Raw genomic sequence first — 72,089 nt, 5'->3', positions numbered from 1 at the left:
AATAAGATGGAGATTTTATGGATTTGGGTCAGTAGAGATGATATTAAATACGTTCAGTGTTTCGTTCTAATGAATTTAAAGGAAAATTACTCTATTTTTTCTTCATTTTCTCTTTGCCCTTTTAGTATTTTAGCCCAATATTTTACTGTGAAATAAAGCAAAGTCATTGTCACAGATACTCGAATATAGGAGTTACACCTGAGGATTTTATGCACTGAAGTTGTTTTCAAGAGTTAACATCTGAGAATTCAGAAGATTTTTCTGAATGCAGACCTGGTATTTTAGCAAATAGGGAAGGTGTGGCCAAGTGTTTTGCCAGCAGAAATGCTGGATTTGCTTATATGTAGACAGAACTACTGTCTAGGGGGTTTGAGTCTGAGTCTTGTCAGACATACGAGAGTTTTGCCTGATCCTTCTGCACTGTGAGTTTTTGAAAAAAAGATGGGAAGAAAAGACACCAAGATACTCTAAAAAGACCAAGCCCTGCTCTGTGCATGCTTATGTCTGTAAAATTAATAGATAGGGCCAAATCTTCTAGAATTCTACCCTAACTTTTTGTTCATGGGCATCAGAGAATTACACCTGCATCCTGACCCATCCATTTCAGCTCCGATGTCTGTATGTTGGTGGGATTGAGGGAGCAGAGATGCTGGTGAAACCTGAGCAGCATAGCTCACCCACCAGTGGGGACAAGGACAGGACAGCAGAGTGCTTACTTGGTTGCCAGGTCATTTTCCATCCTGAGAAGGACAAAAGGATGCTCTGAAAGTTGCCCTCATAGCCAGGCTTGGATAATGTCAAAAAAAGACAAGACTCTTTCCCTTCGCGCCTCAAAGACAGTCCCTTAGCATTCAGAATTGCAGTTTAGATTGTGGTCTGTACTGCGTTGGAGATCAGAATAAATGTGATGGTTTGGATGCCCATTCTTCCATCCAGTTTACTAAAGGAGCAGGTTGGTGTAACCAAGCTCTGTCTTTGTACCTTTTCCCAGCAATTCTCTATAGCAACATTGAAACCTGCATGTTAATTCTTTTTCACGCTGAGCAGAGTAGCAGTGCTAAAGCCTTATTTATTATAAGTTTCATAAATATATTCAGAAAACAACATGACAGACATCTCATTAATGTCTCTAGAAAAGCTGTAGCATCAGTCCTGATTATATCAGGCACCAGGAAAATGACACAGGAGAGAATTTACAAATACTTTAGCACTATTGGAGTTTCCAAACTATTAGGCATCAGAGAATCTATGCATGTGAAGGTATGCACTGCCCCATAGAAAATGAGATTTTGATAGATCTTCTCAAAAATACTTCTCAGATATCAGGTGCCCAAAAGTCTCCACTGGCTGGCTGTGGAGTCATGCCATCCCAGTTTTATTTTTCCTTTGATAAGTGTAGGCAACTACAATGTGAGTGCCAAAATCATTTATAGGTTCAACCCCTTAACTTTTTATCTTTAGAGCTGGTGGAAGCATGCACTATATTTTGGTTGCAGTGCAAGTGTTGTCTTCCTTAACAGTTATGATTCCCCAAACTTTTCACCTCAGTCTCCTCTTTTGGCATTGGTATTGAGCAGTTATGTGTATTTGACTGTGCATTAAAAAAAAAAGAAGGAAAAAGAAAAGAAAAGAAAAATCCTCTCTCTATAAATATAAAATAAAATAACCCTGATCACATTATCACGTTTCAGCACTATTATTAATTGGAAAGATTTATTCTTACATGGAACAGAGCAGACATATTTAAGAAAATGTGCTATTTCTTGTCAGGATTCACCCCATCCTTCATAGAATTTCGGACTTCTCTTAGTCCTTTTCACTTGAAGAACTTCTGTAAGTGTATTTACAGTTATACTTAGTATGGACAGTGCCTGCACTTTGAAAATGCAGTACGGGCAAAAGGACTCAAAATATAACAATTTTATTTCACATTTTAGTTACTGCAAATGCCAGCTTGCTGCTCCCCGAAAATGCCCTTTCAAGAATGGTGTCTACAAAATTAAAACATGCCCTGTGTGCAAACCTCAGCCAGCTGCCAACAGCTCTGCACTGGATTAGTCTGTGGGCTTGTTGCATCTCTCCAAAGGTGTGCCTGGAATAGACCAGACTTGGAAAGGAAAAACTAACTGCGTTTTTTTGTGAAAAGTAGGGCTGTTTCTGTACTCAGGCCAAATTTGAACTGGAGGGATTACATTCTGGCTCCTTCACTTTTTGTTTTCATTTCACTGTTGGTAGGTTTATTTATTCTTTATAAAGGACGTGTGTGTCTGTTGGTGCAAAGAAGACCTTTCCGGAGAGGGTAGAGAGGTGGCATGTGCTCATTTGCGTATACTGTTCATCTATCTTGGAGCATCATTCAACAAAGGGAAGTGCAGGGTCCTGCTGTTGGGGGGGGAATAACCCCCTGCACCAGCACAGGCTGGAGGCCAACCAGCTGGAGAGCAGCTCTGCAGAAAAGGCCCTGAGGATCCCAAGCTGCCCATGAGCAGCAATGGGTCCTCATGGCAGAGACGGTCCTGGGCTGCATCAGGCAGAGCACTGCCAGCAGACAGAGGGAGGTGATCCTTCCCCCCTGCTCAGCCCTGGTGAGACACACCTGGAGTGCTGGGTCCAGTTCTGGGCTCCCCAGTACAAGGGAGGCTTGGACCTACTGGGGTGAGCAAAGGGCCACAAACCTGAATAAGGAACTGGAAAATCTGTCAGATGAGGATAGGCTGAGAGGGCTGGGACTCTTCAGCCTGGAGGAGAGGAGGCTTGGGAATCATATACATGTATATACATATCTGAGAGGGGGGTTGTGGCGGACAGATGAGTGAACTTTTGCCTTAAACATTTCTTGGTACATAAGGTGCAAGCAAACCAAAACCCCGAACAAGCCATCTGTTCCCAGCGGAAACAGGACTGAGCTGCTGCGACCCCTGAAATGGTCTCCCTGCGACCATTCGGGACACACCGAGCCTGCGCTGAACCGGACCACGATCGGACAGAGACTTTGGGACCTGGACTGCAAATTACTGCCGCTTAACACAACTTTTATAAAACTTGCTTAGCCGCACTCCCTAGTTCAGTGAGAAAGGGCCCCAGAGCTGGTGCAGACTGGAAAGATAAGGGAGTTACCAGCAGTTTGCATTCCTATGCGTCACACTCCGGGAGGGAGGATGTCAAGGCATTGAAGTGAGGCCTGCTTGGGTGCCAGGACCCTGGGAAACAAAGCCTCCCCTCACTGCTGAAACAGTGTTAATTAGGGGGGGTCTGGATTATATCCTCCTCGTCAGGACCTTGGAAGATAACACCTACTGTCACTGCTGGGGCAGTGCTAATTGCTGGAACAACACCTGTTTGTCAGGGCCCTGAGAAAGAAGGGCAGAACCCGAGGAATCAACACATTTGTCAGCAGAAACCGCAACAGTAAAGATAAGGGAGAAAAGCAGCCTGCCTGGGAACAACGATGAGACCCAATAGGGAGCAGGAGACCCCAGACCCAAAAATTACTATTGGTCTGAACTACCACGTGAGGGGTGGGAAACTTAATTTGAAAAAGCTATAATTGCCCAGGGATTTCTTTGTTCAGGGTCCCCCTTCGGAGGCACCCAGCTCGAGCTGTAACCACTGCATGCGTGTCATTACAATTTATTTATTTAATTTGCCTTGATTTGGCTCCAAACTTTTCAGCGGGAATCTAGGGTCGGACCCTGCTCGAGTTGTAATTGCTGCACGCGCATCGCTAAAATTTACACCCAGGGTGAAGAGGACCAACGGGACGCCGCTGGATCCACGGGTGGTGATAACTCTTTCTCTCTCCCCCGTTTCTCTCTCTTTCTTTCTCTCTTTCCTCCCCTTCGCCTTCTCCCCCCACCTTTTCTCCCCACTCTGTGGAAAATAAATTTAAAAGGTTGTACGATATTTGACCGGTTTTAGCGTCTTAATCTCGTCCTTGGGATCGTAACGAACCCCCCCCCCCCGATACTGGATCGGGACAGGGGTGTAAAGCAGACAGAGTGAGTCTCTTCTCAGTGGTGCCCTGTGAGGCAATGGGCACAAACTGAAACACGGGAAATTCCACCTGAACACAAGAAAATACTTCTTTACTGTGAGGTTGCTTGAAAAGAGGGACAAGTTTCCCAGCGAGGCTGTGGATTCTCCGTCCTCGGAGATATTCAGACCCCAACTGGGCACAGTCCTGGGCAACCTGCTGTAGCTGACCCTGGTTGAGCAGGGAGTTCAACCAGATGATCTCCAGAGGTGCCTGCCAGCCTCATTTATTCTGTGATTCTGTGATCTTAGCAGTCTTTGGGATGCTAATCACAATACAAATATAAAAAATATTGTTTACTTTGCATATAAATAACAATAAGAAAAAGTGAGGCACTCAGAAGAACAACTTTATCAAAAAAGAGTTTCTTAAAAAAAATCCTTCTTTGATCTGGCAAAACAAGGTTGGGTAATGGAGGTAATATCTTGTGTTAGATAAGGCAGTGTAGCTAGAGAAAGTAGACAAGGTGAGCTTGTGAGACTGAAAGCTTCAGGTCTCTCTGTTGATTGCTATAGTCACTGCTTATATTTTCCATCCTTTTTAATGCAAGAGGTGTTATTTTTCTAATCTGGAGCCAGAAAGTTTTGGAAATTATTACCACAGAGTGTGTGGCTGTGACATTTTCTCTGTGGAGACTCTTTAAATAAAAGGTAGCAATCTGCTTATATTTCCAGAGGTGATTCAAGCACACGGACATTCTCCAGCAATTTATACCAGGACTAAGTACAAAATTTTGGAAATATATGCATATAGCATGAGAAAGCATATCTGAACTGACTTCAATCTTTTAGCAGTGAAGACTCCATTCAGACTGCACAAACCTGTGAGGAAAGCAGTGTGCACATAGAGCATGTGTAACCACATCAGTGCACATGGACACCAGTGTCGTTATATCCCAACCACTGTCTTTAATCTGTTATTATTTATAGCTCGATTCATATTTATTAATTTAGGCTTGAACTAGTCTGAGGGTAGCTAAGTACTCTATAGATAAATAAATAAACTTGATGTTCTCTAAAGTGTGATTCTTACAGTTCTCAGTATACGAAACCTTAAGTCATGTTTCTGCTCCCTACAAGCAACACAGTCAGAATTTTTTCCCAGTGCTGAAAACAAGAATGAATTTCCTCCAAACCAGTCTTGGATCTAGGGCCTTTTCTTCACAGGTCTGGTTTTGGTTGTGGAAGCTTTGAGGGGGAACTGAGGAGTGTGTAGTGCAGCTTGGTGAGCAAAGCATGACAGGGATGGGAACTTACATGTTCCCACTTTGACATCCCAAGTTAATTCTTGATGTCTTAAGATCTTCAAAAGAGTTTGATTAATATTTTAGGGTCTAACTGAAATAGCCAACTGTGCTGAGCAATTGGAGGTACCTATTGTTCCTAACAAGAGCTTCAGGGTGGTGAGTATTTCTTTTTTAAATATAACTATGTAATAACCACTTGGGAGGTGAGCTGGCGAACTACAAAATGCTTCCCAGAAGTGACACCCTTTCTTAATCCCCTCTGCAGTCCAGAGCAGCTGAGGATGCTCAGCACATCACAGGATCAGGGCCGTCCACATCTGACTTTCCCAAAAATTGAAATAATAATACCACATTATCTATCTTGAAAGGGTGTTGTGAAGACTGATTAGTTAATGTTTGTACAGAACTCTAAATATATAAAGTGCCATGAGAAAACTGTTGTTGCAATAGTGTCTTTTATGTAAGCTCCTGCATCTTGAATTTCAGAAATGTAATAAGATTGTGTGCACGTATGTGTGTACATGTGTAGGTATACATTGTGAATGAAAGTGTGGTACAAAAAGCAGACCAAGTGTTTTTAAAATGGCCATGTCAATCCTATCACTGTCATGCTCAGCAGGTAAGGACTAGCCAAATGATACTAAGTGGAACTTCAAAGAATAATGGTAGCCCTCGAGATTTTGCAGCTAATCACAGATGATTAATGAGAGTTGGGGAAGTTACTTTGAAAAAACAGCTACCTTCCCGTTTTGATTGCTAATTATTCATGAAAGACTAAGAACAAGAGTACACTGCAGCAGGACAACACATTTTTAAGCATTAAAATAAAAGAAAATTGATCACCTAGTTAGTATGCAAGCAGCTAAGTACAGCAGGGTCAGCTGTGCTAATTCAAGAGTCAGTCTGGGAGCTTAGCAAAGCCTCTTAGTGCCAAGTGGCTTATTTCAGAGTTTCAATTAAAGATGAACTGAACAGGTTTGCACATATCCACATACATCTGGGGTAGGGGTGTTTAACCACTGCCATTGTTAGGGAATTGAAAACCGTACAGGGAGAGCTGGTTTATTCCAGCAAGTGTAACAGTAAAGATTCACTTGCTTTTATAGGACATAGTCAGGCGTTTTCCAGCCCAATTAAAATGTGAGGTTTCCTGAGCAGTTTGCAGTTTAAACACAGAAATGTGAGGAAGCTTTTTTATTATCCATCCTTTCCCCCTTTTTTGTTCTTTTAAGAACTCATTATGCTATAAGGCAAAGAACTTAAAGATTAGGCAGGTGCTTAAACAATGACTAAATCACAGCAAATGAAAGCTCCCGGATACACGTCTCTTCAGAGAGCAATCTCCTCAGGCCGAATACTTAGTCTTTGCCATGCTGACTGGTATGTCTAGGTTCACTCTCCCCCTTACCTTATGACATGACTTCCTCAACTTGTTGGAAAAGCCCGGCCACTGTCTACAGCCCCGTTCTGCTCCCATAGGAATCCTTGGACGCAAAATCCTGATTCTGTTTTGTATGGATGACTTATTTCATGAATACTCCCTGGGCTGCCAGGTTCTTCACAGAAGCAAAGAGATGGCACTCTCTGCCTGAAAAGGCTTATAATCCTATATTCATCACAATATAAGCAAGGGTTAGATATATATAAAGGCTGAGAAAATAAATAACGAAAGTATGGAGCTACACTAAAGGATTTACTCTCAATTCTTCTACTTGAGTGGGAAACATGAATTTGCTTTTATCGATACATAGAAATAGAAATTGTGTTTCTGCATCCTCTTCATTCAGGTGAAATCATTTTGTTCAGCTGTGTGGAGAGCACCTACCTGTTTTTATGGCCTATGAAAGAAAAGGGGAATTTACTAATGCTGCTAATACAGCTTGCGGAAGAACTGAAATCTGAGGAGGGATCAGAAACAGGTTCACAGGGCTGGTTCAGCAGGATGAGGGCAGGGCAAGGAGGAAGACCCTGGAGCAATACCGGCTCAGTCACTGCACAAGCAGAACCTCGGCAGCCTCCCCTGGCTCAGAAATCGAGCACCGTGCTCAGCCCGTTTGCAACACGGCAGCGGGTGCACGACAGCTCGCACACAGCTGGCCTCCTCCCACCGTGCACGGGGGTGGTAGATCCCGTCTGTCGCAGCATCGCAGAGCTTCTGGGAGCCCAGGTGATACAAGCAGGGTCACAGTCTGAAAATACAGCAGATACTGTTGTCTGCTTTCCCCTCCTTTCACATAGTGAAGTGGAAACGTCAAGCCCGTAAGCCACCGGGGGACTAATGAGAAGAAAAGGGATTTCCAGCAGGCCTTTGCTTTCAGTCCCAGATCAATCGCTCTTCTCTCAGCTGAGCAAAAGGGCATCAAAATCAGATTTGACTGTGATGAAGATTTAGGGGGAAAAGAGACGGTAGCTTAAGCAATTGAGCCTATCAGAAATGTAACCAAAGCCAATGCACTTAGATAAATATTTCTGCCTCCTTATTCATCAATGAGCCTCATTCTCAAACCATAGCAAAGAGGGGTCCTGTAAGGCCCTCTGGCAACTGCAAGAAGATACCTGCAGTGGAAAGTGTCCATTCCAATTTAATCACAGAACATAGCATTGCAGTTATTTTATATTAAAGAGACATTAGATCTGCTTCTGCTGTTAGAAAATATGAAGAAGACACTTCTTCTGACTGAAAAGGGGTAATCCTGTTCTCTTTAAATCAGAGGTAGCTGACATTAAGATGCTTCAACAATTTTCTTTGTGGTGACTTCATGGAGACAGAAACTCCATGTTACAGGTTCTTCCCTCCTGCTCCCCTTTTGCCTTTCAGCTGTGTACATAGCGCAGCAGGCTGAAGGAAGGACCCTGTCCTGCTCTATAAGCACAACACTCTCCTTCACTTGCCAGCATCCCAAGGGCCTCAGTTACACCCTTGTAAACCTGGTTTGCCACTATTTATAAGGAAGCATCCACAAGACGTATATGTATAAGAGGTTCCCACTCCTGCTTTGAATCTGTCACATCACTCACAGTACAGGAGATCATTTTAACTTAAAAGTAGATAAAAAAAATAAAACCACTCACTTATCTCTCTAGGTGATTGTATTACACTGAAATGAAGTCAGAATATTCTTTATCACTCTGGAATGGCAGGCTTCTACCAAAAATTAGATAGAACCAAGCAAAGCTAGTTATCTGAAAAGTGGTTTCATGTTCTCATAGCACACCAGACTTTGCCATCTCTGGCTATCTGATTGTAGAAGTTTTCCTGAAATATTGTAAAGCTTAGAGCAAACATCACAGACGGGCATACCCATGCGCTTAAGAGGGTACTAGCTGGGCACCTGTTGGGTATGTTAGTAGACAGTTACCCCAGCTGTGCTCCATTTAGCTAAATATTATTACTACACAGATATAAAACTGAAATAAATATACAATATATGAATATAAAACTGAGAAATGTGTGGAATTTGATTCATCTACATCAAATCCCAACTTGAGGAATGGTACTACAATGCATTGGAAAAATATATTAGCAAATAAGGATATTCAGTCATTATGCATGTTAATGTTGCATTATCTTGGATAAATTCAAATGAATTATGTTATTTATTATATTATTATTTTATTTCCTGTATCTACAGATTTTAATACTTCCCAAACAGATAAATCTGTTGTAATCTATTTAATATGTTGCTTCCTCTGTAAATGTGTGAATGAGTTGTTCTGTGGTAAAGCACTGATCAGAAGTGACAAATATCATTATGCTGGCAAATTACGAGGGATCATGCAATTAGTGGTGATAAGAATACAAGTATTTTATGCAGATTAAAATAAATATGGTTTTGTGTTGGCAAAAAGCACATCTACCTTCTTGTTTGCTAAATAAACTTTTAGAGTCTAATTCCATTTTAAGGTTACAAAGTTCTCAGGAAGATACAAAATCAAAACAAAGAGCCAAAAGATTCAGCCTACCAAGACAGTCATTTCCATTATACTACTGCTCTTCTTGTGCTTCTTGATCCTTTTTTTTAGTATTATAACTGAAATAAAGATGTGGAAAGTGAGAAAATTAGATTTCCAGGCAGTTTAAAAAACATTTCTCACTGAAAACTTTTAAGTAGTAGGTTCTGAGATGGCTATGTATTGCATGAAAAGGGAAGATAATGTAAACATGTTTTTGCAGTTTGCTGCTTGGATATAACACAACTCAACCCAGGGCCAGGTGTTGGCACCCACAGTTGCCGCTTGTAGATGTTCCTGTAGTAACCCAGCCTCAACATTCGAGATACCTCAGTAATCTTAGCAGCATGTATAGTCAAAGTTATGGTTTTCTTATCAAGAATTCATGGACAAAAATTGCCCTATTGGCCAGCACTTCCACCCAACACAGTGCAAGATCTGTGGTGCGTGCTCCTCTCTCTTCCAACTAGTGCATGGTCCATGTCTCCTCTCCTCTCTGCTGAGACAAAAGGAGTTACTGACACATCCAGGGAAGGCACATCCCCATCAGAAGCAGCAAACATACTCTTTCAGCAGCTTAGGTCTCCTTATATTCCAGGTAACCTCCACTCCATTGAAGACAGATGGTCCACCAAGGTTACGGTCACAGTAACTTGTTCCTCCCTGCAGTCCTAGCATTGAAAATATATTCATTGCACCACAGCTAAAACATTTCCTTCTCCATTCCTTCTCCATTCTCCATTTAACAAAAATGTCTCTCAGCCCTCCTTAAAATAAACTCTTTTGACAGCTGAAATGGAAGTTTGGAGCCAGGAGGGCAGTTGCAGGCTGAAGGAGTGACCTCCATTCTTGCACAGGTTCCCTCGTACCGTGTGTAGAGAACCGGTACTAAATGCAGTTTTGTCTCAACATTGCTGCTGCTGCTGCAGAGCTGCTACTGCCAAGGTGTGTCGGGCAACGCTGCGCCGGCGCCCCGGGAGCCGTCTGCGAGGGGAACAGCCCCGTGCACCTGCACGGGGGAAAAAGGGCGCGAAAAGGGCAGAAGGTCACCTCTAGGGGAACAGCACGTCTGGCACAAACTGCACGTACACATTTGCCACCTGCGCATGAGCAGGAGACCCCCAGCTGCCCCCAGCCCGTTTCTGGAAGGTCCCGAGAGGGCGGACTGCGCACGACAGCTCATCTGCATGGGGAGTGAGGCAGCACCGCCCGGGGGGGCAAGAACCTATAAAAACTGCAGACTGGGTGACTGGGGGGGTTGTTTGCCACGACTGGAGATCTCGAGCGGAGTCAGCGGAACATCATTGGGCTCGGAGTGGCGGTAGCTAGTTTCCTCTCTCCTTTTCCAACTTTCTCTGTCTTTTCCCCTTCCCCTTGTTCCCCTCTCCCCTTCGCCTTTCCCCACCTTTTCTCCCCACTCCGTTGAAAATAAAGGTAAAAGGTTGTACAACATTTGACTGGTTTTAGGGTCTTAATCTCGTCCTTGGGATCGTAACGAAACCTTCACAATATTGGATCAGGATACCATGGTACCAAAATACTCACAAACAATTTAACAGCAGTCCATTTGTAAATGATAATGGCAGTAATTAACTAAATACCACTTCCCAACCATGGCCTTGCTTCAATATCTGTTATACAAAAGGTACAGGGACATTGGAAGTTTTTTGTTTTTTTTTTTTTTTAAGTTGAAGAGAATTATTTTTATCACAAGCTTTGGTCAAATTCAGGTTCCTAAATTAGCCATCCAAAACCATGTGAAGGCATGCAATTCATTGGCCTGATTTTCATGAGTGCTAAACAGGCAGTTTTAAAAAAACAATAAATAGGAATGACAACTATTCAGGAGTTCTGAAAAACAGGACATTTATATATTTAGACACCTCATTGCAGGCACCAAAATAAATCTTTCCACTGACTTTGAATCAGACTCCAAAAGCAGTGCTTAGATGTAGAGTTATGTGGATTAAAAAGAAGCTTGAGAATTTACATACAAGCAAATAACAGCAAGATTTGTGAGTAGTACTCCATTTCCTCCCACTATGCATTTGAAAATGCAGTTTACATTTATATTCATGCTTGCAAAATTCCAATTTGATCTTGGCCAACTGGCTACATTTTTCATTTCCTATTTCCCTATGTCTGACTGCCGGAAGGATGTGTTTGCTGAAGAAAAATAAGCCCTGTGTGTTCCAGCAGCACTGAAGGATATGATTTCAAACAGAAGATATCTAGTCATTCACATGTTATTTTCCAGCAGAATAGCATTATGATTGTTGCATGGTTCTTACATTTTTATGATCAGAAATGTGTGCTGCTTTTGAGTGCCGTTAACAAAACATGTAAATTAAGTGCTCCTTAGTCTCAGGGTTTGATTAAAAAAAAAGAAACGGTAGATGGTAAGGGCTGGCAACATTTTTCTCTAATGCATTCTGCTAAGCTTCCCCTTTCAGCCTGCTCCTTTGTTACAGCTCTGGACGGAGAATTTTCAGTGAGACACAAGAGAGGCTACAGAAACAGGGTAGCTGTTTCTCTTTTTATTCTGTGGAGGTTAGACCTCCTGAGAGCTTTCTTGCTGAAAAGTTTGTTAGTGCAGGAAGATATTTCACTGACAGCCTCAAAGAAAAACCTGATAGCATGTGTTCTATATAAATAATCTGTGTTATGTTTGAACGTGATGACTACTTACCAGTTGAAGCATCAATGAAACAATCCCCATTAGAAAGGCATCCATAACTTGGCCTTGAGTCTGTCTTTTATATGGGTGCTGCACACTGCAGAGCATATCATCATATTTAATTTTGTGTCACACTGTAGAGTCAAATAACCCTTAAAGTCATGCACTGATCTTTCAATCCTGGGCTGCAAAGATGTAAGGTTAACAGACATGCTGAAAAATGATATAATTCAAATCAACCAGAATTACATTAGCTAGCATTAGATAGAAATTTAATAAATACATGATTGATAACAAAGTTCTATTAATGCTCTGTTAATCCTTTGGTCTAACTTGCACTTAACCATTCTTATAGCCCAATATCTCTGCATATATGTGAACAGCAGATGTTGGTTACAAATATAATTTTGCAGAAAGGGTAGAATTTTACAGTTAAGTTCTAGGACTAAGTTGTTCAGAGACATTTATGTCCTAGGGTGTCAAAGAGAAGAAGTATCAGAAGAAGTTGCTGCCCAGCTATGCAGGGTCCCCAAGTGTGGTTTCTCCTAATAGCGGTCTGCTTGTCTGATCACATGAGTTGATAAAGACTAAACACCAAGTCACAAACTGCAGAAAGTACAGAAAGAACTTCATTTGGTTTCTCCTGCACAGCGGAAGGGCACCAGCCCTGCAACAGGATAAATGTCTAAGGGAAGGAGATAGGAGAAAAAGTAGAAATGGAGGGTTTTCTACTTACGGGAAACTGCTGCTGGTTTCCAGCCTAAAGTCCTTCTTGTTCCCTCATGCCTACTTATCCTTTTCCTTAACTAGAGCCTCTCCTTCCACAGGCTTTTTCTTCTCCTTCATATACTTCTACACTTTCTATTCTCCCTCGATTTTCATTTTGCTACTTAAAACAGACAATCTCCTTCAGTCTCTGTCAATAATACAGAAACTTCATTCTCTTGATCTTCCTAATTTCTGTTCTTGGTAGCTTCTGAAATCTAAATATCTCTTTCTCAGATGGGGGTGACCAAACTTACATCCCACGTGAGGTCTTGGTAGTGGCAAGTGTGATTTCATTAATACATTCCTATCTGCAGTGGAAATGCCTCATCTACTGTATTTTCCATTCAACCTGTCCAGCTCTTGTAGAATAACCTGTGTCATCCAGATGTCTTCTTTCTCTTCTGGTTACAGCTACTGGATATCTTTTTCCCCCCTAAAAAGGCCTTTTTCCGATGCCTAAATACGTGCTTTTACACATTGCATCCTTGCATTTTGTTCCATTTCTGTTATTTCAGTTCTCAGAAGCATCCAATTTTTCCACAAGATATTTTACTCTTCCTGCTTATTTAAATGCCTACTAACTTTGTGCTATCAGCAAACTGTTAACACACTCCTACTCTTGAATTTATCCCACTGAAATATAAATGGCATTATTTATGAAGTGGAAGAAGAAGCAGGGAATTGCACTAAGCTTAGTGAGAGGTGTCTGGAATGTGACAAGCTTGTTTGGAAACCTAGATTGCAGAGCCAAAGCTTCATTGCAGGGGACACTTCTCTTTTTCATTTACAGTGTGCCTGCCTGAGATTACATCCAAATACAAAGAGAGTATTTATTTTTTCTTTCTGGTATTTACATTTTTAATAGCAATTATTGCTAGTTTTGGTAAAACAGTTACCCCCAAAATTGCAGCTGTTTTACCTTACAATGCAAATGCTAAGTGCACAAAATAGTAAGTAGATAGGGACAGTGGAGGCTTGTAGGCTTACTTTATTTCTGTTTGTTTTCAGATTTGTTGTTTGAAATTTGGGATTGTTTTTTATTAGTTCTCTTCCTAGCTTCTTGGTTGATTTCACTGAAATTTATGCCAGCTGGATATGTAAATTCATTCATGCTTTTTTAGGATTTGATTTTTCAGGTCTTATCCAAGCTAACCTTTATTCATGTGGTTCAACGATGTTACAACCTTGACTCACTTTGGTGAGTTCTCACACATATGAGTAATCCCAAGGTGAAACGACTGCATAGCAAGCTCCTGACATGGTAAATATTGTGTAAAAGAAAGACAGTCTCATAAATCCTGAATCTGTGCCAGGCTGGGCGTTTGAATATAATGGTTTAAGCAGCTTTTCTGTGGAATATAGGGCCTTCTGCCTTGGTAAGAATTTCTTTTTTTAAAGCACGTATTATTTTTCCTTTAATATTCTGTGGACAGATGAAAATATTTTAATAGAGTTGATAAGGCAGTTGTTAAACCATCTTAATCTGAATGATATTTAGATACTGAGCACTGTTTTGGGCTCAGTGGAAAGCCAAAGCAGTCTACCTGTTACCCCTTTCAGTAAAGTTTCAGGTAAGGCCTTAATGAATGTGTGGTCCTAATAAATTTTCAGTCACATTTACACCTTGTAAAGAACCATTTATTTCATAGTTTTTCATGGTGTTAGCAGTGATTAAGGCACAAAGATTGTACCGACAGTAATGTTTCTTTTCTCCCTTTGGCTTGCCCTTCAGAATCGTGTAGGGTTTTCTATCATTACTGTTTATTAGACTGAGAGTGATTAAATGAGCCAAAAGGAGGGACCTGCCATTTCTTTGAATGCTCTAGCCTTGGCATGAGGAACAGAACCTGAGGAAGAAGAGTGCTTTTAAGCAGCACCTGAAAGCAAAAGGTGAAACAGAAAGACTGCAAGAAGAGCCTGAAAAAGAAAATTCCCGAAGTCCAGTTCAGTCACATGTAATACCTGTGTGAGCTTCTGTGCTTTGTAGAGATAGGAGGATTGCAACAGAACTTGAAGGAAAATTCTGCAGTTAAAATCAAAGGTGGAGTACGTCCATTAATCAACCCAGTGTGGTAACTTAAGAAGGAGCTGCATGCTTCTCCTTTTTCCAAAAACACTAGTCTTTCTAGTCAAAGCTTTCACTCTGTCAGTGGATTTCAGATTCAAATGACTGAACTGCACATTGCTTAGAGAGGTTCCTCAGAAACGTCCACTCACAGCCGATATAAAAAAAGGAACAAGGCAGTGAATGTTTTTCCACTGAGGAAAAATGGACTGAGTATAGATTAAAACAAAGCACCTTGAACTTTCAGAGTGCTTTATGGGCATTAGCTTGCTAATCTGGCTGCTCCTAAAATCAAATGTGTAACTCTATGTATTCCTTCCCAGTTTGCACTCATTAAAGTAATGGGTTGTGCTGCTGGGAGTCAAAGCTTAAAACGACTACTATAACTCTCTAAAATGTATCTACACATTTCGGTTTCCTTGCTATTTTAGTGCTGAACTTTTTACACTTACATAAAGCTATGCAGTTGCAAAAGAAGCTGCTTCAAATGGTAAGTGATTGCATGGTTCGGCCCCAAGCATCCCAGCTACGTCTGTGGTGGAGTCAGCTTCAGAAGATGTCAGGATCAAAATTCCTGACTAGTCAGGAAATGCTCCTGCTGTGATCAGGTCACAGGAGTGAGACGTGTTCCTACAGGAAAGCGCAGAGGATTTCGGAGGTAGATAACATTTCCTCTCCCTGCTGAGGCACATTTGCTAGCAGGAAGAAATACTGTGACAGAAACTCCCCAACTTTTGCTTCTGCCTCAGGTTCCTTTCCCAGCAAAGACTTGTTTCTCCCAGCCCGAAGAAGCAGAGGTGTGTGGGGATTTATTGATTTGGAAGTAAATGAGGAAGAAGAACTTTTCTCTGATATTTAGACAATGCATGGAGACTGCTACAATCTCAGAAGTACCCTGTGAACCACAGCATTGAGAATCAGGTACTGTTACCATGTTAGCCGTCTCTGTTCCCAAAATATGACCTCTCCACCTGTTCTGGAGCAGTAGCATTTGAGCTTTATGTATAGCTGTCCCTGGCCAGAAGCCCATCTCTTTTGCCCCTTAATCCTTCTCAGCCATATTGAGGAAACTAAGATGTATAGTAACTTAGAGATGTTACTGGTTTGCAGTAGTGTTGCTCATGTCAGTCTATCTTTCCAAGCCTGCACGAGAGCTCCATTAGGAAACCATAGTAATCCTCGTGTATAGGAGCTTGGGGGAATTTTTGAGTAGAAATTGCTTATATGTCTGTTCTATGCTAACTTTTGGGTATGCTGAGAAAATTTTTTTGTCTTTGTTACAATGTATTTCTAACTGTCCCTTATTTAAGTGTTTCTATTCTTATATGTGTGTGTGTGTATACATATATATGCACACAAACATATATACATATATACATACACATATATTTATGCATATATTACTACCGATTTCAATTACTGCAGTTCACATTATCTGATAATGACTGCTTCTTAGGTTTTCACAGTATCTAAATTAAACCAAAGTTCAGTAATGCACACACATACATACACATTTTGCTTGGGATTAGAATGTGGTTAAATGATCATTGAAGTGTTTTGTAAGACATTGAATGATAACATGGATGTATGTCATGGATGTATAAATAGTGAGTCTGAGGACCAACAGTTTAACCTAGTGTAGAAGAAGGATTGTCAGAAAGTAAAACAGAATGAGGGTAATGTTCTGTGCTTCAGGCTTTAAAGTTTCAGAGAGAGCAAAGAAGCTTTTAACCTATCAATCTGTAAGTTCAAGGACCCACTTCCTATTGCAACAATTGCTACTGATGAGTGTCCATTGCAGAACTGGTGCTGCTGGTTATGCAGTATTGAATTACTCTCCCTGCTTCAACCCAAGGACTGAATTTCATGCATATTTTAAGTTTTGTCTTTTTTTCCAGATTCAGCATTAGTATGCTAGGTAGGCTGTTAGAGATAAGCTAGAGACCATTTTTCATTTCCTCCCCTTAGGTCAAGCATGCTGGAGAGAAAGCCTTTTTAGTCTCAGTGTATGGGATCATAAAACATTGATTCACTGCTGGTTTGAATGCACATTTAAAGGAGTGGGAAAGGTCTTATTTTGTGTACTCTTGTGGCATAAAATATGACAGTGCCATGATTTACCCTTTTGCTCGGATGATGAAATGAGGATCTCATGAGGATCATTGCCAGCACACGTATAAACCACAAGAAATGAAGGAGCTGCTGGGTGACCAAACCCTTACTCATATTATTTACTGTCAGCAAAGAATGGAAACTTTCTGTCCCATACTTTCTTTGACTTTTTCACTTTTGACCTGTATCAGAGATTTGGTACAGAGCTACAGGAAATTTTACTTGGGATTACATGTGTTCCTACGAGAGCATGAGAAATCTCTTGTTCCTATGTTATGTTCTGTTGCAACCACTTGTGCTAATGTCTGTCATTAAATATTTTTTAAAGCTGCTAAGAAAACCTAATTTCTTTAAATAGGAAATTTTGCCATTTTGCCATTTTTTCATTCTTGGTCAGGAAAAAAGTCATCGTTTTGAAATCTTTTATAGAACAAAGTCTAAAAAGCTGCCCATCAACAGTTTTGAAAGTATGAAAATATTTTGTCTCAACCATATCAAAGCATTTTGGTTCAATTAATTATCTTCACTAGGGAACATTACAATAAATATTATGTATGACTAAAGGTAACTAACTTTATGCCATGAGGTAAAGCAGATCATTCTTAGAAAAATGTGATGCTTCATGGAAGCCAAAGAAAGCATAGTGATCTCTAAGACATTTTTAAGTGGGACATTTTCAACTGACTTTGATCATTCATGTTGACAATAACATGACAAAAATAAATAGAGACAGGACAAGAGAGAGAGAGAGAGAAAGATTCTCCAGAATAAAGTAAAAAAAGTCTTCATAAAAACACTGAAATTTTTAACAGCATTTCAAACCTAAATAATGTTTGAGAGTTTCTAATTTTCATTCTAATGTGAAACAAAAATTTTGAAGCTTAGAAAATTAAGATGAAATGGAATTTTATGGTCCTAAGTCTTATATAAAAATAAAAATGAATAGTAGATAATAATATAAAATCAAAATCCAAAGAGCTTTTAAGGCATAATCAAATATTTAGATAACTTAGTGAACACAAAAACAAAATAGCACATTGATATATTTTTCCTTTAAAAAGTTGAAATTTTAATATTCCTGAAATACAGTTTGATTTTGAACATTTTTGATTTTCAGAAGAAGTTTGTTCTCTTGTTATTTTTTCAGGAAGCTCTGGTGGTTATACAAAGAATGACATTTCTAACATGAGATAAAGATCCCCATGTAGGTATAAATCTAATATTGAGGAGGGAGGACAAGCAGAAATTGGTAACAGTTTCTTTTATACCTGATTTCTTAATGCAATAATGATGTAATCACATGATATCTTTACAGTTAGCATGTTCTGTGTCAAATACTCACTAAAAATTTTGGAACTATTGGTCTGGTTCAACTGTGCTTTGTTGCACAGATACTCACAGGCAAAGTTTTTTACAGGGAAAAAAAAATCCCTAATTTACTGAGCACTTTAGCACTGGGTAAGGCTCACTTGTGGAACTGAATCTCTCAAACAGGGTGATTGGTCACTGTCTGGATAGTGGTGGGAGTCTCCATTTCGAGGGTCTTTGCAACAAGATCTTCAGCCGGATCGGGTGATACTCACTCACTGCTCTTCCCCTGGGTTTATACAACCCACCTGACCTGTGGTGGTGCATCACATACATGATCTGTTCCTATCGTTTATCTTCAATTACCTACAAAACATCTGCCATCTAGCTTAACTACATACACAAGTCTGTCTGTTGGGACCATTAAGGCATCTGTAGGAAGCATTTCTACTGATTATTTAAAATTATCAGTATACATTTTAGTCAATTCTGTGGCAAGAGCTGCCTGGGGGACTTGCTGGGGCAGCCGCATTCTCCCCCCAGGTTGTTCATCAGCCCAATATAAGCATACAAATAGTGCTGACCCATTGGCCTATGCACAGCAGGGGCTGCTCTGGGCAACCTCCACGACTGTCCAGAATTCCCACCTGGAGGTGTCCTGCACCGGTTAGTTAAATCCTCGGCTATGAAGGTGGTTAGGAGTTCAGTCATTCACCACCCTGATACCCACCTACAAGGCAGGCTTGAACGTTATCCTTACATCACAGTAATAATCAAATTTCATCGGTCTTGCCCCAGCCTCCAAGGGGGCTGGGGGTCACATTTCACACGTGAAAAAAAGAAGTTGGGTTGTTAGCGACCTTACTGAGGGAAGGGCTGTGGTTTGACTTCAGCCAGCCAACATCCACTAATATTTGTGTCTCTCTGAGCGCAGAAAAGACTTCCTACTGCAACAGGAGTTTGGGGACAGAGCCTTGCTAGTATGTGGCTCTTTGACACTTTCGAAGTCAACCCAGCCATTTGTTCAGAATAGCGGCTTACTTTGGTACCTTTTACTTTCAGTGTGTGCAAATACAAGGGATGTAGGGAAGGGGTGAAAGAGAAAATACATGGTGACTATTTCTATTGAAACATTTTGCCTACATTGTTTAGAAGGCATACAAAACCCTGAGGTAGAAATACAAACGTATAATTATATTCTCTCTTTGCCTGGTCTTCTGAAAGAAAGAGTGATGTTTTGGAGGAGGACAAGTAAAGTACCAGTTGGCAGTGATTAATAGGCACAAAACATAACAGAGAATGGGATGGTGGTTAACCTGATTATGTATGAAAACATATATTTAAACACTGTCATAAACTGGAAGATCTGTACTTTGTATTTTAGGAATAGGTTTACTTTTAAATAACTGGTATTGATTTTTATACCGATGTACATAGCATTTTAGTACGTTTTTTCCCAAAGAAAAATGAAGTCTCTTGATTTTCCTGGCTATCTACGCACCCACAATTCACTGTTAGTTATTAACGGATGCTGCTACTTGCAAATTTGAGGCAAGTGCCAATTGGCCTGTCATTCCCCTGTGAATTGACTGACCAAGGCAGAGACACAATTTAAAAGAAATACAAAGAAAATGAAGAACAGTAGGGAAGGTATTATGGAAAGTTAGTTGGAAAATCCGCGGAAGAGCTTGCACGGAGTCAGGCAGGAAGGCTGAGAAAGTCAAGTACCAAGGACAAAGATGTCCCATATCATGGCAGAGACAGCACTGGCTGTCTTGGTTTAGCAATGAAGAGTGAAAGTCAACAGTGTCAAAGGCTGGAGTAAAAACAAAATCAGCTGCTGTGTGAAGAAGTTTAACTGATGACACGCTCTGCGGTGAGGGCGCAAATTTGGCATGCCTGAAAATAAGGGGCTGAACTTAAGAACGTTATAGCTTGTCTGTCTAGTACAGCCCAAGAGCTGCTTGCTTGGTACAAATGTCTGTGTGACCCTGCCCTTCACTGGGGTCTGCTGGCCTCCAGAGGAAAGTAATGAATTATACCATAAAGCAGGTGAATTGGATGAGAGCCCCAAAATGCAGACACCATTCTTCTGGAGTGGTCCTCTTTGCCACCAAGTCAATAAGGTACATATTTCAGCTTATTCTGCCTTTGCCCTGACTACAGTGAAGCCTGCCTGCTTGTGACTATAAGCAAAAGTTACGCAGCCCAGTGAGCAAGCTCTACACAGACCGCCGGGAATACCAGGTATTCGCCAGCCCTCGCGCTCAAGAGTGACCTGTGCAGTTCACAAAAACAATTGCATTGATAGCACTTGTTGTCCCCTTTGTTCCCGGGGGACGTGTGGAAGCCTGGGCTGGGGAAGAGGCTCCCGCTGCATCCGAGCGCGAGCGAGGAGACTCTGTTGCCATGGTGTGCAACTGCTTTTTCATAAATGTTTCAGTAAGGTCGTGCCCTGCTTGATTAATTCCAAGAGTTCACATTCATCTACTGCCACACAGACAGCTTACAGCAGATGTTCACTGAAGCCATTTCATGCTGACTTATAACCCCTCTCTTTTTTTTAGTACCTAATATATCGGGATGGTTGTATCCTGGACACAGAAGTAATTGGTATAACCATCGAAAAGCAGCCTGTGATTTGCAGGCAGTAGTGCTTGCGTCCAGCAGCCTCAGTCCTCTGGTAAAAGGTAGGAAATCTCACCCATCTAGACCAGCCATGGACTCTCCATGGTGCACATATAACAGAGTGTGTGGACCTACCACTTTTTTTCTGTGTGATTTCATATTAGTTAAAGCAGCATGTGCACAGACAGGAACAACACTGTTTCTGAGGACTCCTCCATGTACAGTCCAAAGACAGGGAATGTCACAAACGCAAAAGGCAACAAAGAGCAGAAATCCTTTTACTTCCCATGCCCTGCTTGCTTCTCCCTCTCTCCAGCAAATGCCACGTTGCCAATAATAAAGGGAGGGTAAGTACCAGGATCATCAAATGTATTGGTACACTTGAGCCTGTGATATAATGAGGGGAAGGAATACTTGCAAAATAATTCCTAGAACAACCCAGAGCAAAGATGAAGTGGTAATCTAAGAAAAAAAGAATGCTAATTTTAGATTTCTCATAACTTGTGATATTCCTTGTTTCTGCCTAAATTATGTAGATTATTGTCTTTGTGGGAAATTTTATTTGCATATTTCTCATATGTATTTTTCACTGAAATTCAAGGGCAAATTCTTGGGATATGAACCTGCCCAAATTAAACTAAACCAATGTTCACTCAGTTCCCACTGAGGTTATGAAATCATTTTAATGTGACTATATCTAGTAATTACAGCACGTTAGCAGTACTCTCAGGAATTCTAACTTGACTTTGAACATTGTGAGTAGAAGTAATGTCAGACAGAAAAATAAATGATTGCTTTAGGTTTTGTCTATGTAAATAATTCCTCCCAATTTGTTTTGTTGTTATGATTTTCCACTATGAGAATGGATTTCCAAAAATCATGTTATTTTGATTTCAGATTGTTTCACTCCTCAGGTGAATTAGCTCTCCCTGTACTGTATTCTTTTTCTGTTTCTTTTTCTTCTTCTTCTTATTCTTTTTTCACTGTAGCACATACACAGCTCAAGGCCCGATTGCCATTTCCCTTTTTCCAGGAATGGACCAGGCTTAAGGAGCCATTTGTGCACCTTTGCTGCGTCCTCAGGAGAATGAAGGGTAGTTCCATGCAAGGTGTCACAGCCCAGGGCAGAACCAGAGCTGCAGCGTTCCCTTCCTGTCTCAGGCCTTGTCTCTCCCCAGGCTGCATCCCTCAGGCTGTCCCTCCCCGCAGCAGCCCCCAGGGCAGAGCCAGGTGTGGGCCTCAGCCCTGCCGCAGTCTGCTGGAGGTGTCACCTACCAGCACAAGCTCAAGCCACGCTGAGGCCAGGGCATGCTGTATATTCATTGCCCTCTTTTTAAAGGATGTCTCAAAGCTAGTCGAGGTGTTTAAGCCAGGGCTGTCCCCAAGCCATGCCTCCTCGACACGGGAAGAATTATCTGCTTCAGCCTTGGCAGGGTGGCATAGTTACATGTGCGGTGGATGTGTGGTGGGATTTGCATTCCCAAAGTACTTTGACTCAGTCAACCCACCTTCTCTGTGAATGAGGACAGGGGTTTTAACACTGAGTGATGCAGTCTCCATCCACCTGGAGGGGGAACAGGATGTTCTCATCACTTGGAAGGGCTCAAGGAGGTACTGTCGTAGAGTCACATGAATTTTTGTGGCCTCAGAAGCCTATTCATTTGGTCAAGAGAAATCTTCTCATGTTATCTCCATTCAGAAGACAGCAGACAAAACCAGTGTCCTCAGTGACTCCACAGAGTCTTCTCTTGTGTGAAGAAAAGGCAGTTGCTGAGAGGCAAAATGAGATGCGAGGTTTTCTTCTGTCATAACAAAATGCTGGAGGCACAGCCCGAAGATCTCTGTAGCATAGCAGCAGCTCTATCTGAGGACACCAGAACAGCTCTGACTTCCTGTATGGCTGCCAGCATCCCAGTGATGCTGGCCTGGGCGCAAAGGTGAAGAGCCAGTGACATAGGTAATGCTGGAGTGAAGACACACCTTGACGAGGCAGCACTGAGAAACCATGGAGAAAAAAACAAACAATTTTTACTGACGAACTTGCTAGGGTTAACTGAGGGTATCAGTTACAAGCCCCCTGGTTTAGATCAGTAAGTACATCAGCCTTGAGGCAGTCCTTTCCTCTTCTCTGGAGTGGCTGGTAGTCTTGTAGGCTTCCTTCTTTTGTGTCATTCCTTCCCATCCCAGCATATTGTTTGGCAAGTGTGATTCCAGAACGTGAATCTGTGCATTTTGTGCAGTGAGCCGGAGGTCACAGTGGCCTCCTGTGGGACTGGGTCCCAAAGGCCTACCCTAGCTGCCGTGAAACCTCTGTCTCTTGCTCTCCATTTGTCACTGACAGTTTTATGGCCCTCAGGAACATAACTCTTGAGGCAGGTCATGGATGTCTGTTACCTGAAGGTCATAAACTCTTTAAATAAGTAATCATTCTTTCAGAATCTTTCTGGAATTCAGTGTAATTTGAAGCAAGAGAATCAGCCCACTCCATCACATGCTGAGCTTGTTTTTGTCAGCGTGTGCTCCTAATCACTTACCAATTACTTATGCAAATTGGAGGAGCAGATGCCGAAGGTTGCTTTCAAGGCTGCCTCACAGGGGCCCTATAAAGTCGACAGTTGTGGATGTCCATGGTCTTTTATTTTTTTATTTTTTAGTAGGTACAATAGCACTTCAAGTTCTTCATTTAATCTAAGCTCTCTTAAACAGTAACATCCTAGTACTCCTAGGCAGGGTTTTCTTTAGCTCTTCAGGGCCAGCAGCTGATGGCTTTGGTGCTGATAATCAGAAAGAAAAGGTGTGTTTATTGACAACGAAAGAGAAAAGTAGGAAGACTGTGGGGAGAGAGAGAAAAAAAACCCTGCAGTGGAGTCCTGGAAACCTTGAGGCTAGGTCTTTTAATTTCAAATGAGTAAATAGAGGCTTTGCCTTGCTATTGCACTGAAATTCTTACCGTGTTGTTCTTGCATGTTTTGGATTACTTTCACAGCTAAGAGCATATCTTCCTCTCTGTGCTTCCTTTTTGCACACATACTTGTTCTGTAGTGTTATTTATCATATAAACATGTTGTGAAGTCATGCGGATAACTGTTAAAAGGTAGAGCAAAGGGTTGATTGAAGTACAATCCTTTAAGTGTGTTTCTTAACTTGCATAATTATGTTTAATTAAATCACACAGAATGTAAGCTCCATTTTGATGTGCTGTGGTGACCAGTGACAAGTGAAATTCCCTGCAGGGAAAGGGCCTTTGCAGATTCTCTGAGATCCTACAGGGAAATCAATGACATTTTAATCTGAATTAGACATGGATCCTGCAGAGAGGAATCTAAGCAAGCTGGCAGAAAACTCCAAATTCTTACAGGAAAGAAGAATTTTGCAGCTTTGCTATCTTAGTATAGTAGAGATTTTCTACAGGAAATTTGCAACCCAAATGTATGATATATAAGGTATTTGTGTATTTTTAGACAAAAAAAGATAGTTCAGATTTTATATCTGTTTAAATACAAGCAGTTGAATGATTATTTTTTTTATATCTGATCTTCTGAAGATTAAAACCAATCCATGCATAATCCCTCCCTGCTAGCCAGAATACATTTTTATAATGTTCTTCTAATTATCTAAACACTAGGACTTGTACATTGTATAACATCCAATGATCATATCTGAAATATTAATAGATTATTATGTTAGAAAATGCAGGAAAATCCTTCTTTGTAATTTTCCCGTGTATTTTGCTGCCTCTCTCCTCTATACTTCTGACATTTTTAGGTTGCTTTTCCACAGAAAACTAAAATAATAGAATGTTTTGCTTGTTCATCAGAGGATCTCAATGCACCTGCTAACTAAATTCTCACAATTAGGGATTCTGAGGAATTTTCTGATTTAAAAATTTGTTTGTTTGTTTTGTTGTTGTTTGGATGGTAAACACTGTCTTGCTGAAACAGAAATGCATGTCAGAACCATGCAACCTAATCTGACAAGCTTTCAGGTTTCCCTTTTTTTTCAGCCAGCTCATCAGACATTCTGCTAGGAGTTAAGCTTTAAGGCTGAGCCAGGAACCCTAGATTTCCATGTTCCCAAGCCCTGGGCACCTATACCATGGATGTTTGAAGTACTACAGAGTGAGGGACCATTCATTAACCAGGGTCTGTGGTGCTGGGACAACCCTGCCTTGAATTTTCACAAGTCCTGGCCTTTCTCATGTTGCCCCTGGAGGAGCCAGGGAGCCTCAAGGGCACAAGAAATGCCTTCACAGTGGGAGCTCCAGATCTCAAATTTACATATTCACAGCTCTGACATAGCTCACAGGGGTTTTGAGCATCTGTTTTCTTGTCAAGTTTCTTTTCCATGAAAAATCTGTAGTTGTGCTTTTTGAGATATCTTGAGGCAAAAGTCCTAATTTTATATCAGATCACCTGTGATTTGGGGCCTATAACATGCTCTCATGTAGGTACATGTCAAAATTAATTTACAAATAAACAATAGTTGCTACTTGCATCATGTTAACTTACCTGTTTGGAGCTGGTGCTGGCTTTGTAATTTCTCCATTGTACTTCATTGCATCGGGCAGATGTGCCTGATGATGGACGCAAGTTCTGTGAGCAGCATACGAAGCTCTGGGCAGATAATGCAGCCTGAAAATAGCATGTTTTAGCATTTTAGCATGTGCAGGTCAGTGGAAGAAATGAGCACTGGAAAAGTCACAGTATAAAAGAGAAGTAGTGGAGAAACAGAGTCTACTGCCAGTTGCTGTCTAGAATGATCAATAACGTGGTAGAAATCATTGTTCTCTTCTGTATTGTTGCCGTTCAAGGAGGTCTTTGGCATTAAGCTAGTACACTTATTAAGCTTCATTATCTTTTTTATAGACTGTTGCTTAGTTACTAGTTTACTGTTTTCTAGAGGAAAATCAACTTCTTGTTTAAGAGTGTTTCCATGTGCATAGAAGAATGCCAAGGCATCCATCCTTCTACTCCCAAAAGACAGAATTGTCCCTGATTATTGTTGTTTTTCAGCCTTTGTAATTATGGTGGCTATGAGCTTTGAAGTTAAATGGAATTCATAATTTGAGATATTGTAATGAGATTATCACATATTGGGAGACCAAACAGAATGGATGAGTAAGATCTACTCACACCAGTTCTTCCAATCACAACATCAAAGTCCTTGGAAATTGCTAGAATTTTTTTTATTTCTTTCCAGCAATGACGTGTTACCCCTCCTCGACCTTACCACATGCATTATGAGCCACATTTTCAAAACTGAAAAACTGATCTACATACAAATGTATTTGCACAAAAGGTGGCTTTTGTATAAATCTAATGCTTATTCATTTAAATAGGTTTTGAGAGGTTCATTAATACTTTGTTTACGCAAAGACTCAGTTTGCACATGCAGTATTCGATATATAGAGACACAGTCCTTTTCTAAAACTGACCTTTCACAGATGTTTGTAGAAGTGCACTTTTGTTTAGAGAATGTTGATTAGCTGGTTCAAGACTACTTTTGGATTTTGTGTTTTAGCTTTTTGTGGTAGAGAGGGCCAGCCTACAGGATTTTGAGTGGCTCCAGTTTCTAGTGCAATTGAAAGGATATTGGTGAGAACAGAACTAAGAGAGTCCCTTTCATGAAGGACTCTGCTCATTTGTAAGCAACATTTCTATTTTCTCCTCACATGTGCAACAATCTGCATGTGTTTTACTGATAATTTTTTATTATCTCCATCAAATCACACAGAATAGTTTCAGGTTCATAGACTTCAGACTGAATATTTCTAAAAATAGACGAGCAACCTTTCTAAAAATGAGCTAAAGGCACCAGTCTTTTCTGCGACCAATTAAATAAAATTAACTTGAAGTTTATAGGACATCAGAGTTTTGATGTAAGACATTCCTAAAATATGAGTTTGAACTAGTACTAGCTGGAAAAAAAAATCCTCTTTTTTTTAATACCTACTCTTATTCTCCTTCTCCTTTTTTTTCCCCCTATGCTCCTTAACTACAAACTTTGAAGATGCTACTTGGATTATAGAGCTAGTAAAAGTAATTGTTTGTGTTGGCCAAAAGATGTACATTATGCTGGAATGAGAATGGGAAGACCAGGTCAGAATTTTCCTTTAAATAGAAATCAAAATTATACTTTGATTCTCCAAACTTCACATAATGAAGGTGAAGAGAGGAAATGAACCTCTGAAATGCATTTTTTTCTCATGTTTTGCGTGAGGTGTAATTTTCTCCAAGTCTTCCAAAGGAGCTGTACTAGAATTGCCTTCATACGAAGTTTCAGATGTCAGCTGATTGAAGTGTAGCTCTGAGTAATTATAATGTTTCCGCTTGCCACAGTATCTCCTTTTCCCATTCTCCAATCACTCACCAGTGCACAGAAAAGATTTTGCTCAAAAAAGTTACAAAACTCTTTGTGAGTCATTGGCCAAACATGAAGAAATGTTACAAAAAAAGAGAAAATAGCTATATAGCAGCAGAAAGGGACAGAGATTTTGAGAAGTGTAAGAGGTATGAAAACAGGTGTGACAACGTACTCATTTTATATTTAAACTACACCACTCATGAAAAAAATGTATGGAACAGAACAATTGTCCCTTAATTCTCCTAGCACCTTCTCACACTGTTATAAATCATTATGTAAAACAATTTTTGTTTTCCCTTCTATCCTTGCCCTGGTTTCCAGTCCTGAGTTGCAGGCTAGACAGCATTAATTTAGACCTCAGAGAAAAATAAAAGATAAACACAGTGCAGTTGGAAGCTTTCTGGTAAACAGTGATATAGATATGCAATATGAATGGTATGAAATTTCAAGAGGGAAAGAGAAGATGAATCACCAATGTAATTAGCCTCTCCCTTGCTGTAAATACCAGATTCAACCCATTTTGAAAACAGGATCAAAAAACAGTTGATTACATTTTCAATAAAATTTAGACTAGGCATAGACACTATCATATTAATCTCAAATGAATTGTGCCTAATCCATTTGCTGTAATATGCAGCTAACTCGCTTTATACTATTGTCTTAAGTCTTTCACTTCATGTTTAATTAACAGGTAAAGATTATCCCAAGGTTTATCCAAGCAGGATAACACAGGAATTCCCTTTGCACCAGCACTGAGATGAAGAAAACTCATGATTTTCTTTCACAGCAAAGACCCTGATTATAGAGGGCCTTTCATCTACTTAACTTGTGCATTTGTTGGCTTTAAGATTTGCATGATCTGCTTAGGCTTTTTGTAGTACTTTTTAGACATGGACTTTTCTTTTTAGAAAAACCCACAATATTCATTCTCATGACCGAGTCCAAAGTTTTCTTCACATTGCCTGTACTCCATGTTTCTGAAGCTGTTTTGGCCAGAATGGGATACTTCTGTTTCATTCCACTGGCTGCAGAAACGCAAAAGTAACTGCACATACAAAGAGACTGACATGCTGATACCATTCTGATGGGTTCTGATAAAGTTTTTGCATTTGTACAAATGTATACAGATTTCAGACATGATTTCAATCCATTTAATTCCCATGAGTGAATTCATCTCAATTTGAGTATGAGTTGCACAACTAAATCCAAATGAAGGTACCTTACTTGCTGTGAGTGGGAACCAAGCGCTGGCTCTGTCTTGTTTTCTTTGTTTTTTGTTTTTTGATTGACAGTCACTATGTTGTGTTTTGGCAAATAACACATACGAAATCTCATAAAATGAAAACAAGCGCCATGCAAGAAAATGCTCTACAAGGTCAAACATGTAGGTGCTTAGTATTTCTTTCACAAAATATGTTACGTAGTAATGAAGTTTATAGCACTTCAGAGAGGCAGTATTTTAATTCAGAGCAAACATTTCTCTACAAAATATGTACATGCAGTCATACATACATGTGACATCTAGCAAAACCATAATATCCCAATGTATAAACTGGCCAATGATATTAGACAAAACTTGTTAATCTGAATTTTCTTTCACTAGCTAAAAATGATAACAAAGGACAGAGCAAACTCAGCCTGTTTCCATTATCAGACAGTAACTTTTACTTTTTTCATATTCCAGTTTCCTGCTAGGCTTAGAAAACTCACCATAATGCTTGGAGAAAACAAGCACAATTCAGCATGGGGACAACAGTCTGCATTTTAATTATCCATGGTAAAATACCTAGGATAACACTACAAATGACTTTTTCTTTTTAATCCTTCATTTTAGCAATCTTTCTTTAGCAGAAGAAGGGGGAAGAACTCCACGGAAAAAGAGATGGACCAAAGGAGGTTCTCAAAATAGACACTGTTTTAAGAGTCCCTCCTTCCACCCTCCAAAGCCATCCCCCTTTCTGTGCAAGGCTAATGAAGAGAAAAGGCTCTTTGGATTTCTGGCATGGAAGATGTGTGCCTACACACAATTCCTTTGGGGGTGGGGGGCATCCTCATTCATTTTTCAATAATCAAACTCCTGCCACCCAAGTGTTGATAACTGCCCACTTTCTGTGCTGACACCATTTGTCCTGGGGCAGGTTTCCCAGGAACACAATATCTCTCTCTTTCAGCATGGAAGTAAACAAATACAATTTTCTGTGACTTTTTGGAGCATTAAACTCAGAGATAAATGTTTACATGCTGTATTCAGGAGCAATGTGTCAAGAATACAGGATGATTAACCTATTTGGACAAATCAAGGGTTGGAATTCGTTCAGTTTCAAAACATGGTTTACTGTTGGTGTGACAGCACTGTCCAGAGACCCAGTCAATACTGGCTCACTGTTGGATGCGCACTGTTATAAACACAAAATCTCCATCCAACAAACATGCAATCTAATGTGAAACAAAGAGACCATAAGTGATTATTGTAAACAGCAGGCATGAAGGAGGAGATGTGGCAAGAACAAATCTGGTGAGAGAATGTAATAATTCTGTGCACCGTCTATACAATCTGAAACAGTCGCTCATCCTTAAATACGTAAATACCAGCTCTGTCAGACCGCTGCTCACCTCGTAAGTATTAGTGGCTGATTCTTTGCACACTATGCAACTGTGATGGATATTTGAGCAGGGATTCACAGCAGGATATGACACTATATGGTTTGCCACAGGAACTAATATCAGGGAAAAGAAGAGGAGACTATTACGCCCAGAAGCATAAAGAGTGCTATGGTACCACAGAATACACAGCCACTCAAGGGCAGACCACTATACAGCTAAAGTGAAAAGCAAAAAAAATTGATTAAAGAGAAAGGTTATAGTTGTGAAGGGCGTTGAAGGTGGGCATAAGACATTTGCATATGATGCTATGGAAAATGAGGAGATAATAAAGACATTCAGACAGGAATAATATAGAGTGACAAGCAAAGAGGATGTTCTTAGGTGATGCATTTTGAAGGGATTGAAAAGTTCCCAACTTGCATAATGACATGTTAGTGATGAGCACTTTGAAGGTCAAAGCAGCGTTTTTATCTGTGAACCTTCGGATGCCCATGAATTATCCCCAAACCAATAGATTCACCAGGGTTAAAATAAATTTCCTCAAGGTCAGCACATTCTACAAATAGAACAACATTCAGACTTCTCTGGCTAATATGATCCAAAATTAGCACAATATGCAATCTATAAGAGATTGCATATGTAATGCACTGGAGGGGGGAAGAACAGATTTACTTTTTACATGATTAAATAAAGTCAAAATAAAACTGCTTTAAAGGATTAAATAAATGATTCACTACTTTGCGTCTGCAATTTGTCAAAAAGCCAGGGAGATAATGACTTTGGATTTTCCTGCAAAGACATAGATGCTTTTGGCATCATGTTCAGAGCCCCATTTGGTTCAATGCATGCTTACACCATGGCTGCATTAGTGAGTAGTGCAGCCCTGCAGGAACGGGTCTGAAGAGCAGAACAGATGCTGCTGAGAGTCCAATGCCCACACAATGAGCAGGTTGGGAAGGTGTACTTCAGGCTCTCTGTCACCTGGTTCCATGGATCCAACATCTATCGGCAGCTCGAGCACCTCAGATGTGTTCTTTGAGCAGAGCATCCAGCTGAGCCTTGTGTGATGGGATCTAGCTTGTGTCCCTCACAGCGGCTCAGTGATGGGGACCAGAAAACAATGCATCATCCAGAGACCTGCATCAAAAGTGGGCTCAGGACCTGAACTACAGTAATGCATGCACTGCACTAAATGACGTGTCACATACATTCGCTGAAGTGGATCTGGCCCTCACTTGCTGGTGAAAACTTTTTCTCCCCTCTAGCTTATGCAGCTTGCAGAGTCTGCAGAGCATCACAGCCTCACTATCAAGCAGCCTCTGGGCATAAGCTGTAAGCAGATCTCCTTGTTCCTTTGGAAGATGTTATTATAAATGCTAATTTCACCATTCCTGCACATGCTTGATGAAATGATTAAGTGAACTTTCTAGACGTTAGCCAGGAAACACTAATTTTGGAAATTGTTCAGACTCTCTGGAGATAAGCTGAAGCATGAGAGACAGCATTATGTTACCAGAGCTGGAAACCTGAGTGAAAAAGATTAAGGGGCAAATACTTCTTGTCAAATACAGGAATGGATAAATGAAAAGAGTAATGAGAAGAGAATTCCTGTTTTAGATAATCATATAAATGGAATTTCAATCATAGCACTTGTCTGAATAAAAATTAAGTCTAGTGATAGATAACCAGTAACTGGATAAGCACCAGTTTCCTTTCGTCCAGATGGTCTCTTTCAATGGATAGTAAAAAGGAGGCACAGTGCAAAAGAGGAGAACAAAGGATGAATGGCCTCTGAAAAGCAATGACAGGAGCAAATGACATGCTCCTCTTAACTCTATTGCTGATTCATGGGATAAAGGAGAGTCATTTAGAAAGTTCTACTCATCAGACCTTGGTAGGACAAAGATGCAGAAGCATGTCTCAGTGGTGTCCTCTCCCCTTCTATAATTTAGGCTTTCAGTGATGTCTTCTCTATGTGAAGTCTGCATATTCAGTCTCAAATTCCTAAATTCCTGAATTCCTGAAGGCTACATTGCTGTTCAAATAGAAATCCACAAGATATTATTTATTTGAATAGGCAATGGAAGAACTGAGTTGAAGTTTAGCATGGAAAACGCACAGGGCAGTAAGGAAATTGCACACTGCAGCAAGGCAGTGGGAACTGCATGCATTGTGATGGCAGAATTTGGCTATCAGGCTATCAGACTGGGTGGCCAGTTTTTGTACTTTCTATGTTCTGTTTTTGCTCCTCATAGGATTCAAAGCCTTCTCATATCAACTATGGATTTTCTTTCGTCAAACTTAAAATTTGTGCAAAATCTTTTTCTGAGACTATGTTACTTACCCTTTGTATTTATTATGTACACTTTCATTTAAAATGATAAGATACCTTATTTTAATGAAATCAGGAAAGCAAAGTCTCCTTTTTTTTATCCCTGACAGCCTTCAGTTTTCCCTTGGCACAGTATCTGTTGATGGCTTAGCAGCATAGTCTGTGATCAACACAGAAAATTAACATAAAACCAAGGTTGACAGAAAGAAGAAAATTAGGTTCTACTTCGTTCGACCATTTCCCCTCCTCTTTTACTCTCTCCACCTTCCATTTCATCTCCTCTTTACTACTCAGTCGTTCTGGCTGTGTTGTTCTTTCAGCCCTACTAATGATCGTCTTCAGTTAGTCTCTCTCTCCTTTACACAGCACTGCTCTTTATCTCCTTGGTATTGCCCGATCCCAGCATTGTAATAAAGCTCATCTAGGCTGATGCATTAAAACATTAGCACATCTGACTGATGTTTATTCTCAAATAAAGTTATTTCTCCCTCTTGCCCTTGCCACCATACCCTCTGCCTTTCTTCTCAAATGAGGCTTAGCTTGGTATGGTTCTTCCCTTTCTTTGCAAATGTAAAATGATAGTTTAAGGAGATTCGCAGCCCCAGAGTTTTAAAAAAGTTTCAATTTAGCTTTTATTAGGTGCTGGGCAGCATAGTGCCAGACTGTGTATACAGTTAAACAACAAGAGCTCTCCCAGGGGAGTATATTGTTGCAAGCTTCAACATCTATATGCAAATTAAACTTTCCGTATTTGCTATCAGTTACAACAGAAATTTTCCACTCAGGCAAAACGTTTTTTTCTTCTTTAGTTATCTAAAATATTGACAAGCCCTGAAGAAACCAGTCTTCTCTTGCTGGCTGCAACAGATACAGAAACTGCGCTCGTTTTAGGGATTTTTGAAGAGCAGGTTGCCCTAAAGCATGGTTACAGTACAACTGCATAATATTCCGGAAGAAATAATAGGGAATGCTGAAGTCTCCTCATCAACAGTGGAAGTGATGTTGAAAGACATTTGTTATTTGACACAGGGAGAATCCTGAGGAGACCAAAGCATATTTTCATAAAATCTCTAAAGGTGCAGGACTGCAAAACGCAGCAGGAACCCTCTGTTGTAAATAATGCTCTAAATGATCTTGGTTGAGGTTATGGATTCCTGGAGCTGAATCCAATGGAAAAAAAACCCTAAACAAACAACACTTATTTGACCAGTGGCCTTTGGAGGCTCAGCAGATAAACAATCAAGCAGGGATTTGAGGGCTAAACACAAATCTTTGAAAGACATGCCCTCCTTGGTTGCCCTCGGAAAAAAAATGCAAGTGTAGTATCTGACTTCTGTGAGGATAAGCATGCTTTGATTTCCATGTTACAGCTGAACAGTTGAAACTGACATCTGGGACCCCCACAAAAGCTGCCCAAGTTATTCAGAGTGTATGTGGCCACTGCAACATGCCATAGGCATTGATTTTGTACATAGTGAATCTACAGCTAGTTGCTAGCAGAGTTGTTTTCACATTTTTCTTTGCACTTCCTTGCTTTGGCAACTTTTCTCATTTTGTTTTTTTCATCTCTATCCAATTTATGCAACAGAATAGTCACATCTGGCTGTAAAATACAATCTCCTTTTTTCATAAGGGGCGCCGATGCACAAAAATAATTTTAATGATAAATAGATGCCAATTATGAACAATGAGTCACCAACACTTTGAGAAGAAACTACTTCTAGTGCTTGAACTGGGAAAAGAACAGTTCCATTAAATGCCTGATACCTGATCACTGCATCAACATTTATTTTTTGTCTTGTGCACCATGTTAGCATTTTCCTTTATACTGAAAAGGCACAAATTGCTATCTTACCCAGTCACTGCTTCCTTCCATGCCCCTGCAGTGACTGCATTCCCGGTGGTCTGTTTCATGGTATACTGTGAACAGTGCAGTGTCTTGATATCGGGTCTGAAATGAAGGGCCAGAAATGACCAGTATACAAACATGGAGGGCCAGTCTTTGAAGAGCTTGAGAGGTGAGGTGGTCCTCTGCAGGCTGGGCTAGGAAATGGATGAAAATGTGGTCATGTTGTTAATCAGCTGCTGTGCATCCAGACTGTCAGATGTGGGAGGCTGGTGAGTAAAAAATAGTGACCATACTGCCTAAGGGCAGCCTGTGAGCGGGCTGCCGACAGAGCCCTGCAGTCTGTAGCACAGTGTCAGGTTGCTTTTAGGAAACCTAGCTGACCTGATCGACATCAACTACATAACGATCCTGCAGTACACACAGCAGACCGCAGCAGCACCTCCTTGTCCTCTCCTGGGCCCACGCCGTCATCAGGAGCCCTGCAGCTCGTACGATGCCTGGTGCCACCCAGAGCGCGTACAAGTTGTATTAGGGCTAGAGAGCAGGCTCAGACATGCATCCAAAATGAAATGTAGATGTAGCACGTATTCTGTTCAGCTTCTATAGCATCCTATTTTGAGAGAGAAGAGGGTTGCTTGAAATGTGTCTGTGACCTCTGCCTTGTTTGAATAAGAGATAACCCTGGCCTGTACTGTTTGGCTCTGGGTCTCTATCCAAAATATTCCTACATTTGAGTGTGCTGGGGTGCATGAACTTATGTCCATCCAGTCTAGTGAAAATCTTAGCTGCAGATGCAAGGTCTGAAGCTGCATATTGTGGCTATTTGTCGAGGGAGCTTTGATTTGCAATGTATGAGGTCTGAGTGTTAAGAAATAAAGCTTTTGCCGTTGAGTCACATTTCTAACCAGACCTTTCCTTTCAAGCAGGGCTGTGCATTCCTGACTGGAGGTCTTCTCTTGACGTTGTCAGAATATAGATAACTATGCGAAAAGTTGTATTTCAAGACAGTTTTCTGAATCTTCCCAAATCCCCAGCTGTACTTGCTGAGAGTTTCATGCTGCTCCATTCTGTTCTGTGACATCCACTTAGAAACTTCCAAGTTCCCCAGACTGCCTGACTCTTGAAAGAAATGGCTATTGAGGGATCCACTTCCCCAAGCATTTGTAGTCATATTACTGAGCATGAGAGGTAGCAAACTCCTGTGAATGTTAATTGAAATGGCTTAATGAAGATACAATGCTGCTGAACTGTGTTCAAGTCATGTCACTTCTCTTTGCAAGAGTCCTGTCTGATTCTGCTGCTTATTTTCTCAGGCTAGGTGATAAGCTGATTTGAGGTCGGGATGGTGCAATGATCTGGCAAATGTATATACACTGTATACATTTCAGTTTGTTTTTATGAACTACATGCACCACTTTGTTGTATCTATGGCCTCCACTCTGTGTTACCTCTTGAGAGAAGAAAGTAAAGTAGCATGTACAGTTCTGAATATGAATAGGTTACTGGCTAAAGAATTTTAAGATCTGGAATATTTTCATCTAGATCTTGAGGAAAAAAAAATAGTGTATCTTAGAAAAAAAGGGAGAGCACGGTCAGAAGGAGCAGCATCAGGATGAGGCAAACTGTTTTTAAATGTCCAAGGAGTTCATAAAAGAAAGACAGTTGGTGAACAAGGAACAAGAGGCCCTACTTTTCTAATAGAGGTGTCCTTTTTGACTGGTGAAATCATATATGAAGAAGGGAATCCCCAAATCACTGTCTGGATAAAAATCTTTGTACTTGACGGACAGAATAATAGGGGGCAGAGAACAGAGGGAAACCTACTGACTGTTTCTAGATCAGTATATTTTGTGTCAAAGTCTGTATATTATATGATTCATCTGGCAGGGATCTAAGCAAGGATGTGCACGCCAGGAGGGCTGTGGAAGCACTTAAGCTCTTGTGTCGTCTGCCCAGGTTTCCTGAGTGCTCTACCAGCAGGTCAAAACTCTCCTGTAGAGCACCCCTGTCTGGGAAATGTACTAAAGTAGCCAAACAAAGAGCTTATTCTTTTAGAGAAGAGATTTTTCTTTTGCCAGCGGGTACAAAATGGTGAAACCTAAGCATAGGTGCAGCTCATTGATCTTTACCAGAGTTGGAAAGGGCTCTGTCATGCTATGTTTGAACCAGGCTGAACGTCATGATGCTCTGCCTCTCAGCTAGATGTTTGCAAAATACAAATGATGGATAATGTGAGAGTCTCCAGGAGCAGCCAGAGACTGCCAGAAAGCAATGGATTACACAACTTCTGCTATATTTTTTCCAAGAGCAGCATCTGGCAAATGGGTGCCCATACTTTAGGGTAGGTAGAACGAGTTAATGTAATGCCTCATTTGGAGAATGCTCTTGCTGTTATGTAGTTTAAATTTAAATGCAAACTCAAAACATAAATCCTAATGGTAGAAACCAAAAGAAGCACCCCTTTGGCAGAACTAGGAGATACTTTCATTCTTGTCTTCAGAGAAAGCAGGAAGGCTCGTTTTTCACTACCCCTTCCATTTTTCTTTGAGTTTTGTGTGATTACTGTTATTTCATGCTCTTGCAATAACAGGCATCTAGTACTTGCACAGCTGGAGACCCTCTTCCTTCCATCACTTTTAGGCTGATTCTAGCTGGTGACAATAAACCGTAGATGCATTCCGTGCATATATTTAAGGCAGGACTACCTTTCTTTTCCCTGAACCTGACAGGCAGGTAACTGTATCGTGAGGGCAGGTAATGTGCCAAAAAAGGAAATGCATGCTGTCTTCTACCAAGGTAGGTTGCTGGCTGAGTGCACGCAAGCAGACACTGAGAGGGAGACAGGAATCTTTCCATGGTATTTTCTCCTTTAAGACAGTTGGGGCTGATTCAAATGTTCTGCTATGCTGCTGGAGATGTCAATCCACAGAATGGGGGTGGGGAAGGGGCACCCCAGGAAATCAAAGCAAACTCAATTATCTATCTGCTGACAATGACAAAACCATTTCATTCCTCAGCTCTTCACAGAATGTGAGGGGGGGAAAATTAAAAGCGTGAACATTTTTAATGAGTGCAATTATTGAATCATCAGTCACACAGTCCATCTGCTTCAGAGTGTTCCAGTGACTAGAGAAGGACTAAAATACTGCATTGCCTTTTTGCATTCATATAATCATATAACTGTTCTTTAAGGAAAAACTAATGATATTCATATATCATGCCCATCACTTTCAGTAACTTGCAGCTCCCCTTTCGCTTCCTTCACTTTATTAATCACTAATTTTGCATTTTGACACCAACTTGGTGGAAATATCTTGGCAGATGCATGGGTAACAGCTAACCCCATGACATTAAATACAGAATCATGTAGTATTCAATTGGAGAGATAAACTAATGTAAAATTTATCTCAAACGTCCCATTTAGCCTGGAGTTTAGTGAACAAAAATGAACTTCACACTGCAGCAAAAAAGGGGGGATCTGGTTTTAAAATTCCTTTCCCCCAGTAATATCAATCCACTTGGTACACAGATCTGACTGTGACAGCATGTCAGAGAAGAGCCAAAACTTATTCAATAGGGTTTGAAAACCTTTGCAAATAGTGAGGACAGATAGAGGAGGAAAGGTTCAGATAAATGCCTGAACCTGAGGAATTGTGACAGAACTATAAATCTGGTTTGGCTGTGGTATCCTAAAATCCATCCCAGAATGGCAGGGAAGGTAGAGATTTGGATCTCAAACCACTAACAGGCTTTTTCTATGTGCTAACTCATTATTATGTTGGGATTTGTGCTACAAGCGTGTGGCTGAATAAAAAGAAGGATGATTTTGTGCAAGGAATGTTTTCTGGAATTGCAAATAATGCAACATTCTGTATAGATGTCCTTTGTCTAGCTCTTTTCAGGCTTACTCTACGATACCTAGCTGAGAATCACCCAGACTCAGTAATGTGCACACCTACAAGACATATCATTGGAGAAATACCTGACTTTTCTACAGGCACCAGCATCAAGAGCCTCTATGGTCTCAAAAAAAAAAAATGACTTCGTATTGAAGGCTGTAAACAACATGCCATAGTTTTTCTGTGGATTGCACAACAAGACAAAATAGCATCTTTTACTCTCTGCTTGAATCTGGAAACCTTTTTTTGTAACTCAATATACTCTGAAAACAAACTTAAGTCCTGGAATATTAAATTCACAGCAACTGATGCCAATTAATGGCCTCAATAAATTAGATGTTTTGAATTATGCATTGTGACCACTCTAACATTAATCCTGGTATTTGAGCTAAATCCAGGAGGATTGTATAAGTAGTGGTGAAATCTCATTATCCGTTGTCTGGGATAATAAGGTGAGTTATTGTTTTTATTGTTACATTATCATACTTGCTTTATGAAATGACTATTTATTACATTTTCACATTACACAGTTTATCTAGGAAACCAAGATCAAAGAAGCAAACAATTGGCTATAACGTTATCGGTGGCATCCAGGCTGTGCTTAATCAATATGCTACTAACTTTTTCCTTTTCTCCAAGTTAATGTCTAGCAAGAGCTACAGCAACATTTTTTGCTATCAGGTAAAAAAAAAAGCATTAAATAAATAATTAAGGCCTGAATTGCCAATTTGTTCTCTTTGTAGGAATGAATTAGATACTGGATTAGTTTGCTTTTCAGTTTTAAATGTGGGGACTCACTGAACCACATCTCTGTGAAGAAATATGGTCCTATTTTCACAGATCCATGCTTTGGTAATTTAAAAGTAATCAGTAATCTCTTGCTTCTCCAAGAAAGTAATCAGTGACATGTAGGAGATTATTGTTAGAATCCAGTGAGTGGTGCTGGATTGATATTTTTTTTCTCCCTCCCACAAGTTTTGACAGCTCTACTTAATGACTGACAGTAAATGGGACTTGTGCTGTGTCAGATGTTCTGGAAAGGGCTCTGGCAGGCAAGAATTGGCTTATCACATTGCAAACTAAGGTCCTGATCCAGCAGACATTTAGAACAGTAAATAACATTACATCAGGGATTTATCCCTTTCACTTCAATGAGATCACTTTCTTGTAAGTATATGTAATTTCTCACGTGCAGACCCTGCTCCTGCAAGTTTCTGAGAGCCTTCTGGACAGCCACCTCCTACATAAACAAGGGGAGAGGACACTGAGTGCCTCTTTGTCTCTTGCTAAATCCATCGTTGGAACAATAATTATTAGCTGATATTTGCATCCTGCCCAAAAATTAGCTAAGTGCCTCACAAAATAAACAGGTTTCAGCCTCAGGAATCTTCAAGTCTAGAACTTAGACACAGCAAAAGAAATAAAGGAAAGAAAAGACAGGAAGTGGGACACAGACACACGTAATATTTTGTGGCAAGAAGGAAAAAAATGAGCAAAGCTTGATTTAACTGGTGTATTTTTTGTAGCCTTGGGGCAGAAGTGCCTTCTCAGGAGGAATCTGGTGAGGAAAGTGGTACCTCAGCGGGTTGGTTTGGGGGCATAGTTCAAAGAAGCAAAAAGCAGAGGAAAAAGACAAAGGGAGACTCATATGCGGGGATGGCTTGGGTGTCAGGTCACCTGTTTGGGTAGCTGGAAAGGGAGAAGGGAATCTGCAGAAGAAGCAATGGAAAATGGTGGAAGAGTTAAGCATTGTGGTGCCTGGAAGCATGGGCAAAGATTTTGAACTTAAATGATACAGAAATCATCTTTTAGTGAGAAAAAGGAAGGAGTTCTCATTCTGATAGAGAAAACTGGCTGTCTTAAACTGAGGGGCTTGAATCTGCTGGAGGGAGCAAAACGCGTGTGAAGAAAACTGTGAGAAGGAGGTTGCAGCTGTCAGGGCAAAACAGGCGAGTACCCTCAATGGAGACGGGCTCCCTGAAGGTCCGTGGAGGGACGAGCGGGCACACTGACGTCGCTGCGATTGAGGAGAAGGAAAGAGGATGGACCCAGACATGATTCCCAGGCTGCAAGCACGCCTAGCAGACATGAAGGTATTGACACCAAAGCAGAGGAGGGAGCATTCAGAAGAAAACATGAGAAGCTGAATTTTAGCCCCTCTGATTTTGAGATGCCTGCTGAGCCACTGGAATAAGACCTGTTTTTTCTAGGACAGGGAGGACCTCATTCCTACTCTTTTATCAAAGGCACGAGTCAGAAATTATATCAGAGTGCATTTAGAAATAGTGGTTAGGCTATTTTGCACTGAGATTTTGGGACACCTTGCAGTAAAAATTGTGCAAGTGTATTGAGCAGCAGCAAAGAAGTACAAATGGAAAGCCAAATGTGACCACTTTTTTAAAAAATAGTTGTGGGAGTTCTCCTAAGCAGTAATAACTGGTATCTGATATCTGTATATGTGTGGCTATTTTAACACTTCTTCTGTGGTCTGGGTTGGGACAAAAAGAATTCAGTGCTTTACAAAAATATGCTTGCAATAAAACTTGTCTGAAAGAGCCTGAAGACAGGAAGAGCAGAGATGATGAATATGTAAGGCAAGCAATCTACTTTCAAGAGATACCGAAGACAAAGTAACAAAATAGCAAGGATTAAGTCCTGGCCCTGTTGAATTCAGGCAGGCATCCTACTGGTGAACACAGTATGCAAGAGGCATTAGCAATCACAGGAGTCACAGCAAATCTCCAGCCTCACCATGATCAGAGGCAGATTTCTGCAGGCTGTCTGGCCACGGCAGGCTGTAATAACCTGACGTTAGCTCATGCTCTTTAATGCGACTTCCAGAACTTCTGTTCAACCAACCACGTTTGGTCCCAACAGAAGCGAGCGCAGCTCCCACTGATTGCTGGCTTCAGTGTAGTCGATTATTTTCTTGTCAAAACAAGTTTTCATAAAAAAAAAAAGGGAAAAAAGGGACTCATAAAAATCACTTGTTATCCAAAGTTAACTGCTAGGAACAGCCTATGGTAAAAGCCATTTACAAAGTACAGTGGCAATCAATTTAGAGGGGCTTACTGCTACAGTAAACTTTAATGCTAGCAATATTTTCCACAGATGTTAGTGTCAGAAGCACATTTTGCATAGCTGTCACTGAAAGATTGGTCAAAAAGTAAGATTTCTAAGACATCCTGAGGTCAGACATATTTTTCGGATGATTTTAACTTCTACTCTTACCTAACCATTGAACCTTTCCTTTTTTTTTTAAGAAGAAAGTGGTAACATGGAATCCTTAGGTCACCTCTGCCTTACCAATGACTTTAACAGCACAGTAATAATAATGGAAATGGGGGAGAGGCAAGGGAGAGAGAGGGAGAAAAGAGAAAAAAAAAACATAATGGGTTCTTTGTACTGTAAGGGAAGGAATAGAGAACGTTAACAAAGAATGTAATTTAATACCTAATCAATTTACTGATTGGATTTTCCGTGAGATTAACTTTGAGTCCAGAATGAATTGCACTGATCTTGGAAACTGCTATAATGACCAGCAGTAGTATGAGGCTGTATTGGTATAAAAATAATAATGTCAGAGACTTCAAACAGCTACAGTAGTTAATTAAATGTGTTCAAATAACATTATGGTTGGACATAAACCCACAAAAGCAGGGAAATTTTGAGGTAAGGCTGCCAGAGCCTTGGCCAGTCACCGTCTTGTGCTAATGTGCTGCAGAACATATGGGCTTTCCTCTTGGGTCCCCAAGGCACTCACGGGGGCAAATTCTGCCCTCCAAAAGATTCCCTTTAATTTCTACAGCTTTTTCATGTGTGTTTCTGAGACAATTAATTAATGCGTCTGGGGCATTGCAGGCTTTTAAAGAAATTAATGTAGCTGTGGGCCATGACTGAACTGTGCTTGGCTCAGGAAGGACACAGGCAAAACTGGCTCTTGTGGTGTGTCTGCACTTTGATCCGGGGCAACGGAGCACACCACAGAAAGGGAGCCAAGCAAGTGCAGCTGTGCTCTGGCCACTCCTTCTTCATCTACACATCCTCCTTCCGCCAGGCTGAGGGAGGCCTGTTAGAGCTGCTTTTAGGGATGCTTGATGGTGCTGACGCAGAGGGCACCGGGCCTGGCTGTAACTCCAGCGCCACAACACTGGGTTTGTCGTGGCTCTGTAAATGTATCCAACATTCTAGTAGACTATAGGGTTTGTTCTCTCTTTTCTTCCCTCCCTATTTAATCCTTTTACTTGCTGCATTTCCATTAGAGAAAGGGCAGCATTTTACATTCAAGGGGACAGTATTTGTCCGGTGAGGGATCAGAAGCTGCTACTGTTATGGGGCAGAGGGAGCAAAGCTGCTATGAGGTGCCTTCTTGATATCCTGTTCGGACAAAACTTGATTCCCACGAGCTGACTTTGCCGTTCCTGCAGGCTGGGTTCGCTTTACAGTCCCATCATTAGACCAGCAGGCCACTGCGTTCTGCAACCTGCCGCCCTCTGCGGGAATTACTGAAGTTAGAGAGGTGGTGGGCTCCCTCCACCTCATGTCACTTTGGTAATTATGCACCCCAGCAAATAGTAACTTTGGAAGAAAGGAAAAATATACCCCCCTAAAATGGATTAAATGGATTAGAATTACTACGTGAAGAACTATTTATTTATCTCTAGCTTCAAATGCTGAAGACAATGGCCTCACCATGTTTATTTGCTTTTAAAAACTGAGAACATGAGCATTACATCTATTTACAGCCTAATGCATCAGCCTCTAAAAATACAAGGAGGTTAGGTCAAGTTAACCTCAGGACTGCTATTCCTGTTGGTATAAAGTTAGTGAATGTGGGTTGAGGTTTAATCACAGTACTGGGAAGCGAGAGAGCCCTACTAATCCCTGAAGCTGCCTTGGGGAGAAGTATCCCTTGAGGTATCTGCTGGCCAGCAGGAACAAGCTAAAATAGTTTCCATAAAAAATCACTAGAGGAGACCTAAAAATAATAGGGAAAGGAGTGAGGAGAAAAGTTTTCTTGCACTTAAACTTAGGTCTAGGGAGACAGAAGGAGAAGGACACAGCCCAAGGAGTGCGGCATCCTTTCCTGGCGTGGCCTCAGGCAAACGGGGAAACTTTTCATCAAGTCATTAACCATCATTTAAAGCATTAGCTGACTTTGCACACTTTGCAAAAAAAGGAAGAAATCACAAATGAAGCAACTTTTCGTCCTCTTTCGATATTGTGGGAGGACAAGGAAAATGACAAAGGGGAGAGTAGCCATATTTGTGAATAGGGAGAGAGAAGAAATGGTTCCAAGAAGTCTGAGACTGTCACAAAAGGAAGGTCTCACAGTTCCAAAAGGACCCATGGATGAACCTAATGTATGAGAAAGAAAGAAAGATAAAGAAAACAGAAAATTCAACATGTTAGAACTGATTTATAGAATGAACATTTTAAATAGGACATGGCAAAAGGGAGCAAATGTATTTGAAAGCAAGAAAAAAATGGTACATCACTCATATGTGGAGTCAATACAATTTTATTATCTCAGTCGTGCATAATTCATAAGGTTAACATGCACATTAGTTAAGACCCTCAAGCTCCTCAAAAGCTGTTAATATTGCCTTCGGTGCCACACACACACACACACACAAAAAGTGAACTGCTGATTTTGGTCTTTCAGAAATGCCTGAGTCCAGTGACACAGTATTTGCCTAATAAGTGAAGAGCAGTCGGCATCAATAGATGTTAGCCAGTTAAAGTTCAGTTCTTCAGGGAACAATTTGAGAACAGAAGTTATACTTAGTTATGTTAGTCTATTAATAACGGCTGGGGAGATACACTCAAGCCTAGTGCATTTAAACAGAATGTTATATAGTGGACCAGCCTCAACATATTTTGCACAGTATTATCTCTGCAAGTTTCACTGCAAGCAATACCTATTTCTAATATCATGTTGACTGAAAATAAGAACAACTTTTGGGTACCAGGCACAAAGAAAGGAGTGTTAATGATGTATCTCTGAGTAGAAAACATTATAATTTGATTCTGAATGATATTGGACAATTTTGATTTATTTTTCATTTTTGAACTTGAAATATGGATTCATTCATTTTGGATGTGAAAGCAGTTCAGAACAACTACAAGTTACTATTTTGATTTTTTTTCTGCTACCACCTCCTAGAATTATACCCATCCATTTTCTAAATTTGACACTGAAAATTGATGCATTTTCTCTCACATTTTATTATTGCATCTCTGCATGATATCTACTTTTTCTTAAAAACCTAGTTTCCATCCTAAACTCTGTCTCCTGGAGTGCTGTGTTTTGAAAGCTTTGCTGCTGGGCAAGTAAAACTGTAATAGGCTATCTATTTTTTTAATTCCCACAAAGTTACCACATTTTCCAGAAAAGAGAGATATTGATTTTTCTGGGGAATCTTTCTACATGTTCCAAGATATGGCTTTACAAAGGCCAGCTTTTGACTTCGGATATGTACAAAGGAAACTCCTTCAATTTTATCTGGAAAAGCGTATATCCATATCTGAGAGCAATTTGTCCCTAACTGTGTCTTAAGGGGACTTCTTTCCTTCTGGGAAAATTCCACTGTTACTGTTGGTCTGATTCCACTGATTTTGCCTAAGTTATCATTTTTGTCATCTGTCTCATTCTGTATCCCAGTGAAAGTACTGGCAATGCAGCCTCATATTTCCAATAACAAATAGACATTTCTTCTTCCAGATCCCAGTCCTTAAATATGATAAGTACTTGATCTCTCAGTGAAGAAACTCAGCCTGCAGAAAGGTCTCACAGCCAGCCTTGGCATGGTTTCCATTTCTCTCTTGACGGCTTCAGTCTTGAAAGAGACCAGCTAGTTTGGCCCCCATAGTGCGAGGTACTGATATGTATTTTAGGTGGTCAGCTTGAAACCATGCTGGCTCATTATATGCTCCAACTTTCATAGAGTTTGAAGTGTTTTACTGGTTCTGTCTCAGGACATTCCGCACCTTGCTGGATTAAGTCCTGTACTGTTAATTTGTACGGGCTGCTCTCCACTCCGCCACCAACATGAGCATTTTTACTTACTGAACTCACCCTTCCTTTCAGAACTGCAGCTGGAGAAGAAAAAAGCTTGCTGATTGGCTGCACAAAAATACTTGCATATCAAAAACAGTCACAAATGAGACTCCCAAAATGAAGCACCTTTCAAGGATGTGCTCAGAGATGCAGATAGGATGGATCAAGCACAAGTCTTGTATTGTTTTACTTGGCCCTACTGTATGAACGATGAATGGTAATGTCTCAGCCACACTGAAAGCTGAATTCATAATCATTCATGCAAGGCAGTTCATGGGGCTGTCCGCACAACCGGCAGTGCTGGCCGACGGGTATCATCAGTAGTAAGGAAAATGATAAATGTTTTTTTAATTCTGAAAATATCCTCTACATAGAACATGTGCTTTCCATTGGTATTTAGAATGAATGCCTCGTCTTAGTAACCATGCAGTAGATAAGAATTAATATCATCAAAGCCATTGACTTACAGTGTTGCAGAATTGGTGGAGCTCTGGAAATTAACACATTCACAATTGCTCAACTGCTTGTTTTGCTTGGCAAGGCTGTTTCCCAGTTGCTATTGTAAATTCACACGTGGAGCCTTTGAATTTCTGAAGCTGGAAAATGGGAGAGCTGGAAACAATGAACTGTGCAATTTTTGTCTGGTGATGCAACCTGTAGAGAATTCCAGTTGGGACAAGTCTACCAAAATCCTCGCTGGAATGACACCAAACAGCATCTATTAACCTCCCAGTCATTTAAATTCCATCTGCATGAATTAGTGTTGTTTGTTTCCTTTATGCACCACCATTTTTGCCCCTCTGTCACTCATTGCCGTGGAAGACTATTCACACTTTTTCTGATAGGCAGTAAAAGTATATCAGTAATTCTACTTGCAGCTGTATGTGAATCGGTAAAGAAAATTTCTGCTCTTTCTTCAGAGGTAAGCTTTTCTGGGCAACATTAAAAAAATTTACAAAGCTCATCTTTCCTCTGTTGTTAATACTAACATGTCTCTATATGAGAGAACAAGTAGAGCCGCTGACCTTTTTTCTTTTTAGGAAAAAGTATAATCATGATGCCCTGAGGCAAAATAAATTTGTGATCCATATTTATAAATGGCAAGAATGGCCACTAAATTCAACATTGTTTGCCTGTAGGGGACAATCAAGTTTATGAATTTTTGCCAATATTTGCTTACTTGCAGATGTGATTAGACAAGGACAAGTGCCTTCTTAGTATTTGAGACTCTGCTGGAGGAAAACAATACTTTAAAGCTTACAGCATATTAACAAAGAAAAAGCTTACAGAGACTAATGTGCTTCAAAAAGGAGTATTTAAAATGCCAGCATGAAAAGTCCATACTTGAAACATGCTTTGTTGGTGCACAAACTGAGATACAAGCTGTTCTTGATAAGCCAGCAGCTCATCACTACGCTTAGGAGGTCTTTTATCTGATTTTTATATGCACGTGTGTGTGTGTGTACACACATATACATGTATGTATTGCATGCTGTAGTGGAGCCATTGGCTCTGACACTTGCCTACATGAAGAAATAACATATGGCTGCTCGCCAGCGTTTATGTGTGTATAGACATGACGAGACAAGGCCAATTCCTCTCTTCTTTCCCCCACCTTTTTTCCACAGCGAGACCCCACCGAGAAGATAGCAGTGCCCCACAGGCTCCCGCCAAGCTAGTGGAAGAGAAAGGGCTCATCTCGGTCCAACTTTCCAGCAAGGTTGTTCACCTGCTTCCTACCTTTGCGAGCGATACTGGCACCTGCAGCAGCAGCAGCAGCAGTAATGGGAGAAGGACCCAGCCATGCCGGAGTGGTCCAGCCGCGTGTTTTTGGAGCAGGGGAGGGTGCTGGGAGTGCGTGTGCCCAGGTGCCCTGGCCAGTTCAGCCCCTGCTTAGATCTGGGGTTTCAAAATCAATGCAGTGCTGCCTCGTCTCTCAGCTCTGACTAGGAATAGGTGGAAATCTAGGAGATCTAACCTTCTACCCCTTCTACAAAAGAAAATAATGTGAACCTTTTCCAGATTCTGAAAAACATCCTTTCCATCATACCTTTTTTTAAACTTTACTTTGTTTAGCACTTCTGGATTCTGATAGGACTCAAAAAGAGACTGGAGTAGTGTATGAAACCTGACATTCGTCACTGTTGTGCCTGAGACCTCAAAAAAAAAGAATCTGGTTTTTGAGAAGTGTCCAGCCTTATTTTTGTAGACTCAGAGGGGAACATTTGTTGCTCTCTACATGACCTTCCAACCCCTTTCCCTCACCACACATGAACACATAGACACACAGACAGTTATACACACACACACAAAACAGTAGAAATGACTAGTAACATGTAAGACCAGTTATCTTCAGATTTCATAGCAAAGTGGCCAACTTGGCTGTCACAGAGCATTCAATCACCTGATTTATAGGCAAAAATAACTAAGTCTATACCTGGATTTTCTTGCTTAGGGAAACTGCATTAACTTAATTTTCTCCTTTTGTTTCTTTTGTTTGTTGTTTAAGAGTGAGTGGAGATAGAATCCAAAACAATCAGATTCTGCAGTTCTAAGTTTTATTCCCTTTTTCTTGCTGAAATCATGAATATCTTGAAATGCCTTATTTCTCTCTGCCTTGATTTCTCCACGTAAGTAGTGGAAAAATAAACCTTACTACCTTAAAGTCCTTTTAGAATTTAATAATGGCAAATGAATCAGACATGGAAAGAGGTGATATAAGTGTATAGCACAGCCAAAGATGTGGAACATTGCTTCAAGTGTTACTTAGGGAAACCACGTTTCCATCACCTGTCATTGCAAATATGTATTAGACTGTCCAAACTAAAATCTATCAAAAATACCCAGTGGTTTAATCTATAGCTTAAACCTAAAAGGTTTCTCCTATTCAGCAGGTGCAGGAACTGTAGGGAATTTACCAGTTAACTCCCTGGTTCATAAATAGGACCATGACACTAAAAAGTAAATGTTTCTAGTTGCTACATACAAATTTACTATTGATTGATTGTTAGAAAAAAGAACTTTGACTTTGAGATTCAATGGGAATTTGGGGAATAAATCAAGTTGTCATGCCTATGAAATTAAAATAGCTTATGGTTATTAATATGATGTAATTAATCAATTGGTAATAAACATTCCACATCATCAATTTTGAAAGAAATGTTTGTATATTCAACATGATTTCTATAGCTAAGTATATTAGATATTTAAAACAGTTATTTCAATACTTAACAACAATATCCAGCCTTTTTAATGTTTAATACCAATTAGATGTGAATAATGAGACAACTCATACTTAATAACAATAAAGTGTAATTGCACATTTATTACCACTGTAATTTTATATAATAAAGTAACAAGGTTTATCTTATAGCTTTTACCTTCTAAATCACAAAGAGACTCTTGTAATAATCAATATTTAATTAACTTACAATTACTCACAATAACTGCCTCTTAAATGTGAATTAAATACCTCTTTGAGACATTTTAAGTGTTACTCATTTCTCCTGTGTAGGTCACTTTAACTAGTGTTTACAACCAAAATTCATCCTTATTGGTGTTGTGGGTAGGGCATCCAGAGCCCCAGAAAATATATTTTCATAGAATATTAGGAAAACCTGCTTATATTCACAAGTACTCTTTTTTGTCAGACATTTTTCTTCCAAATATTTCATTATTTTGCCATATAGATAATGTTAACTTACACTGCACAATGACAGAAGTTCTTTTTAACTCACATCCACATACATATTATATAGTCTGAAATTCAGTCAGTGTGAACTGAAATTATATGTATCTTCCTTAAATAATAGAAAATATTAATACAGGCCCTCACCTCTTACAATTTTAACCCTGAGTTCAGTGAGTACTTACCTAAGCACAAATCTCTGGGGTTTACTCACCAGCTCTCTAAAAAACAATGTCACATTAATAGATAATTTCCCTTCTGAATAAGGTGTCCCTACTTTGACAGTCAGAAGCTAAAGAAGAAAGTGAATTTAAAGGATACGTTGGTAACACAGTAGTCAGAAGAAGAATTTAGAAGAGATTCTCAGTAGCATAGCAGTGCCCTGTGAAGGCTGTTCCTGTCATTTCTTGTGGATTTGTAACCTGAACAACAGATTAGATTTGCAGAAGGTCATAGCTTTCCAGATTCAGTTTAATTCCAGTTTAAAACTGGAGCCTTAAAATCAAACTTATGTCATCTTTCTATAACTAAACTGTGAATTGTCCTTCTCCTTATTCCCTAAAATCTCCTTCTTCCCTAAAATAATCTTCCAACTTCCTCTTACCTGGGGCAAACTTCTGGAAGAAGATCCCCCATTTTTGCATACTAGCTATAGCTGAAGTCCTGGCAAGTTGCAGCTTGCTCCCCAAGCGTTTGAAAAACGTCTGTGTTGCGTGGGCACGCTGCTAGACAACAGAAACTCCCAGGAAAGTTTGTCCAACAGATTTGTTTGCATTTTTTGCTGTTGTAGCTTTTGTTTTTTAAGCTTAAGGTTCTCTTATCTGATAGAATTCAAGGCACATCAGGCCTGGAGCTTCTTTGGGCAGTAGAGACAGGGAATTTTTTTGGTCTTTTTGGCTAAATTCAAAGCAGACAAAATCTACAACAAGGCAGGGCAGAGACTGGAGACAAAGGTGTTCAAGGGGGCTAAGAAGGAAGAGCAGGGTGACAATTGGCCCCAAAAGGTATGATGACACCAAACAAAGGTTGAAAACTGGGACATGAGTACATTGGATTTCATTTAGCAAGAGTGTCCACGAGGATGGAGACAGAGACAGTAGTGTTGCACAGCAAATATCATTTTCAAAATGTCGAGGAAGATGCTCTGAAACAACATTTGTGAGGGCGTCTGAAACCATATGAGTGAAGCCTTGCCTATATTTCGCTGAATTTTCTTAAATTGATAGGCCCACACAAAGAAATGTCCCCACTACCCTGTGCTAGTCACCACGTGGTAAGAAGAATAATTTACTGACGTTCAAAGAGAGGGTAAACAGGTGATTGTGGTGGTGTAAAGATAGGACTAGGTAGGTGGTTTAAAAATGGTGTAAGATAAGCAGAGGAAGCCATTTGAAAACCACAGGTGAGGATGACATGGTTTGCTTTCCCAATATTGCAGAGCAGCATCCCTGGCTTATTTAAAGTTTAGAGAGGCAGGATTTAGGAAGATCATAAAAAATAAAATTGCTGTCATTGAAAGGGGAAAAAATGATTAAGCTTTTTAATGGTGGCAGCAGTTAAGCTTCAGTAAACCAGAGGAAAAGGCTGGACCTGCTTCTGAAAGAAATTCTGCTTCATAGCTGGGCTGAGGACAAGCTAAATAAATTACAGATTTGAGCAGCAATGTTACAGCCAGGCACCTAATCCTTAGAAAAGAAATCCTAGGAGCCTTGTGGTGAAAGCCCCTCCAGGTGAGTGACTGGTGGAAGTGGAAGTTCTGGGCTCCCCCAGCCCATCTGTGACTACTACTGAAGTCAGTTTGGGGGATTTTTTTGATGCAGGCAGAGCCAGACGTCTTTTCAGCACCTGATACAGAAAGCAAACTGTGGCTTTCGTGCAAGAACCATTTTCTTCAGGTTCACCTATGTTTTATTATGCTCGGCAATCAAAACTGGCTGCAAAAGCAAAACTTAAATTAATCTTTGCTGAGATCATAATTAGCCCTTGAAGTGGACTTAAAGAGCCAACAGAACTACCCATATGGAAACCAGCCCACAAGCAATAATAACAAATGATAGTTTTTCCAAGAGGGTGTGGGGGTTCACCCTGCAGAATAAAACAGAATCTTAGGATTCTGCACATGTTTTAAAAAAGGATTTTTTTAAATTTGTTGAAAAAGGATTTTAAAAGCTTTGAAGACTTTCATCTGATATCCGATACGATTTCTTTCTAAAACAACAGTTTGCATCCATTCACAGGCTTACTAAAGAGACATTGACAGAGAGCTAATGCAGAAGAATCACCAAGAAAAAAGCTTCATGGACACAAAGTGGCTGAAGAATAAAGAGTAAGTCATTATTTTCCAGCAGGGAAAATCCAATTAATTTCAAATATATACTTTCACTCTAAAGTTACAAAATACTTTGAAAACATAACCCTGAGAATTTTAAACTAAAAGAAAGCTAATAATCTTTGCTGACTTTAGACCCTGTGTAATAGTGGCACAATCATCACACTTGGCAGTTACACATTAATGGAAACACCTGAATGACATTCACAATAAATGATTAGATGAAAAGCATGCTTCCTGCTGGGCCAGAAGAGTTTGTTTTGCTCTATTTGCCTGAAAAATCTAAAATCTATGACTACAGAAAGAGACCCACAGCCTGTTCAGAATTAGCAAAGATAAAGAGGGAAAGAGAAGGCAAGGCAAGGCAAGGGGAAGGCAAAGTAAGGGGAAGGCGAGGCAAGGGGAAGGCGAGGCAAGGGAAGAGAAGAGAAGACTTATGTAGTCCTTATACTTGAAATAAGTGTTATTTTAGCACAATATGAAGGATTTTCCGTAGAGGTATAGTTAATTAGCAGTTTTAATACAAGAGACTCATATATTAGCTGTTTGAAAACAGAAATTATAGGTGACAGCCACCTGTGAAAAGATACACAGCCCACTCCTTTCCTTGGTGCTGGGTTACACAGGGGTCTGTGTGAACTGAAGTTTAAAAATCAATTAACGGCATATTCCATAAGATTGTCCAAGATAATTATATACAAATCACACATAGGCACATAAAGGAAGCTATAAAAGAAAAAGAAAAAAAAAGAGCCCCAGCCTCAGCCTGCTTAAAACAGAGACCACAAAAGCCCAGGGGAAATACAACTGTCTAATGGATATTTCCCCCGCTCCTGCTCATCTTCTGCTGCACTGCAAAATTTTAATATCTCATCAAGTATATAGCAGCCATAAACTACTGTCCTTTTTTATGTAGTTTCAGATGCAAGAAGGAGCACATTCTTTATAATGACCTAAACCTATCAAATGAAATAACACTTTGGGATGATGAACTCTAAATTATGAGTGATTATTTCTAAATTCATTACAACTTTGTTTGACATTTTTATTGCCTTCTTAATTTCTTCCAGCCAAGCCACAGAAGTTATTACTCATGATATAAACCGTGCACCAATTAGAGAAAAGGGTTTTCCAGGTTTGCACTTTAGCTGTTTGGCTTCCAAAGTGAGATGACTGTGCCAGATATGGGGATGTCATTGAAGCAAACATCAGCATCAGAAACATAAAAATAACATAAAGTTTGTCATATGCTTTGCGCTCAAAAAACTTAATGCATTTCTCAGACATTAAGCAATTAAAATGCACAACAAGCTGTTGACGGAGGTATTATTAGCTCCATTTTACAGATGGAGGCAAAATGTCAGGAACTGAGTCATGTCACAGAACAGACATCAGCAAGGCATCCGCTCGCAGCGGCAGCACAGACAGACGTATTTCACGACGAGCGCCAGAGATTTGGGGAGTTTTGTGCGACCCACCGAGGCCCCGCGCAGCTGCACACGACGGCGCGAGCACACCTGACGGTGCAGGCGAGGACGCCGGCTCACCTCGGCCGCGGGCAGAGCGCAGGGGCGGCCGGAGAGGTGCCGCCGGCTCTGCACACCCAGGAGGGAGCTCTGCGCGGCCCGCGGCGAAGGCAGCGCGGATCCGTCTTCCTTCCCCGGTCGAGAAATCCTGCTCTTCAGCATTGAAATTTGGATCAGGTCCTGAGGTAGGATGAAGCCTAAGCTTCACACTCCCACTCCTCTGTGCAGAAAAGAATATGTGTGACTGGTGGGAAAAGGATGACAGGAGCGTGCAGGGGTGTGATAACATTTGTACTCCAGTAAGGTCGGCCACTTAGAGCTGGGCTTGAAGGCACCGGTCCGCAGGGATCTCCTACACAACGGACTAAATGTATTTTGAGGCTTTTTGGCCTTCCTCTGACAAATCAGGTATTGGCCATTCCCTGAGGCAGGACATTCATCACATTTGGCAAATTCTGTGTTCCTCTGATTTCTCCCTCTGGTCGGGTTTGCAATTAAGAACCTACAAACCATTTTCAAACTGCAGCCAAGAAAAATTCAAGAAAATGTCGAAGCCTGAAAGCGACAGGAGATCGGTTTTGCTGAGGAAGGGATTCTGTGCCCAAATGCGGTGACGGACTGGAGCCAGGGTAGCTAGCAGAGCTGGTCTAATGATAGTTCCCAGCGTATATATATTATTTTGCAGATATTTCCCTTTCATCTAACATGCGCAGCAAAGAGGGAGCTGGATTTTAGTACTTAAATAAAGGAGAATACTTTCTGTGGAATAAATAGTTAACAAACCCCCATAATGTCATCCACTGCAGAAGCTGGTCCTTAAAAAACTTTCTCAGTCTTTCACTGGAGCGGTGGTGTTACCGGCACTGGCCAAAGTAGCTCAAGAGAGTTCATCCAGCAGCAGATCTCTGCCCAAGGTCCTCCGCTGGCCTGGCCAGGAGGCTGCCGAGTCGCTTGAAGGGAGGGCAGCACCCTGCCCATGCTAGGCAGGAGGTGAAGGGTGTGCAGGGTGCTCGTGGACTCGCCCTCGCTGGCAGGGGCAGACGGGGCAAAACCAGCCTCTCTGAGTCGCCGGTGGTGACCCCTTCTGCGGCTTGCTTCGTCATTCACGTGAAAGCGCGTCTAACAATAGCTCTGCCTGGGCTTTCTGCCTGGAAAGTTGGAGCGGCCGCCTGACAGCCACACACATTTCTCCTCGTGTGCCAAGACGTGTCTGACAAGAGAGGGGACAGATGAACTTCCGCCGTCTGCTCTCCAGCACCTGCCTACCAGCCCCGTATCACTCACCCGCAAACCCAAGAAGGTGGCAGAAGAGGCAAGTGGCTGTGCGGCAAAAGAGATCAGACAGTGCCCGCAGCTCGCGGACGTGCAGCCTCTCCCCTCCTCACCAGTATTTTCCCCCATTACAGCAGGTAACGCCCGGCTGCAGTGCCAAGAGGTGCTTGTGCACCAGAAACTCACCTTCACTGCGGCATCACGCTTGTCACACCAACCCACAGGGCTTAGGGGGACCTGCCAGGAGGCACAAAGTAATTTTACCTACTGAGTCTGTAATTTCTGTGGGAAAAATGCTGGTATTTGAGATAATTCTTTGGCTGATTAAGTTCACCTTATAAAGTGTCAGATCCCCTCTGCGCATCTTAAGTGTCGGGTTTCATTACTTCTTAATCTGCATGTGTCCTACTTTTATTAATATGTGATGGTTGATCGGCCCATGGAAGATCAATGTTCCAGCTGTACCACACCTCAGTGAAATATTTCTTTAAAGAAATGTTAAGGATCTGAAGTACCCCACTGAAACGACACACTTAAGCAATGAAACACTCTCCTGTGCCTGCTGCTGCTAATGACATTCCTTTCAGGAAATATGAGCACAGCAAGGCACTCTCTTTCTGTCCTCCCTCCTTCCCTAAACTGTGTCTCTTCATAGATCAAATGTTCTGCATAATCACAGGGCAATGTTTTACCTGAGGTGAGCACAAAAACGCCATCAAATGGTCCGTACCTGCCCTTGGAAGCTGCCAGGAGGTCAATACTCTTGAAAAATAGGCAGTCAGAAATGTATTCAGGTATCTGAATATTGATTTAATAAATGAAATCTTTGGCAGTGATGTTCCTGTTAGACAACTCTTCTCTATCATTGTTTTAGTTCTTAACTTTGCTTCCACCCGTCACTAAACAACTACTTTTTGAATTCAGGTTACATCTTCTATTTTCCCTGTACACTATACTTGCTGTTGGAATTTACTGTTACTAATATTGTATAGCCAGTTTCCTTAATCAAATGGTCATTTATTTATTCCCTGCTCAGGATGAGATTAATTATAACAAAGCAGAGACCGCAGCTGAGTTCCAAGAGTCTTTGATACTTCCAGGGAGAGGAAAGAAGCCGTTCATAAGATTATAAATATCTAGGTAGGGAGTATTAGGAAATTTTTAGGGTATATTACATATCTTTTCAGATACCTGAGGCAGACCTTTGACGTGACACATCACTGCTAGATCAGCTGCCTCCTTATTGCTGAGCAACTGTCTAAGGCTTTGCCGGAACCCATCACACACGTTGTAGCCAAGTCTCTGCCCAACTCATGTATAATGACCTCTGCTGCAGAACTTGGTTGGGCAAGATGGCTTGTTAGACCAGGATCAGCAATACAGTAATCATAGAGCTTTATTCATCTCTTTCCCTGCAGCACAGTTCTTCAGGGTAGTGACATACAACCACACAGCAGCTTGATGATGCACTGAGTCTTGGACATCCACAGCCTTGACGTACTTACAGGGCTCCAAATATCTCCATGTCCTGTGGTGGCTAATGGGTCATCATTTCTGAATTCATCTTCATAAAAATATTTTTTCATAACATTTCAAAAAATAAAACAAAACAGACCAAGCAGTTCTCAATGCCTTCCTGGTAATAAGTGTTCCCCAAAATAGTTCTGGTTTTGTGTTAATAAAACATTCAAAATAAACTGGGTTTAAATGTACTGGGAAACCTAATCAGCTGCAGAAGTATATGGGTCTAAACTACAAGTCTTCCAGCATCATTCCATCACAGCATGGCTGATCTACTGACATGACTGCTGCAATAATGAGTACAAAAACTGTGATTATATTCCTGCTCTTGCAACATTTTAGGGAAACTGCTTTCAGAATTCTATTATGGTATCTTCTGTTAAGTTACAAAACTCACTGATAAACACGGAAGTGTGTTTCTGTGATGTATCACAAATATTTGAGTGAATAAGTATTAAAAAGCTATGTGAAAAGAGGCAGTCTTTATTTTTCAACTTTTTTATATACTTGCTAATTCGTAGGCTAATCTAGAAATCTTTGCTGAGGTTTTATGAGGGTTCTTCTTAGATAAAAAAACTGCTTCAAGGCAGAGACAGTTTAGATATCAAGATGTGGTGCAATAATTGCTCATTTGCTACAAGTCTTCCATCCATAAATATGAATTAGCAGGTTCTCAGGTTTTCAGATTGAACACAAATGGATATGCTTTGCATCTGCATAGAGCCACAGATCTTAACACACCTAAACAAATTGGACACGTGCAAATGTATGCACTCATCTTTCCATGAATGCTCTAAAAAATCTGGCCTTTTAATGCAGAAAATTGGAACCAGACTGCTTGATGTTTGAAAGATTAGAGAGATTTCTGTTGTTGTTGTTTGTCCTTCACTTCACAAACACAATATAATTTCTGCAGTATTTTTAGCCACCATATTTCAGATGCTTACTTTTGTGCGTCACATCGAATAGATATGGTCTCCTTGTAAAGCAAATCTCAGCTTGTGGTATGTGAAAAATTCTAAAGCATTATACATAGTAAATACATAATAAATACAATTTGCAGAACATTCAGGTTACTTTTGGAGGCTAATAATCAATCCAAAGTAAGAGTCAGTAGAAGAAGACAGGACCACAGATGAGAATTCACTGTGTGGTATCTACCCAAAAGCCTAGACAAATACTTTCTGAATTGCAGAGTATTGTTGTTTATTTCATTAAGTTAAACTGATTTCACACAGATTTCTTAGCCCATGACTTGCAGATAATAACTACATTGTGGAAAAAGGGTAAATAATCAGCTGTTTTTTCCTTCTGTCTGAGGAAGAACTTCTGTTCTGTAGCAAGAATTTAGCTCTACCCGTAGTGATTAGGCAGCACTATTACCTAGGCTGTCCATGGCTGACAACAGCATGTATCAGTGCGAAAGCAGCAGTAATAACCACATCATTTCATTGAGGAGGGAAGGCTGGTGCTGGCAGATAAGTGACAGAAAGCTTTACTTTTTGCTTAAATGTTTAAAATGAAAAGCCCAAAGAAAGAGCAAGGCTGAAAATGTGGAGTTTTAAGATGTAATTATTGGAATAAAAATACACAATGCTTGCATGCTTGCGCACTGCTGCCTACAATGGGTAAGAAGAACAGAGCCCACAGATCCCCTCTATTCAACCTGCAATAAATTTAGCATCTAAGGACATTTCTTTCGGGAAAGCTAATGAAGTTTTATGTACCTTTTAATGTTGCCTCCGTTGGCTTGGGGAAGATCCCTGTGAATGAGCAGTACACCAGCTGCCATTCACCCCACACCTGGGGTCTCTGCCTTTGCCCAGGCTCTAAAGACCAGTGGCTGGAAGGAGAAGTTGTGTCTGGCCCTCCGATTCATGGGGCGGCATGGCACGGGCAGGGTGATGCCTCAGGGCAGACGGGCAGTATCACAAAACTTACAGGGTGCCCAGGTTTCCTTTCATTGTGGAAGACAGTATCTCAAGGTGAAAATGCTGCTGCTTAAAAATAAAGGTAAAACAAATGTCGTAAAGCCACTGTGATGATTTCATATGCAACCTGCAGTCGCAGGATGAATGCCATTCTTTTTTCTGCTCTGTAAAACAACAGCAAGAGCAAAAAAAGTCTGCTTAGCTCAGTATCATTATGAAAAAAGGGCCAAATCCAGGCCTTTAAGCCGAACTCTTTACATATTCATCCTTAAAATGCTGCCAGTTGTGTTCTGCTAAGTATTTCTTTTCATGACTTCACTTTGAGTAATCAACCTGTTACCTAGAATCGTTCAGGTTATGTTTGGTGCGGGAAGTAGAAAGAGAAAAGAGGGACTGTAAAAGGGAGGAAACAAAATTACTGCTTGTATCGTTCAAAACCACATTACCTAACACAGTATCTTACAAAGGGAAAATGAATAAAATGCTAACTAAAAATGCCTACATTGTCCAGAATAACTGTAAATCTGTAGAATTATATGTGTTATTTGAAGTGCTATTTCACATGTGTATCTTTATCTAATCACTTTTCTCTTTTATAACTCATTCAGCTCTTACTCGATTTTTTTCTTCTTTTGCACATGTGCAGCCCTTCCCATTTCCAATCATCTTTAAATAGGAAATGTGCTAGTGTTAGAATATCCCCTGCCTGCTGTTTCCAGAAGACAAATATTTGCTGTCCATGAGTAATGAACTATATATTTGAAACAAAACATGCAAAAAATCTTTGCTTGGGACATACTTAAAAACAGACTTAATGGTACTTCTTCTACTGCAATTCCTCAAGTCAAAAGAAGACTGAATTAATTAAGTTAAAAAAAAATCTCTCAGAATTTCTCAGCTATGCAGTCCTGCCGGTAAATTCATCTCTTTCCTGTGCATCATATCTGTTAAGCATCTGGAAAAACAGGCTCTAGTCTATATAAAGCAAACATATATATTTTCAATATATAATATTAATGGAGAAACTTGTTTGCAAATTCACCTGCAGATTTTTTTCCACTAGTAAATTGTTTTAATGCTTGAAAAATGTTGGATTGAGTCATATTTAGATGTGAATATTTTTTCAATGTAAACTGTAATTCTAAAGTGGAAAGAAGTGCATGTTTATTTTGGTTTCAAATATCAGACAGTTTGACTTTTGAATTTCACTTTTCCACCTACATTTCGTTCCTACTTGGGAAAAAAGAAGGTGGATGAGGTAGGGCTGAGGGTAAATAAATAATCCATGACTTCTGGAGTATACTTGTTTCAGTGGAACTGTCTAAGAAGATAAAGCTTAAGCATGAATTAAAGAAGTAATATTTGGGTCTTTCCATCTCCTAGCCAGAACACTTTGAAGTTTATATGTAAGACTTCCAAGAAAGGCTGCACAGATTTCAGACTCTATATTAGTAATGTCTGTGAATAGTGTTGTAATATCTGATAGCAATCAAAAAGACATGACACATTACCCACATGCTATATTTAATATCTACTTTAACTGAGCTTTTATTAAAGACATTGCAAAGTCTTGCTTGGCTTGGTGTGTCAGATGCCTACCGATTCACACACACAAGTACATAGCAAAGGCAATTACGCTTACAGATCTGGGTCCATAAGCTATGTGTCACTTTCAGTAAAGCTGTCTCTTTTGAAATGTGCTAAGGTACCCAAGCCTAATTCAGGTAGTCAGCAAACTGCAGCATCTGCCAGCTGAAAAATATGTCATTGCCTGATATTCCCTCATCCACCATTTTCCTTTCAGATTTGATGTTAGCTGAACACATAGGTACCAAATATCTGAAAGAGAAAAATAAAAGTCTGGAAGAGGAAAAGCGTGTAAGGGGCAGTGTGCACAGGCTGATGAACACAGCTGTTAATTTTGTGATATTTCAGAAACACTACAGTAGTGTAAGTAACACGCTTTGGTGGGTCACAACTGCTCCTCTGTCTGTATTATTCACTAGAAATCCGGTGGAAAATAAAAACATCTGGATCTGCAATGGAGAACATTATAATAATTTCTATCTTAAGGGAGGCAAAAATCAGATTACGATATAAGGGAAATCAAGTATGCCCTCAGAGCAGCCAAAAGCACAATTACTGTGCTCTAGATTAAGAAAGGATGTTGTGAACAATTGCTCGCCAAGCTGGAAAATAACCTAGTGGTAAACATGGCTTTTCAAAAATTTATTGCTGGGGTAAAAGCCACAGCTCTGAAAGTAACATGTTAGCAAGAGAGTCACGGTGAAAAATGAATGAACTGGAAATGATCAATGCAAGTCTAGGATGCATCCCAAACTCAAGATCAAACAGGATACAGTTGCATCTCTGATATGTATAATCCTTCACCTTTTATGATCTTACGTACATAAGTTACTATAATGGGGGATTTGTTGGCAGAGGCTCTTCCCTCAGATAGAGCCTGATACTGACCCATGCAGAAGCCCTTTATACCAATGGGCATTACAAATTACACTGCCTAGACCAGCTCGGTCCTTGCAATCTGTCCTTTTAAATAAGATCCTTTATACTATCAAACACTTGTGCAGCAGCCCTGGCATAAATGAGGCTTGTACCCTTCATTTTAAACACAAAGAAACATGCAAATGAGGTTTCAGAAAAGCTACTGCTAAAGATCTGGGGCACTTTGCCACCTTTCCCTGTCCCAGGTGACTCTCTCCGCAGAAACGGCACGTCCCGGAGCTGCCCCTCTGCGTGTGCGACGTGGGCAGTGTGCTCCCTCCCCGTACGCAGGCACCCGACGGGCTGTGGTGGTGGGTGCCCGATCCCGTTTGTACGGAGCCGGTCTGCCCCGGCGCACGGAGCTGCCGCTGCATGTGCTCCCTCCCTCAGAGGGTCCCCCGGTCCTCCGTGGCCGTGCAGGAGGCCACGCAGGGATGCAACGCAGGTGCCCGGGAAAATTGGGCCAGAGGTTTCACCCCGCGTTTGCACCCTCCTACAGGTGCTTCGAGGCTAAAGAACTATGGGGAAAAACCCATTTCAACAATGTCAGTGATGAGATCCTTTTCTTTGTGATTCTTCCATATTTTCTTCACCATGAAGCTAGAGAAACCCGTGAATTTTGCCTCAGGATAGCTGTACTTCCTATTCTAATGTCATCTTGGCCTGGGGTCAGGGAGATCTAAGCATAACACTTCGCTGCTAAATAGGTAAATTATTTTTACAGGCTTCTGGGTGATTTCAACCCTTTCTCTTTAGGTTTTATACAGCTTTTAACATTAGTAAAAACAGTAATAAGCACTGCCACTGAATGTCAGTCATTATTCCTCTTTTCCTTTTCCTTTTTTGAAACTGCATGAGCTTATTTACTTTTGGTGGGAAGGCACTCAGTAGTATAAGAATGTGGCTGTCCCACAAATATTATTTTTACAGAGAAAACATTTTTCTGCTCTGGTGCATTTAAGCCTAAATGCTAATTGCATAAGGGCAAAGGAAAAACTGTAAACTCCTCAGCTGAAGTAGGGATCCAAAACAGAGCACATAGTTCTCACAGATTTCTGTTCATTAGTGGTTTCAGTTACTGTTCATTCAGCCCATGTCCCCCAAGACATTATATGCCAAAGAAGAACTGGAGGTGAAGGATTATATTCTTAGAGAAAGTCCAGTCTGGAGGTAAAAGTCCTTCTGCTGTTAGTTATAATGAATTTGGGGGGTTGATAACATCCCACAACCCACTACTCCTTACCCTTGTTAGCTCCTTTCTGCGTTCCTTGTGGAGAAGCTGACACACATATCTTTAGTATAACTCCTGGTGCTATAGTAAAACATCCTGCGGGTTAATTTCTCTAATCCATTTAAAGTAGCAGGAGGCTTAACAGCTGGGGCTCATCATGTCCTCCTTTTATGCTGATTCAGTGGTCAGCAGAAAATATGATGATTCCCAGATGTTCGCACTTGATAGACTCAACAGGCTTGAGAGGAATACAGCAGGAATCGGTGACAGGTGTTTCTTTCTTACCATCATAAGGGACGCAGAGGGAAATGGGGACTTCATTTTTAAGTAAACAGGTGTTCTGAAGGCTTCCAAGTAATTACAGAATGCTTGTTCTCTGATTCTGAGATGCAGAGATAAGGAAATGTGACTTTGTATAGCTTTAACACATAATTGACTACATTTCTATACATGTACTACAGCACCTTTGACTTCTGTATGTTAACAAAATCCACACCACCCTTCCAGTAAAACTGGCAATGCAGTATTCTGTTTGTAGCAGGCAATAAATATATTTAAACTGAAGTTTGAATAATGACATTTTTACTGTCATAGACTGGCAAGATTCAAAAAACTGCACACTGAAGACTGATGGTAGCCAAATGAATCAGAGGACAGGGAAAGTAAACAGATCGGCTAAATACAAGGGTGGTGTTGTAATTGCTTGGTTTTAAATTGGGTTACTAGCTCTTGAAGTTGAAAATTAAAGGAAGCACCCCTTCTGTGTCTATGAAGGCATGTTGGATACTTGCTGAACGGCTGCATGGGTCTCCATGCTGTGTAAATAATTAATTGTTGGAGAGAAAATTCAAGGATTTCATCTCCCAAAGAGTTACAGAAGTGTGTTTTTAACACAAAGTAGAACAGCTGTATCAGAAGAGATGCCGTGCTCCCAGTAACATCCTCCAGTCTGATAGATATTTGGCAGAGATATAGAGGACTCTGAGCTGAATCAGGCTCAAGCAAGGATACACATCTGAGCCAAGCAGTCTGACTGCAAGGAAAGAGGTTGTTTGGCAGCATATCCTGTCTTTTGAAAACAGCTATATTCTTCCAGCTATCATCTCTTGGCTGTTCAGTACTTCATTGTGATTTGGTTGGTAATTTGGTGAATCTCCTGCTCAGCTGATGACTAGGAGACCATGGTCTGAGATCTCCTGAATAATGCTTCGTGTCAAACAGGATGGCTCCCAGAGGAAAGGCCTTACCTCCCAACCGGGCAACACAGGTCTGTCAACTTGGTTATTCCTCATAAAATGTCAGATGGGGCCAAGCATAGGCAGGAACTGTGGTTTCTCAAATGAGCATAAGGCACCAGCCCTGCTGGCTTGTCAATGAACAGAAGCAGCTTGTCAACACTGAGCAGAAGAGTAAGAGAAACACGGACGATCCCAGAGCGAAATTGTGATTTGGGTATACACTGCAGAAATGCAATCACTCAAATACATCAAGTCCTGATGAGTTCCCCACATCCAAGCCAAACACCCGAACCTATAATGCTCCAGTTAATGGGCTGACCTGGAGTCACGCTCTCTCAGCATAATCTGTTTTATCTTTCATACAGCTAAATGCCAACCTTGGAGTACCCATCATATCCACTGAACTTGAAGGATCTCATCTCACTTGTGCGCCCTCCCTCTCCCTTCCTCATGACGTATTAGTCACACAGAGTTGTTGCTGTGGTGAGTCTTTCACAGCAGAGGGTGGTGTCATGGTATGGGTGGGTGAGTCAAGCTCGGTGGGTGAGCAGATGACTGCTGGTTCACACGGAGTAGGAACTCTCCCCACAGGGAGACTCAGAAAAGCACCGTCTTACAACAGCATGGTGGCAACGTTCCACAATGTCACTTATTCTAATTTCAGCAAGGTACTTAAAGCCCTTCTTCTTCGCTCCTCTGGGGCTTGCTGTGGGCCTCTTCTTTGCTCCTCTTTCAGCTCCCTGGAATTAACAAATCTCCCCAATTGCAGAGCGAGGACAGTGAGTGAGGTGTGCAACTTAGCCAATGCTCAGGGCACTTCTGCGGCAGCTTTTGCTCAAGCTAAAAGCTGCGTATCTGGGATCCAGTTCCTGCTGAGCAGAACAGTTTGAATGCACAGGACAAATTAGCCATACACTGTACATGGCTTTAACATCATAGTGGGTGATAATAGGAAGGACAGAAGAGAGAGAGTCCTTTCACAGCAAGTGCTAAGCATCATCTTCCAGAACATACATCAACAGTTAACTGAATCTCATCATAATTTTGGTCTGGTTTCTGAGATAAGTAATGTATGCTGAGACTCGAATGTGCTGAGTTTCCTCTGAAGTCAAGTAATTGCTCTCTCTGCAAGTCCTTGCTTTAGCAGCAAGAGCGCTAAACCTGGGTGCCACTGCAAATGAAACTATCCAATTATCCAACTTAACTTCTTACCAATTAACCAACATCTAACATCTTCTTGTTACAAAAACTACTGTGCCCAAAGCCAAGGCAGGCTGTGTAACAGACAGTGGCCTATCTAGCCCATAAAAAATGGTCTGATGACCATTTCGTCATGAAGTATGACCTGCCCCACTTTCAGGATCTGGCATTAGGAAAATTGTCCTTTTCTTCTTGCTGCTCTGAAGGGAAGCATTTGTGGTTCAGTTGGCCTAGATCTGCCCTTGAGCTCAAAGCCTTTCTCCTCCTCACTCTGTTTTGGGTTGTTTTTGTTTTGTTTTTGGGTTTTTTTTGAACATTTGCCCAAGGCTAGATATACACTAATCCTTACAAGCATTCTGACCTTGTTTTTATTAAAATGCTTTTAGAGAGGTAATCATTTCAAACTAGGACTGTTTTCAAAGCTTGTGTTCCAAATGTGTTTCATTTGGCTTTCAAATGTGCTTTTTCTATTTGTGTGTGTGTGTGTGTGTGTGTGCATGTGTGTGTTTTACTATCAGTAATTACAACTTTTAAACAAAGTGTGTTCCTGCTCTTTATTTCGTCCTTTGAAGAGAATTACTTACGTAGCTATTATACATTGTTTGGCATTCATTCAGCTGAACTCTGCTATGCAGTACATCCTTTTGTGCAGCTGTCACTGTGACACTACCTCTCTGGGCTGTCTCCAGCAACTGGTTAGCATTACCTTTTCCTTTCAAGAGCTAAGTGGATATGCTGTATTTTACTCTGACAGCTGGGCCATTTTATTTGAGCCTTATTGGACTTGATAGTTACCTTTAGGGAATGTCTTTTTCAATTGTTTATTTCCAAAGTCCTCTGTCAGTTCAGACTGTGAAAGACAAAGGAAAATGCTGAAATTGCTGATACTGATGAATCCACATGGGATAACAAATGGTTGGGACATCACTGTTCTTTGGACATTTCAGAAGGCTATTTGTATCCTATTAGAGCACCAAAGAGAAGAGGAGAGAGAAGCCGTTTCCAGTTTGGCTTCTGGCAACAGATCTTTAAAAACCATTTTATTTTTATTAAGACTTCTTTGTGTGTTGCCAGTCAGGTGTTTGGGACTCTACCTGGTGTGGTGGAAGCAATGGCACCTTCCAAACAGAGCTCTGTCCCCCTGGTGACAGTGAGACACAGCCCTATATAAGAAACACTGCAGAGACACTATGTCCTTGCTGATATGGCATTTACTAGTGCAGCAACCTTTAAGTCACTCAGTCTTATCCTATGCTTTTTGTCAGACTTGGGCTTTATTTTCCTATATGGGGTGGCATGCATTGCAAGCAACACATTTGTATGTCTAGCTCAGAAAGTAAAACCTCCAGGTAGGAGCAGTGGCTGTAATAAGACCTTATGGGCACAGTATTTGTCACAGGGAGTTCACCAACAACAACCAAGTGCATCTAGTCTTATTTAAAACATTTTCATCAATATTTTTAACAACACTATGCTTAACATTCACAGGAAGCCTATATGAAACTTGAGGACTGATCTGCAAATAGAAGTAACTGGGTGCTAACTTTGTCCTCAGTTGCATAGCTGTAAACCTGCCTAAGTTTATTAATTTCTGTGTATATGACTGCATCTTTGAAGAACTCTACGTCTCATCACCTGTGGTCATTTCAGCTGTTTCTCAGGCTCAAAATTTCTAGAACATCCTTTCAAGATAGCCAGCAGAAACCTAAATCCTAACAGGAGATGGGAGCCTCACTTGAATAGCCTCCATTTATAAAATCTGGCAAATAGAGAAAGCTTGTTTCTTATTAAGTAAGTAGCTAAATAAATCAACCTAACACATGGATTTCCCAAGGATTATTTACAACGCACACTCCAATCCAGGCAAACAGAGAACTCACAAAGTTAATTTTTTTATTCTATTCTTAACCCATGCTATTTTCTTGGAAATGTCAAAACAGAGAAGAGTTGGTATTTGGCTTTTCTTTTACCTCAGGCACTACCATAGTTTGATGCAAGGTGTAAAACACAAAGTGAAAGCTGATTGTCACTTTTGTAAGGAATCTAATCAAAAAATCAATCAAGCTAAATCTGAATCTTCCTGCTTTTCCATCCATTCTACAGTACTTTGAGCACACACTGTGCAGACTAGGAGTCTGCACATCCTAGTTCTTAGGAGTTTTATGCTCCTTACAGGCTTATAGTTTGTTACCTATGGTTCGTTAGAAAGCTGAAATCATACATCAGCCTAACTGAGTGGAAGGACAACCAATGCTACGTTCTGTGGAGGTACTACCTGAGATTCAGATCTGAAATTGCTATATGTACTTAGAAATAAACCAATAGAAAGAAATACAATGCAGAGTATTCCAGAGTGGTATTACTGTCAGTCTGGCAAGTAAGCAAGAAGACCTCTTCATCAGTCATTATGCATCATTCAGTGCTGTTGGTGCAACTTTCTGAAATGATTCATGCATTGCCTAAATCTCAGTTGGAACTTTATCTTTCTTGATTTTTTTTTTTTAATCTTCCCATTCTTAAAGATGAAGCCTTGAGAAAACCCACCCAAATTCTGAATGGCTTTATCAAAATTTTTGTATTACTTGTCTATAGGGATAATTCTTAGGCACTCCTGTTATAAGAGAGCACCTCCAGGCTTTATTTGCCATGGCCAGGCTCACTGTTGGCCCTCACCAGCACACTCACACCCTGCGGCCCCTGAAGCGTGTTAAGCCCAGGGCGAGCACTCCAAACTACATAGTAGTTGATGGTTTCCAGCCCTGCCTCTGGCCATGACTCCTGATGGACCTACGCTGTTGTCATGTCTCCAGCCCTGTCTCTGCCCTCGTTTCCTTTCGCTCCTGTTGGGAAACCCCCGATGGGCACTGGACCCGGTTCACCTCTTGCGTTGCCTGGAGGTTTTGAGCAGCCTGCCATCCTCGCCGCCCTGCTCAGGTCACCCAGCCCAGGTGCGCCATGGGGATGGCCCCGCCGGCTGCCCACCCGGCCCCTGGCTCATCCACCGCAAGAGGCAGCCCTGATCTCGCACCCCTGACAATCCTCAGGAGAGCTCACCCCACAATGCCAGCTCTGAAGAGACTCAAAAGGAGGAATAGTATGCACTTTCAGTGGATTTTGGATTCAGTTCTAAAAAAAAGTAACAGTTCTTTATGCATCAAAACCAATACCTTAAAGAATGAGGACAATTTAACTTCGAAATTCTTATAATCAGGGATCTTTCCTATCAGCAGAATGTCTCCTTCTTCTTGCTGTGCTTCCATAGTCATGGTGAGAGAAGGCTTTCAAGTACATTTGAAAGATACAGGAGAGGTCCTCAGATCTGGAACTAGTTTACCTCCTAGACTGAAACAGCACTTTTTGTCAGCCACCAAGACCACTGCAATATGTATCAATCTGTTCAGACTATTGCAGTCACTGAGACAGTGGGTAACTGTCTTTGAATGGAGGCAGAAGACTTCATATTTGGGAACTGGTCTGATTTTTTTGATTGCTGGACTGCTCAACAGTTTAGTCTTCTTCCTTCATCCCTTCCTACCTTCCTTCCTTTCCTCTTTTTGTCCCTTCTCTCTCTCTCCTTCCATGCTTTCTTTCATCTTTCTATCATCCCTCCTTCCTTCCCTCCTTCCTTCCTTTCTTCCCTCACTGCTTCCCTTGTTTCCTCGTACCCTCTCTGCCGCCCACTTTCTCCCTCCTTCCCTCTCTCCCTCCTTCCCTCTCTCCCTCCTTCCCTTCCTTCCTTCTTGCAGGTTGTAATAAGAGTGCCTGAGAATTATGCTTTACATTGTAAATACATATACATACATAATACATGTATATGTAAGTATAAATGAGCAATAGTAATAATGGAAATTTAGACTTGAAAGAAGTATTTCCAGTGGACCTCAAACCTCACAATACTATGTCTGGTTGGCATACTTGAAACCCAATCATCTGTGGAAAGGCTTTGAAGATGCCACAGCTTGCAAACATTTAGCCATAAACTAGATCCACTTTAAGCGAACCTGATTTATGATTTCATATTAGAAACATGTGAAAGTTACAGTTTTGAAGCTGAACCAGATTTACTTGTTTTGCTCTTTGGAGCATTTGAGCTTCTTAGAGATCCAAATCAAAAAGCAGAAAGGTATGTGCCTGTGGATTTGACAATGGGGAAAACATTTGCATGCCCCCCTGGTGAACACAGACTTTACTGCTTTACTTAGCACTTCAATTTCTTTTTTATTTTCCGCCCTTTTAAAACTAGACCTGAGTCCTACTTGATTGGTTCACTTCTTATTTAAGAGCACTTGTCTAAAGTCTGGGGAGGGAATGAACCCAAATTCTGCTCCAAACAGCCCTTCAAAGAATGAGTGTGTATATACATACACATATACATATACATATTATGTATAAGTATGTACTTCCAACAACCTTCATGTTTTATATTCCAAACAGCTTTAAAATCCATTAGGACAAGTCCAAAAGAAAAGCTTTATTGAACCAAACAAGCTGTGGAAAACAAGTGAACATTTACAGTATGGTTCAGTCATATATAACCCAGTACGGTAACATTTAATAAAGTGGAGATTGTGAAACAAAAGGGCAACACTGGGCACTCAGCAGATGGAGAGAGCAGCAGGAGAGGCAACATTAGCATTCTGCAAGTCAACTTGGCAACAGTAAGTTAATACCAGTAAGTCAGTGGATCAACAGGCAACAGAAGGGCATTCAGCCTTTCAACAATACCTGACTGTACGTTCATTTATTGTGGTTTAGAACTTTCTTTTTACCTTTCATATTTGTGTTAGTAATTAGCATTTTAGAATTATTAGAAATAATGACATCCTGGGCTAGCGGCCTGTGGAGAAGTGTTTCACAAACTTCCACAGAGAACTTTCTCAGTACATCCCAGCAAGAGCTCACAATGCAAAATATTGCTCGAATATAAAAACCTGACAGCTGGCTCTGTTGTGGAAATGCTGGGGGTGATGGGATCTGGGTGATGGAATGTGACAGCTCTATAGCTGCATAGCCCAGACGCCTAAAAAAAGTCCTGCTTCTAAGGATTGTCCTGCTGCAACTCTGTGTTAATGAACCTGATCTATCTGTGAATATATTAGCTAGGCAACTGGTAAATTCAGCCTTTAGCCTTCTTCATACCTGTGCAGGTGGCAAAAAGAGGGCTGGAGCGAAAGTGGGGGATGGTAGCATTCCTACCTTCCTCCCAACACATAACCACAACTCCACATGAAGGAAGGAGAAAGTTTGACTAAAACATGAAAGTTTTGGTGTGTAGCCTTTTTTTTTCTTCTTCTTTGCATGGAGCAGTGTGATTTGGGGTGAGGGCCACAAGAGCACAAAGCCCTCCACTGTCCTCTCAAGCCGCTAAGAAAGATTCAGATCTTCCTTTAGTGTGCAGGGCTCAGATGCCAAGTGCTTAAATCCTCTTGCAGAGACAACTGGCAGCAGAGGAGAGGAACAGGATCAAAGGAAAGCATGTCAGCTTTGTCATAAATCACATCTGGGGTCATGTAACCATGACCATGCCCAAATGAACCTCTCTGAATTACTCAGAAATTGCTGATGTGTACCAATGATGTAAGAGAAATGCTAGTATTTTCCTGTACGTGCTTTGTACCTCACTTTTCAGACAAAAAAAATGCCTTTTAACAAATATTTCCTCGACTAAAGCAGTTAGAGCCATATTTTGTTTAATGTTCCTGCTTACTAGTGCTGTTGGGGGAAGACGTGTGCACACACACACACACACACACACACACACACTTCAAAAAGTGTAATTATATTATGAAATTGAGAATGAAACAGGAAATTTTAAAAGGCATAGCTTCCCTAGTAACTGAATTTTGGCATGTTGGATACCTTATATTTTAAGAGTATACATTTTATTTCCTGGAAGAGCAAAGTGAGATTGTACCTTCTAAGAATACCCTACTTCCAACCTTTAGGACCTGTCAACAAATGAGCTTTTGTTTGCCTATTCAACTCTGACTCACAGCAAAAAGGCAGAGCTAATGAAACAGGAATGTAAATTTAGGCACTCTGAGTGCAACGCAGTCATCAATTGCAGCCAAGATTAAAGCTACTGATTGATTTATTGATCTATCTATGCACTTTTCACTATATAGATATATTCTCTATAGGTATGTATACATGCATATTCATATACAAATGCATGGGTATATAAACATCTGGTGAGATTCTGGGTATGTGTATATACACACGTAATATATGCCTCTGTGTGTGTGTGTCTGTGTGTGTGTGTGTGTGTGTGATATATGATGTTTCTTATTAATTAGGACACCAAAATCTTGTCATACTTTCTGAAAACTTTCTCATGGTTGTCCTAATGAGCAGCATCATAGTGAGGTAGGAGAAGTGCTCACCAAGGAAAAACGATGCGGAAGCATCTGTCATTTACTGAAACAGGAGAGGATGGTGCTGGCAAGAACTACAGCCACTGCATTAGTAATAGGGAAACTGAGATGGGGATATATGCCAAGGTCAGGAAGAAGGATATTGGTAATATGTAGCCCTTCTTTTTGTGGCCCTCCAATCTCCTTTAACCGAGGAGCTGTTTTTTTAACTTATATATAACCAAAAGTTGCATTTTTTCCTGTTTCTATTGCTGCTAATTCAATGCAATGTTGTCTCATTATTACAAGCTACATTATTTTCTGTACTGTTGAACAAGTGTGACAGAGGAATATAAACTGACAGTCAAAAATATGAAAAGTGAAGGACAGAAGAATTTTAGGAAAGGATGTTGTTTACAGTAGCCATCATCTATTACCAGCAGAACATCATGAAAGATATTTGTGCATAAAATAGACCCATGTTGCAACAAGGCATAAACTAGATGGGTTTCACATAGGCCCTCTTTTCGTCACTATTGTCTATGGTCTTCCGCTATCGTTATCATTATCTCACGTACACACAGAGACTTCAGTCACACTTCCCTGGGACTCTGCAGATGCCAGCTGTGCAGAGCCTTAAGCTTGTAGCTGATCGAGGGCTGTGATACACTCTGAGATGGTTGCTGATTATTTTTGATGCAATACAATCTTAAACAATTTTTTTTCCGTTCAGACAATATTAGTGAAAATGATGACATATAAAACTGAAAACATTAGTGAGGGGATGGACAATTCAGAGGTCAAGAGACTCACCCTGAAGTTACATAATGCATTGGTTTTGCCAGGAAAGCTCACTGAGGAAATTTTTTCCCTTTTTCTGCTATGGATGAAAGTTGTTGGCCTATCAATTATGCCAGTACATTTGCTTATCAGACTATGATATTAACCAGAACAATAAAATGATCATACTTAACAATAACCCCCTCTTTGGCAGGTACTTCTGAGCCACTTTTCCTGCCAAATCTAATGTGTCATATAACTACACATGTAAAAGAACAAACCAGACATACCCCTATGGGAGGTTTTTCCATTTTGCAAACAGCAATTAGGCATCCAATTACCATTTAGCCATTTTGAAAACTGCTCCCTAGTTACTCTTTTCCCTGTCTGTAAATTATGAAATATGACAATTCATTTTCTTCACCCACTTGTTTGCCTTGTGTATTTAGACTTGCTGGACATTGGATTGGGCAAGATGTGTTTTGATGCTTTTGCAGGATTCCTAAGAATTCTGGGTCTGTGATCTGGGTTGGAAGGTACAAATTACACCGCAAGCAGTCATGTAATGACACCTCTGATATGCTGACCGTGTCCTTTGATATTCAGCATTTAGTGTGAAGTACTTTTTTATCTCAGTTCCTCTGGTTTTTGTTTTGTTTTGCTTTGTTTTGTTTTGCTTTGTTTGCCACATCATCCATCACGAGCAGACATTGATGAGAAGAGGAGTGAAAAGGGAAAGAGCTTGTAAAATGAAAGTCTTTGTTACTCCAGGTGTGTTGTCATTTGCTGCTCAGCTCCATTCATGGCTGTTTTTGTTTTTCATTGGTCTACTTACAAGAAAGTCTAACTGAAAAATACACAAAACGAAAATTAATAACTACTGGGGAGGGAAAAGAATAGAAAGAAAGTTTTATTTTATGAGGGCATTGAAGCTGGCAGCTTAAAACACCAGCTGCCAGTTTGTTTTATTATTATTTGGGTTAAATTTATACATGGATGGGTGGGAGGAAAGGCAACTTATAATATTTGCTCCTGTTATGCTCATTATTTTATAACCTTGAGTTTGGTCCAAGTGCAGTTGCTAGTGGAAAGAAAAGAATCATTGTTCCCACATCACGAGAAAGAGGAGGCTGCTCTGTGTCTATTTCTATTCCCCCTCTGGTAGCTATAATGCATTTCCTTCAGTGGTGAGAAGGTCAGTCTCTTGCAGAAAAATCTTTATTTATTTTCCCGTTTTGCCATGTCTTGTGATAAGCTTAGCAAAGAAGTAGAACATCCAGAATCCAGCCTTTGCTCCCAAAGAACTGTCAACCTCCAACAATTTTAATCTCAGTCTCCCAGTCACTCTTCCTCAGGCAACACCTTTTGGTTTGTAGGTGCTCCTGTTACGCCTATTTATTTTTGAGTACAAGGCCAGAATGAATCCAAGAAACAGCTCAATGCCTTTTAGGAACAGTCTAATCCAGGAAAACTGGAGTGGCATGTAAGACTAAATCAGACTGTTCTGATAAAGCAAGCACAAGTAGGAATATGTTTGTTTCCAGACTCTTTAAACACCATTTTCTACTTTAAACCACTTAACGTACTTGTCTTGTTGTCCTGAGATTCAAACAACTTGGA

At 40.7% G+C, this 72,089-nt stretch overlaps 1 long non-coding RNA gene across 2 annotated transcripts; it reads left to right on the top strand.

Moving 5' to 3' along the window:
- The first annotated feature begins 15,462 nt into the window (after nt 1-15,462).
- On the top strand, nt 15,463-55,978 carry LOC135324863 (uncharacterized). Of its 2 annotated transcripts, XR_010386099.1 has the most exons (5): nt 15,463-15,661; nt 20,728-20,850; nt 46,524-46,615; nt 50,821-50,909; nt 51,983-55,978. It is a non-coding gene; the product is annotated as an uncharacterized LOC135324863 (long non-coding RNA). The 2 variants fall into 2 exon arrangements; XR_010386100.1 differs by lacking the exon at nt 20,728-20,850.
- Nucleotides 55,979-72,089: the final 16,111 nt, after the last annotated feature.

This window comes from Dromaius novaehollandiae, chromosome Z (genome assembly GCF_036370855.1).
Source record: "Dromaius novaehollandiae isolate bDroNov1 chromosome Z, bDroNov1.hap1, whole genome shotgun sequence".
Taxonomy (NCBI): Eukaryota; Metazoa; Chordata; class Aves; order Casuariiformes; family Dromaiidae; genus Dromaius; species Dromaius novaehollandiae.
The sequence above is the reverse complement of the archived record's forward strand: the minus strand, read 5'-3'. Positions and strand labels throughout refer to the sequence as shown.